Below are 55,081 nucleotides of genomic sequence, written 5' to 3'. Positions count from 1 at the left end.
GGGGGGGATGGAGGGCGGGGGGAGTGTTCTTGTTTTTCCTTTACATCCTTTTTCTATGGAAGATACTTCACTGGCTGAGTGTCTTGTGGGCTGAATCCCACCAGACTCTCTCTGTGAGTTAGCTGACATGTACAGGGTCTGACTGTTTCTTTTTAAAGGGAATGGAGAAACTCTGCTTTATTTTCTCCAGTCAGCTGCTGATGTATGTGGATGACCAGAGAACTGGGACAGCTAATGCTCCATCAAAATTAGTTAAAGACCGTTATGCTTGCACAGAATCCTCCACTCTTCACTGTTCATCGCCACCAATCATCCAAAGACCTTTTAACTCCATCCCAGAAATCACCGCTTCTTCTCTCTGCTCATCTTTTGTCCCCTGGGGGTCTAGCTCACAGTTTGCATTCATTGCTGTCTGAGGCTGGGTTCTAGAAACACCAAATAGAGCCTAAAGCCCAACTTTCACTGACAGATAGTATATGTAACTCCAAAATTGCCTTTTTTTTTTTTTTTTCCCCCTCAATTACTTGTGCATTGATTGTCTGTCCTGATACCTCCCCCAAAGCTAGCATTTGACAGATGCAGAGTTACTATGAAGGACTTTAGCACTGTCACTTTGGCAGGGCTATGAACATTTGTCTTCTTTGGTGTCCTCTGGGAGTAGCTGGTCCTTTTAGTCCTAATAAAAGGTGACATTATACTTCTGTACATGATGGTGACATTTCAGAAGACCCTTTCCAGAAGCAGTGTGGATGGGGCAATTAACAAAATTCCTAGTCATGCTGAGAGGGACTTGAGCAGGATTTGGCTTTAGCAGGAGGTCATGGAATTGTGGAAGTTGTCAAGAACGTTATCAAGTGGATGCTGAAGCAAAGCCCCATCTGGTCAGAATATTGTCAGCCAGTCCATAAGCTGAAACTATCCAGGCTTCAACAGCACTGATGCTGTTTCAGAGAAGCCCTGCGTTCCCACTTAGCAAAGTACATGGCTCAGTGTGCTCCAGCAGAATTAAGTTTGGAGAAGTGCCAGGCAGGGATGTGGTAAGCAGGCTGCTGGTGTTGCACCACTAAAGAAATGCAGCCAGTGGACTCTTGAAACATCCCGGTGATTCCACTCAAGGCAATACTCTGAAGCCCCATAGCCATAATGGGACTTGCTTAGAAGGTTATGATGCTGCCAGCTGAGGTCTTAAAAGAATCCGAGAGCGCCTGCTCGTTTGACAGGCATTAAGAAAGTGGGAAAAGATGGGAAAAGTCTCAAAGGCTAATAGGTTTACGGTGTTTCATTTTGAAAGTTATGTGAGTTTTTCTAAGGTGGTTTCTCTCAGAGACACTCCTCTTAATTAACAGTGAAAGGTCAAAGAGCATGACTCCTAATGGTTGAGAGATAGTCCTTGTGGAGTAAGTGCCCCCTGCAAGGTGCTGAGTGTCTGCAAATAGCCATACCTGGAGCTGCTTGACACCTGCCACAGCTCCGTCCTTGCACAGAGGTGGAAGTCACCTCTGTAAAGTTATCCAGTAAGTATCAGATGCCTCCACTTATCTGCCAGGTGCCTGTGACAGTCAGTGCCTGGAAGCTGGCCCAGCATTCCCAATTCACACCATCAAATGGCAGGGCAGGGCAGAGCCGGGGAGGGAAGCCCAGCGCTCACTTTCCAAGGTGTATAGAGTTTGATTCATTATATGCAGGGTGTTCTAACTCTCAGATGTGGCGATCTCTGTCCCAGATCACCTTGGTGGCCCTTGTGTGATGAAAGATGTATATAATCATACTGCAAACCACCCTGCCATCATTTCCCTCACACATGAACACTGACAAGGCATTCACAGGCTTTCTTTACAGAGCTACAGTTGTAACTATTTCAATAAAACACACGCAGTTTGTTTGTCATTGTGGTGCAGTGATCGCCTTTCATTCCTTCGCTCTGACTTCCTTCTCTTTTGCGCTTGGGTGGTGGGGTTTGAAAACACCAAACTCTGCTGTGAAACACACATGCTTCCCCCCCCTAGATCTGTGAGGCTGGCCACACTGACAAGGAGCCCTCTTCCAGCAAATCAGCTCAGGCATTACTCTAATGTGTCTTTTCAGGAAGGTGAAACAGCACAAAGTATTATGAGAAAAGCCGGCCTGTACTTGGAAGAGAGATTATTCTGTATTGTAAACGTGCTAATGGATTGTAAACTGGCTCAGTGGCTGGTCTGGTTCTCAGTTCAAGCAGTGGGGACCTGGAGCAAATGCAGAGTAAGAGCTCACAATTTGCGTCACATAAAAGAATTATGAGAAACTTAGAGATTAGAAACACTGGGAGAGGCGGGGCAAAACGCCCATTTTTTCCTTTTCGCATCTTAGGCTGCCTAATATGGGCACATTTCCCTGGAGAGTTGCACTAACCCAACTCTCTATTAATAATTTTTCTTCGTGTAAAACAAAACAAAATCCTCAAAAAATTTATCAGAAAAGATAGCACAAACCACTGGTCCCTTTGTGAGCACGTGGCTGCGCAGCAGAGGCGGGGTGCTACGGGAGGCAGAGGGAGACTTTGCCTTGCCGAGGCCACAAAGACCTTCCTTACCTGCTACCTCTAGGCCTGGGTGTGGAAATCTGCATTAGTCCTTTTCCATGTGCCCAGGCAATAATGCCCTAGCCAGTGTGCAAAGAACTGACATTTTTCAGCAGCAACCTGTGGTCCAGCTTCAAACTCACAACAAGAGGGGTTGGAGAGAGGGACTGCAAAGCTCCGGGCATCTCTGCTTTGCAAAGGGATAGTGGCAGCATCAGGAGTGGGGAGAGACATGAAGTGGTACTGAAGGTCGTGGCTTTACTGCTTCCATTTGATCAGTGCTGGTATTCAATGGTAGCAACTAAAAATCTGTGGGCTGTGAGATTACGTTCTTGTTTTGCTGAACTTTTCCAGGTGGCTCCTGTCTTGCAAACCCAACACAAACATAAGTCAAACCCAGCAGGTCATGGGGGGGGAACTCCAGAAGGAGGCAGATACAAGGTGGTCCCAAACAAAATAATTCAATACACTTGCAGCGATCCTGACCTTTAAAAGATCCTTTCTACTCACTTTGCACCAGGATGCTTGAACTTGGAGTTTCCAGCTCTTATTTCAAATCTAAAGAAGCACTTGTATGTCTGAGAGTGTTTACCCTCCTCTGCCCCCAGCTATAGTATTTGATCTAATGAAAGATATTACCTCTCTCTATATACAAAATTTGTTTTTCACCCATCTAATCAGGTACTATTGTCACAGGCTGAAACATCTTAACTTTTAGAACATTACTTAATTTAATTTATTGCCAATAAAAAAATTCCCACAAGCTCTAGTCAAGTTTGGAAAACTCTGTTACAGATCATAGTGTCTCTATGACATTTAGATGGTAAGTTTGACATGGTCACTCAAACACAAGGGGAAAATCCAGTCAAGTACACTGGGGTAACAAGATACTATACCTAAACTTCCATCAGTCTCATTCTATTGCAGCCAGGTTCGTATTACCAGGAAAGTGCATCTCATAGGTCTAAAAGCCTCGTTATTAGAATTTTATTTTACATATGTGGTAGTAAAGCAATGGGAAGATTTAATACTTGAAGAAAGTAGCACATAATGTCACGGCACATAACAATTCAGTGACCTGTTATATCTCAAATTCATCGAAAGTGGTTCCCTCTTACAGGAGATGTCAGCTTTCAAATGGTTTTCATTATATTCTTGCTAACCAAACTCTGCTGGCCTATATCATCAAGCCAATCAGCACACCGTCCTGTATTTGGAACAGCTATCTCTTCTCAAGCTTCCCAAATTGGGAAAAGTCTCCTCTACAGTTAAAGAGCCAAGCCTTGCAAAATTCCCAGCAGTTACTTCGAATAGCAGAATTCCTTAAATTTCAAAGGAGAGGGTGAGTCACATACAACACAGATGTTTACTGTCACCCATCCAGGGAAATGTAAAGCCATACATTTTAGTCCAGTTGCGTTCAGCAGAGCACTTAAGCACTTAACTTAAACCATATACCAAAGACCCCTGCATTAAACGTTGTTTAATAAGATTTGCCAAACAGGCATTTATACTGAATCAGACCTCTATGGTCTACTGCAAGCCAGCCACAAAAAGAAACAGTGTTAACCAAAAGCAAAGTCCCCTGCCACACCTAAAAATATGACGTGAGTTGTGCAGGAGTCGTCTACAGTTACTGTTTGTTTTGCTTTCCAACCTCCAGCTGTGTCCTGATGTCTGATACATCCACAGGGACCCGCACTGTCAAACCATCCATCGACTTCTTAATGCACACCTGGCAGCCAAGGCGAGAGCTGAGAAGAAAACATTAATTGAGGCTCATCTGTTCCCACAGTAAAGGAAGAAATCCCCCACCCACATTGGGATGTCTGGTCCAGGCTGGGTTTTCACTGAAGTTCCTGTTAAAGGTCTCCTGTGCCCCAAAAGAAAGCAGCTCTAGTGACACAACCATAATACAGAATAAGTCCTATCCCCTTGGAAACAGGTGCTACATGCTGCAAATCTGTCTCAGAGGCTTGAGAATCTGCTGCAATCAGCAGGGAGGCTTACGTATCAGTGAGTCCATACGCCAAGTCCAGCATGTCCAGCTCTTCATCTGAGATGGCATCCAGCTTTTGGAAGGTGCTCTTCTCAAAGATGAGGTGACAGGTGGAGCAGGCTAGTGTCCCTTCACATGCACCTGGTGAAGAAATGAGGGAGTGACAGCAAATCAGAAAAAAGAAGGGGATAAAAGAGACACCATCTGCAAAAACAGTGTGAGAAAAGGTCCTTTAACAGATCTGAAGCATGTAAAAAGAGATGCCAGAAAACTCAGATTTCAGCCTGACTCTTCTCTGTGAAGACCACAATCCATTTTCAGATTTGTATGTCAACCCTAACCAGTCACACTGCCATCTCAGTGGGTTAAAACAGCCCAGCAAGCAGCTGTTGGGGACAAGAAGCGTGCTTCATGGTCTCACCAGAACACAGTGGCATATGTACGGTTGCACTGTTCCAAGGCACCCACTGGTCACAGCACAGACACATAAATCCTAAGAGCACATACCCTTGTGCAACACCTACCAAATCCATCAATGGACAAGTTTTGATTGATTACCACTTCCAGTAAACTCTGTCCTTCTTTGGCTGTGGCCGTAAGTCGCTCTCCATCCCGATTTATAAAATGCACCGTCACCTGGTCTGCAGAGCTGTAAGACAAGTTTGCAAAAAGTCAGGGAAGCCCACCCTTTCCTGCACACCCACTGTTGAGGTCTTTTGGTTGAGCCTTAGAGACAGGCACTTGAAGGGAAATGTGCATAAAACACTTTCTAGAAGGATTACACCATGCATATCAGAAAAGATTCAGATTATCAGTTCTCAGGGGCAGGCAAATCTAAGTTGACCCAAAATATTTCCCATTTTACCAAACATCGCTCAGAATAAAAGTTTTATCTGCACACGAACAAGTGCAGATGCTCCGCACCCACCGCCTCGGCTTGGGCTGGCTGGCGGAGGGAGTTTGTAGGCAGGCAAAGCATTTGCAAGTCTTGGGATGACAATTCTGGATGAAGTGGTGTGATAACAAGAAAAGTGCTCAGGATCAGATAATAATCATGCAATAAGGGCTGTTGTCATTCACATTTTGTTTCCCCTTCCCAAGGGGATTACTTAATGACTGCTCTTTTTCTGTAGCTTCTTCTTTCAGTAAGTGTCCACTCCTTCCCTGAACTTAATCACTTTTCCCACTTACACAAGACCAAGTGAAGCAGCATCCAGCTTCTTCAAATAATTGAAGTGCTATTTGGTATAAAGCTTGGCAACAATTCTGCTGAAAGCCCTGGGGACAGTGAAACAAACAGCAAGTATGGTTCAGAGCTCTGAGAATTTCTAGTATTATCTCCTGATCTCTTGTGATGTGTTTCCATTGTCACAGCCCCAGAGTCACAGGTTACAGCAAACCCGCCAGCCAAGGAACCACTGCAGCACCTACACTCCTCTGTGCCAGGCATCCTCTTGGAAAGGCAGAGATTGGGAGGAGGAATTGGTTAAATGGGAATTGTCCCTAGGATACCAACACCAGCAGCTGAGACGACTTACTCTGTCTGCTCTGTGGCAGATGAAAATGAAGTATGTGCAGATCTCTGCTGATTTCCATTTAACATTAAGCACAGAAATATATAAAGGTCAAGTTTAAACAATTTCCTTTTTTCTTAACTCACAAGAGGCAGAGGTGGAGTATGGGGGATGTATCCAGTTGAATTTCAGACAAGAAAGAATTGCTGTAAAAATGTAGTGGAAAAGGGGGAAGGAATGTTCTCCTCTTTCAAGTTCACAGGTCTTGTTCATTCCGCTTCATGTCACAATCACTATACAGATCTAATCCCATTTACCTGCTGACAAATCACTGCAGTGACTAAGGATGCTGTTTCTTAAAATGTTGTAACATGGACTTCATCAGCAAGACTTCAGGCACAGAAAATTCCAAACAATTATCTCTTTGGAAAGCCAATCCCCATATTCCATCAAAATTTGGAAGTGGAGAAAAGAGATTAATTTTTTTTTTTTTTGCCTTCTCTGCTCTTTCATTTTTAATTGTGTCTTCATTCAGCTAGTAGCAGCAGAACACAAGGGCCACTGTACCTTCACCTGAGGAGGCTGGCTTCCTGTTTTTTCAGAAAGCTTCAGCAGAAAACAATGCCTGAGCCATTAGTCTACAACAGGGTCCCCTGGTTATGAAAACAGCTGTGAAGTTAGCACCACGATCATGCTGCAGAAGGAAGAGCTTCCCACGTGCAGAATGGAAAGATCGTGTTGCAGTCTCACACAGCCAAGTAGGAGCACCCTATTTCCCAAAGCAAACAGCCAAAGAACATCTATAAGACATTTCAGTCTCCTCCATACAGACACTCATAGATATTTCTTTGTAAATAAGCAATTTAATTCTCAAATGTCAAAAGAAAACAAAATAAAACTACCCTCTTTAAAGAAATAAAACTACCCATTTATTCTATTTTTATGGCAAACAGGCAGGTTTTCTGGCAATGCTAATTTTACAGTTATGGGTGAATTTGATACACAATAGAAACGGTAAAGTCATAGGACTTCACTTGATACTGCAACTCAATGCATTCTTCAACAGGATAATGTGAGCTGGCTGCCTGCAAGCAGAGAGTGTGCTGGATCCAACAATGCCCACAGCTGCACATATATTCACGGACAGAAAACTTTGTTCATGTTGTCTTTGAGGCACCTAGAGCTTCAGCCAGCCTTCAGTCAGCCCCAGGAGAATCCCTGCACTAGGCTCCCACGAATGCTGGGAGGATCTGTTCCCTGCAGCTCCTCCTGGGCACAGCCCGGCCAGTTCCATGAGCCCTGGGACAGCTGAGTTGCAGCCAGGGTAGCACACAGAGTATCCAGCGAGATACGAGGAAGTGCAGATGCTGTTGCCACAGACCCTCTGGATGACTTTGGACAAGCCTGGGTGCAGCAGTTCACCCTTCTTGAGAGCAGGGAGGATGCCAAGCACTCCTGACCACAACACAGAGAGCACCTGTAAGCAGCTTCTCTCTCCGCTGGTTGTAGGGGAAATTTAAGCTGTTTGTCTGCGTCTTAGTACAGGTGCCTCTGTTTGGGGCATGAACCCAGCCTGGTTACTCTGTTTTCACTGTTTAGTTCAGTCATCTCCCACAGACTCACTCACATACTGGCCTAGTTGTCTTCGTATCACCCGAATCAGTCCCAGGCTCGAGTCTGCTCTGGAGGCCACCTGCTTTGGGTACCCAAGGCTTCAGAAGGCTTCAGAAAATCTGTAGCTTTTCTATTTATTTTTTCATTTGTTTATCAGGGTTTTTGAAACTATGAAAAAATTCTCACATTTTGTTAAGAAAGTAATTTTGAACTAGGATTTTAAAAACAACTCAAAATTAATTTGACTAAATTTTGCTTCATTCAGGCTGAACTATTTTACAACAGCATTACTGTCACAGGACACAGGGTCAGAGCTTTGGGAGGATCTTATCAGGATGTGACAAACTCAGCACTGCAAGTTCAATGCATGCCAACTGATTATTTCCTTTAAAAAAACAAACCAAACCAAACCAAAACTCAAACTCTCTGTGATACAGGGAAATAGTGAAGGGGGTTTCAGGAAGATTCTTCTTCTCCCTGTTGGTGTTTTTCCCTAAAAGATACTTTCCGAGGCCATATAAAACAGCAAGATGCCTACAAGTACTGCCAGAGATAACTTCATAAGCAACAAGCCAATTAGAAAGAAAACCAATTGATAACGAGTCTTCATAAATCCCATTAAGGAGGGTTATCAGTATAACTTTTCTCTAAGGTCAGATAGCAAAATGGTTTATTGTATTTTCTGTGATGTTGGTTGGGTCTTTTTCTCAGTGTCTAGCAGATTAGTCTGACACAGATTGTACTGGTCTATGTCTGATCTGTAGGAGATCTACAAATTCCCTTTATTTTGCTCAGATAAATGGGCTCTCCTTCTGAATTATCCCCAAGGAACAGAGGAAAGACTGTCAGGGAGCCTGCAGTAGTTCCTGCTGCAGAAATGTGGATGAACACTCTGTGCTGGGCAGTCTCTGGTCAGCCCCATCCTTGCGGCACACGGGGACGGCCTGCTCTTGCACCTTGAAGATTCCCTTCTTGAGCAATGTCCAGACTTCCTGGACTCCTTTGCCCTTCAGGGTGGTCTCTCAAGGGTCTCTGTCAACCAGGCCCCTAAACAGGTCAAGGTTGCCCTTTCAGACTGACCAGCTGGGAGCCCTCCATCCCGTCATTCAGAGGCATTTCTGAACATGGCTTCTGACCAATTCCCACCAGAGTTCAACTCACAAACTCAGCATCCTGTCCTCTGCAAAGCCCAGCACGTGTCCCTGCCTCGGGAGCCTGGCAGGACAGGATGCTGTGGGCCCCCACAGCCCCTCGCACCTACAGCCGCCATCTGGGCCACTGAGCCAGCTGCTCCCTCTCCCTGTCGAGAAGAACACACCAGCAAGGCACAAGAGCTTGCAGCATGGTTTCCCAAAACCTAAAGAGAGCATTTTGCTCCCTGCACCTGCAGACATCATCAGCTCCCTACTCTGCCTTTACAGGAGCAGGGACAAGAAGCCCAAGAGAATTTGCAACTCCCAGAGCAACCCAGTGGTCATCCCAGCTTCTCCACCGCAGGAATACAGAATCCCAGAGTGGTGGGGTTGGAAGGGACCTCTGGAGATCATCCAGTCCAACCCCCCTGCCAAACAAAGCAGGGTCACCCATAGCAGGTTGCACAGGGCTGCATCCAGGTGGGTTTGGAACATCTCCAGAGAAGAAGACTCCACACCCTCTCTGGGCAGAATACAGCAGGCTCACGACCCAGCTGTCTGACACACCTTGCCCACCATCCCCATTCCTCAAAGGCTGGTGACTGGGCTCCAGTGGTCAATGGACTCTGGTACCACGTTGTCATCTTCATGTTCTGGATCCAGGCCACTAGCTGTGGCCTCCACAGCTCCAGAAGCAAGGGCCAGCACTTCTCTCAGACCAGCTCCCTGCACCACCTTCCTCCTGTCAGCATCTGCTCAGCCCCCACATCCTGGTCCACCACCTCCTGTGGGCCATGTTTCGCACTGGCCTCTCTCCTCCCTTCTGTGGAGTGAGGCCGAGGTAAGGGCGTGTCCCTCCTGAAAAGACCCTTCCAGACACAGCAGGGTAGGGTTCAGCATTTTACTCACCTCAATTCCCCAGGGGCATCCTGGAGCTTGTGTGTGGAGCTGAAGACTCTTTTTGACCCCTGCTTAGCTGGTGTGGGATGCCGCTCAGTCACCCCACAGAGATAAATAAAGCGAATTTTGCTCACGTTCAGTCCACTTCGCAAGGGTCGCATGAGCCCCGAGATGCCTTGAGCTATCATGCTACTTAGGATCCTCCTCCGTGTCTCCTGGGCTGTCGTGTGCTGCAAGGCCAGCTAGATTAAGAGTGGTAAGTACAGTTGAGAGGGGAGAAAATAGAAAGAAAAGGGAAAAAAAAAAATAGAACAGCCTCTCTGGGGGTGGAGGCAGGGAAGAGGGAGGGGAGGGAGGAGGGAAGGACGGACAGAGGGATTGTGCTTAGATCTTGCTGCAGTCCATCCCATCAGGGCATGGGAATTGAGTGAAGCATGGGAACATGAGTGTCTTCTCTGAATACCAGTCCACAGGCATGTGTTTTGCCTTACAGACTTCACTTTTAGGAACCAGACCCAAATCCAGTTTCAGAAGCAACATACACTGCAATGTTTAATCATACAAGGGGTTGCAAGCTGAGGGCTGGAAGAGCAGCCTGGCAGGAGCACTGATGGCCGCTGCTTCAGGAAGAGAGAGGCATGCCAGTTCTTACAGCAATGGGGTGAGGGTAAGGCTTAAGGATTCTGTTCTTGATGTGGATGTTGTCCAGCCGCATCATTGCCTTCCCCAACACTGCAGGCTCCCAGCTCGAAAGCCCGAATATTCACTTACTTCACAGGACAGTGCTGAGAAGCAGCCACACTTTGCTTGTTCGCTAAATTCTCTGCTGAAAAGTTCCATAAAGGCACAGAGAAGTATCATTCATTTCATGCTAACTGATACCCCATGCTAGTGCAACTTCGGTAGAAGAAAACTCTTATCATTTATTCCCAAAAACACTCACTAGTTTAGTCTGCACTCCTCTCCAGGGTAAATCACTTTGCCCCTGAGGATCAAAATGCAACAGCAGAGACAGTTTCAGTTCTTGTTTTTTGTAGAGCTTGAGAGCAGCTCTCATCTCAGGAGCCTGAATTGTCCCTAATACCAAATTAACAGTTCAACATTAGGTAGAATGTTTGCTTTAATCAAGTTTTTTAATGCAGTAACATATTAGTAGACAGTATAAGCAAAAACCTTTGCAACTGGACACTCTAATAAATCCGTACAGGGGAGAGAAACTACAGCATAAGAATGAGAACTGGCTGGAAAATGTTCCCCTCAACACACACAGTGGATTCATAGTTTTGAAGACAACTCACCCCAAAATGAAAATTTTTCACCCAAAGCTTTCAGGTTGGAAGGGGATGCTTAAGCTTTCTGAGAAAAGCATTGAAAACATTAAGGTGTGCAAGGATTTTCCAAAAGGGGGGAGGGGAATCCTATTCTTCAGTCCAATAAAGTTTTAAAGGCAAATGTCCAAGCATTCAAACACACCATTGAGATAGCTTCAGTGGAGAGAAACTCATGGGCAATGCATAAAGGATTTAAAAAAAAAATAAATAAAAAAAAAAAATCCACAACTTTTTTTTTTTTTTAGGGGGAAATCCACTTTCTAAAATCAGCTGTCTACTTCCCTCTGTTCACTTTGCACCTGGTAGAGCAGCACAGAAGAATATTTCATTACACCTCACTCCTGATGATAGCTTGGCAACCAGCTATCACAGCCTTGCAGCACCCTCATGCCAGCCCCTGCTCATCCATCCCACAAATGCATCTTTTTCTGCTGCAGGATTTTCCTATCAGGTTTCATTCAGGCCAACAGCTCCATGAGCACAGGGAGGGTGGGATAAACCACTGAGTATCACTAGGATTTTAATCCAGAGTGAGTGGTACCCCCAAGTCCAGAGTCAGGGAGAGAGCTGCCGCCTGCCAGAGGCACCACGGCACGTCCCTAGGAGCAGCAGGGCAGGGGTACGATGCTGAAGCAGGGATGCCATGTGGCAGATATGGGTGCACATCAGACTGCCCAGCTGTGCCCAGGATCACTGGGACTTCTCTGTAATCCCACCCCTGGACCCCAGTTAAAGTAAAAATTCCTCATTTCAAATCATTTGTAGAACATCCCTCAAAGGTTTCCCTCCCCACCCTTGCCTGTGTCACAGAGGAGAGCTGGCGGTGAGGCGAGTGGTTTGTTTTAGCTGACCGCAGCTCTGGCCAGCATCCCCACTCTGCAGCCCCTCACTCTCAGGTCAGCTTTTCCAGGTGATTTGCTCTCTCCTGCAAGCTGTGCTGAATACTTCAGCCTTCAAATCCAAATTCTTGGGCTGCAGCTCACCCCTGAATTTAAAATCGCTTTGTGCAGTCTCAGCAGCTGGCTCTGCCTAGTCCTGCCTTTGTTTTTCAGGCACTATAAGAGATGCAGCTGGCAGCCCAGTTCTCTCTCTCAGTCATTTCTGAAGAAGGAAAGCAAGGCTTGCCATGAGAGACACAAGGAAAGAGGCCACAGCACATCCAAACAAACCACAAAGCATCTTATCTCTTCAGCAAACCTTGAATTGAGAGATATATTAGATGTATGATCAGCAGTTTTCACAGCAAGGACATTTGTGTGTTTGCCTGGCACTGACCTCTCTCCTTGCCAGGAACTCAGAGCACAGCAAGAGGCAGATCAATGCCACCCGATCGGAGAGGACTAACAGAGGAGAAAGTTGGGTCTGAGATCATCACACCCAGTCCTGCAGAGAGGAGAGAAGCAGTGAAGGGGACAACTGTCCTCTCGTGAAAGCAGGAAAAACCCTGCTGGGGCAAGAGAGAATCATGCCCTACGCTGAATTTGGACAACCTGATTTAAAGTCTTTGAAACAGGAGAAAAAGTGCAGAAGAAAAATCTTTTCCCTCCTCTCCTCCACTCCATCTAGCACCAAGCCTAGAAGCAAACACAGCCTTTCCAGAGTAAACCAGTGTTCATTTGGTCCAGGACACAAAAATAGAAAGCTTTGCAAATAACCACCCCTCCCACAAAAAAACCCAAAACCAACCAATGGAAAAAACAAACCCAAACCAAACCCACAAACCAACCCACAACACAGCTAAGCGGAAATACCTTGCTTTGAAAAAAACCCAACTCTTCAAATGTTGCTTTGGAGGTCAGCACATAGATTATGGGCAGGACAGACAGCTGTAGTGAATCTTTAGCTCTGTTTCACAAAAGTTTAGCAGAAGCCAAGTTTCCACCAGTGTGCACATGGGCACACCCTTCCCCCCCCCCCCTTTTTTTTCCCCCCCCCCATCCTGCTTGTCCCCAGACCACACTCTGCTGTCATGCTCCTTTACTCTTTGGAGCAGGCAGGACTGGCCCATGCTCTCCTCCAGATTTGTGGGAAGGCAGGCAGTCTGGGCACGTGAAGGGCACAGAGCTGGAAGTCTGAGCCAAGTTCTGTAAAACAGGCCACCAGGTTCAGCCACAGCTCTTCTGCCTCGGGAGAAACACATAGTCTTCTGTGCCTTGTTGTACCTCTCAAAGAAGTGAGGGAAAGGATTCTTGGTTGGCCTGCGAGGAGTGTGAATGAGGAATGATGGATACAGTACACACCTCTGACAGAGAAGTGCCCGTGTCAGAGCTGCACTGGCTGTCACTGCCAAGAGGTAGCCAGAGGCAAGCTCAGGCTGTTCCCACGGGGGAAGTCTCAGGGACTGTAGGCAGAGTAGCAGGCACACAGACTTGGGGCTGATGAAGGTTTCCAGAGCACAGCCCTTGTTAACTTGAACAGCAAGAACAGCCTTCCTCTCACTGCCTACCTAGCCCACCACCTCACAAATACTCCTGTAAGGAAGCAGATACATGCTGTTTACATACACAGAACTAAAACCACCGAACAAAACTAGAATTTCCCTTCCCCATTGTCACTATGAAAATCCATAAACCACCTTTCCTGTTCCAGAACAAGCTGCTGATATAAGCAAATAGGACAACTTGTTCTTGTTCTGCTTTCTCCTAACCCACAGGACCGCAAAAAAACAGATGCACTGAACACAAACCTCCAGACAAAGTGCTTACATCAAGTATGCTCAGATACTGCCTCGCAGAGGCTGGAGGCTTGGGGGGAGGACTGTAAACGTGCCTCAGTTTCTGTATCTCTCAAACAAGACTACCGTTTGCCCACTCTGACCTTTCTCTAGATATCCAGCAACCTTCCAAGAATCACTACAAATGAAAGAAGCAAGGATCAAATTTTCACCACTAGAAGCAAGAGAGCAGTAATGCAACCATCAGAGATGGGCTAATACTGCAACAACGCAGCAAAATGAATTAACAACAGGGCTTCTTGACAGCAGGACCTCTGGCAGTGCAGCTGCTGCCTAGCTGGGTGAGGGCCCCCAAGAAGTTACAGTGCTCCAGCCAAGGCCTTTACTTGCAGATGCTTCTCCTTCAGTCAGTCAAGGATGCTTCAAAGATGGATGAGAGGGCAGTACTGCTGCATGTGGCGTACAGACAGCCTTCACCATAACCTCCCAGCTCAAGAACAGTATATTCTGTATCCCCTTGACCCTTCAGTCAGTCCTGATGATTGAAGATTAACCCTGGCTTGTATTTCTTTAAAAGATGATGCATAATCAGAGGCAATAGCAATCATGGGTGCTTGTAATTTTCCAACTAGCTCTGCTCACCAGAAAAATGGTCTCAACACCTGCTCAGAGCAAGTGCATTCTTAACAGAAGTTGAGAGGTACAGTCCCTTCCAGGAGCTCCCAATACTACTTTTTGCAATCTCAGCACTACTCAATGTCTCCTCCTCATTCTTTCTCCCACTTTTCCCTATACCCACTTCATCCTGCCATCTATCCTGAGGAAGTCCATCTTAAAATTACTAGGAACTTCCAGAGACCCATTGCTTGACACTAGATGTTCACTTAGGCATTTTTCAGTCACAAGGACCTGCACCCTTGTCCACAAACTGAACTTAAATTAGAGCTGCAAGACAAAAACCAGCCTCAGCCAAACATTCAATGCATTGAGGCCCAGATCCTTTTTCATAAAATGGTATAGGTTGGTAGGGACCTTAAAGATCATCTAGGTCCAACCCCCCTGCCATGAGCAGATACACCACAAATAAATTAAAATTAAACTTATTTTCTTACAAATAAGTTAATTTTTCTGCAAGGGAGACATTAACATCACATGCGGAGTCAACTTGCATAAGAGTATGCAGCAGCAATGGGTTAACATCAGTCACAGATGAATTACACTGTTCTCTGCCAGTTGACATGTGCTCAGATTACACACTGGTATAAAATAATTAGATTGTATGGCCCAGATTGAGCTATGTATAGCTGCAAAGCTGGCACTCAACAGAACAGCCATATTGATTGTACAGGGCAAACAAGCCATACCTCAGTCATTCTCCACTTTCCTGTTGGAAGACAGTCTGCTTTTGTAGACGTTCAACATACAGCCATACAACTGTCCCTGTATATCGCATTATCAAGCTTTGCAAGATGTTGGAAAACAACTATTAGATGCAACTGCCTAACAGAGAGCTACTGCAGCATGATACCTCAAGTCTGAAGCCAGGTTACAGAAGCAGCAGCTTCTAGGACTAGCTAACATGAGAAAGGGGGAAACAAATTTTGTTTGGTATTTCAGAAGCTATCTACTGGTTTGACAACACAAAACAGATTTCAAGAGGACAGTGCTGTCAAAAGGCAGTCTTACCCTGCTAAGTAGAGAGCAAAATCTAATCTAGATCACACAGTCCAACAGCAGAAAGGTGTCAGTAGCCATGCTCTTCCATCATTTGGACGCAGTATTGAGACCTCAGGAAACACAGGTAGAGATAGGCACAGAAGGTTAGCCACAAACAAATTGGGCTGAAATCTCCAGTACAGGATCAGGGCAGGACAGACCCAGCAGGACATCAGGGGAAAAGCAGCAGCCTCAAAGTCTGGCCACCCTCTGATCACCAACCTGGTTGTGGATGCACATGGCCCTGGGCATGATAGCAGGCACTCACCAGTGGCAAGTTCCAACAGCATTTATGTTAGATGTTCCAACAGCAGCTCCCCCTTCTCCATTTGACCGGTCCATTTGCAAGTTAAACATGATATAAATCTATACTCAATGTCTCCACAAAGAAATGTGAATTCCAGTACTGGCTCCAGTCAGACAGCTTGGAGGGCTGGGGAAGGGGAAAGGGATGTTGTTCAAGCAGCTGCTTTTCAAGATGCAAGTAAAATCTTATTTATGAGAGTGCTACAAGGCTGGCCTCTTGAGAACCACAAGACACACCTCTTTAGCTTGGAGACACAGCACTAGACCCACAGCAAGCCTTAAGTAACCAGCCAGACACCATCTGCTGAATTTTTCTGAACTTTATTGGCACTTTAGGAAGAACAGGGTATGGATTTTAATAACTCCTCCAAACAGGAAAAAGATGCCTTAATATCAAGGTTCTCTCTGCAGATAAGCACACGGACCCATGAATTACTCCACAACCTTAAGGTACTGATGTTTTATTATAATCCAGTAAAAAGACTGGTCAAAAAACCTCAACATAATTTACAGCAACAAAAAATAAAACAAGAAAAAACAAGCCAGGCAAACATTTGATAAAGTACTTCCTTTCCCCCACCCCCAAGAGGAGTAGTTATCCAATTGAACTGGAACATGGAGAGGAAGAAGAACAATTCACTGTATTCTAACAAATAAAAAAAAATGTGTCTACAAATCTCACCATAATACTGAAAGCTTCTTACATTAGTTTTCTTGCAAAATATAATTTCTTTACAATACAGTATACATTTCCAAGGGAAGGAGGACCATAAACATATCCTCCATCCCATGACTAATATTTTCTAATTGTGCATAGCTAGAAGTATTGAAATCAAATATCATTAGATATCACTGGAATATAATACTGGTTAAGAAGGCAGGGCTGAAACAACTACAAAGAGTTAGGTGGACCCACTGGCACAAGCTGTTCTATTTCTATATTGGACCATTTGGAATTAGAACGATTAAAAAAACCCTATAAACAGAAGTCCTGCCAGCATCATAAAACATGAGCTCAGCAGTGTTGTGTGACCCATCAAAGCAGAAAAGGTTTACTGTTTCATTATTTGAACACATATTCCAGGCACCGTACATGAGCTTGTTAGGAAATTGTTAAAACGTAATAAAGGCTTTTCTCCCCCCAAAATGCATCAATAGTTGCCATGGACAGAGCAGAAGTGCTGAGAAACCGTTTTAAAGCACCAAACAGAAGTGTAAAGGTTGTCTGTTATCCCAGTCGTGAGACTCACATAGAGTCAGTGCCAATAACCCTTCAATATAGAAATATGCAAATCAGTTCTGACAAATTGAACTGCAATCTTTCATTTGTGACTTTCAAAGTACTGAGGCACGCATTTTTGGCCAACCAAAGGTTTACCATGTTGTGTCTCCCCCAAAAGCATGCTGGGTCCAGGGGAGAGAAGGGGGCTCCCATGTGATTTATCTGGATGTTTAGAAGCAACATACTAAGCTATGCTCCTTAACAGAGGTTCGTTGGTTGGTGTATCTCCACAGTCTTGTATTGCTTCCAAAAGATAAAATAATACAGCACTGGTAAGGTTGTTTCCAGCAGTCCAAGGAATTCTTGGGGAAATAGTGCATTTTATTAACACTATCATGAACATTTCTTTTTGGCACAGTCCCCCTTTACCTTTCCTATAGAGCAGGGAGCTGAAAATGCTCTAGTATTCAGGTATTTTCCTTCTATCACCACTAGCAGTGATAGCATACAAAGGGGGAAATTCACAAAACTGAGAGTCACAAGATTAGGATCATGCTAGGCAAGAAAATAAAACACAGGCTAGCCCAATTACTTCTTATAGGGAAAGGTTAATCCAAGGAGGGCAAAGCAAAGGAGGACTCCATTGTAGGCGGAATCCATTTTTAAGAAGCCTCTTCTGAAGGTTAACACTTCCTTCTATGAAGGATCAAGGCAAAATCCAATTCAACCCTGAGCATACGTGGCTGCTTCCTCCCCAGAAATGGCAGGAGGGATTCTGGGTAGCTACAGCAAGCATAGCTTAGAAGACAGGAGGCAATGGGTATTACAACAACTGGTACAAATGGCTCTTGTGACCAGTCTCACAACCACTAGTGTCTCATTTCTAAGAGACAGAGCCTTCTGTTTTCAAAGCTACAAAGGGGTAAAGCATCCTTCTGGGGAAGGAAAAGCACTTGAGACAGGGATTTGGCAGAATGCTAGTGAGGATTAAGGCAGCAATTGGACAAATATCTCAGGATCCTCTTCCCTCAAATGCTACTTGAAGCCAGGAAGACAGATGCAGTCTTGTACATGACCCAGATACAAGAGTAGCTTTTGGTCCCCAGCTGCTGATCACTTCTTGTGATTGCATCTAGTTTAAACTAAAGACATCTGAGATACAGCAGATCTATACACAGTCACAAGGCACCAATGACTGTGCTAAAAAGGCCTCTTATGGAAAAACCTGAAATCCTGTTCATGTGACCAGAAATGTACTGGTTCAGCGAGGGAAAATACAGCTACAGGAATTTTTAGTCTTTTACATTTCTACCTATCCCTTTAGGTTTCCATTGGCAAACCCAAAAAGGAAGGCAGTGTTCTTTAGCTATCTCTGCCTCACTGGTTACATTCAAGTCAGACAAATGACAGTGAACAAAGCCATTTAGCAGAGACAAAACTTCTGGAAAGCAGGAAAGCCAAGGCTCCAAGCCACACTGCATCAGTGGAAATATTTCAAAGGCCTCCTCATGATTACAAAATTCAAAGTTCCATCATTAAACAGGAAAAGGTAACACCAGCAGGAACGCCACAGATTGTTTGGTCTGCTTATGTTTGAAGGACAAAAGCTTTGGTATTTTAGAAAGAAAGTCCATATTCTACCTCCAACCCTTCCTAAGCTCCAGCCTCCCGTTTTCAACTACATGATTCAGACCCTGGCTACCAAGTATAATACTGAAGCTTGTGCAAGTTAGTAGGAAGGCACTGTCAAACTGTTAGCACTTTACGTAATTCAGTAAAATGATCTGCTGGCCTCCCCACCCAATGGGAGAGGACAGCAACACAGCCACTTCAGTAAACAATACAAAACTCAATACAGTGAGATTTTACCCAAAACCAAACAATTTCAGATTTTCCCCCAATATGTTTGCTTTCCCAAGCCACCCCAGGAACATGTAAATATTATTTCTATTTATTCTTCTGTTGCTTAACTCCAGCATTTGCCCAAAACTCGATAAATAAGACCATGGTCACTCTTCTGTAGTGGTTCCAGCGTAGCACGATTACAAGCGAATGATGGGAGAGGATGGGAAAGAGGGAAGAAGAGAGTGCAGGGCAACAGGTGCCAGGGAGAGTTTACATAGACTCAAACTCATCAATGCGCTGCTTGGTGTTACCCTGTCGAATCTGACGGAGGGTCTTGTACTTGTCTCGGCCTAGACGCATGTTCTCAGCGTGGATCATATCATTTGCTGTCTTCTTGGTTTCATCCCGAGCATTTGCCAGCTCTGAGGAAAGAGCCTTTGGAAAAGGGGAAACAGATAGCAATGGGTTAGCACATGCCAGAGACTCAAAGCTGGACAAGGAGGTTCCATGCTGATCCTCCTAAAGATTCAATACCCATGGAGAAAGGAAACAGATAAATGCAAACGTTCACAGTTCTGGGCAACCTGCTCTAGCTCACCCTGCTTGAGCAAGGAAGTGGGACTAGATGATCTTAAAAGGTCCCTTCCAATCTAAACAATTCTCAAATGATTCTGTGATTCTGTGGAAATTTTTAATATTTTTCCCTAGCATTTGAAGGTAGACAACATCAGGTAGTCTGTCACCCTGTTGATCTTTGTCTAGCACAGTAGGAAAAACTGTCTCCAATGTACTTCGGAAGAGTCAAGTTGTGAGATCTCTAAAGACAACAGGAACATCTTTCAGAATTTTAGCAATTACTAGACTTCTACCACAAAAGAAGCTTGCTGCAGAAGATAAAAGTGGACCTCAGTCACTCTGCCTGTGGATAACCACCACAGTACGATGCAGAACAAGCAAAGCATGGTGCAAGTCAGGCAGTGTAACAAAATGCTTGGAAAGAGTCAACACCAGAACACTGGAGTTCCTTAGGAGAAGGTGGTGCAGCACTGCTCCCTCCATGCGGAGCACTAGCAGGCTGTTCTCGGTGTTTTACAGTGCAACCCAGTCAGACAAGACAGTTACAGACGGCTGCTTGATAGGAACTGGACCGAGTTCTCTGATTCATTGCAGTAAGGGCTATGAGCAGCTGTCAGATGGCTGGCAAGACTCACACAAGCAACTACATCTGACGTGCTTTTTGGCACTGCTTGAAAATACTTCACTGTTTGCAGTGAAACCAAACTCAAGTGCCAGGAGACGAGATCTTCCTTTCTGCTCAATGGTTAAGCAACTATTTGGCAAGGTCATCATCACCCCTTTTTCCCCCCCACCTTTTTTTTTTTTTTTTTTTTTAATAGCTGCAATCAATGACAAGAAGAATAGAAGCAGCACCCATACACACAGCCTCTCTGCTGCCAACTTCTTACCTTCAAGTGTTTCTGGACCCGTTCGTTCTTCTCCGCTTCAGTGGTGCGCTCCTCCTCACTGCGGTCCTTGATGGTGGCCTCTGATCGTAGCTCAGCACTGGCTTCTGCTGCGTTCTCATCCTGCTCGTCATCATGCTCATTCTCAGCGTGCATGGGCTCAGTGACATGAGGGGTGCTCATGGCAGTCTTCAGCTCCTCTTTGGTCTTTTCTAGGTCTTCCTGCACCATCTGGGCCTGCAGTAGGACACACCACAGTGGGTTAGTCAATATTATCCTGAGTGTGTGAGACTTCGCACAGAAGCACTACACAGTGCTTGCTACAGGAAACCTTGCACCTCTTGCACAGTGAAGTGGTACGTTCCAAAGCTACACAGCCACAATTGTTTGCAAAATTTTCTGCTGGCTAACACTTCAGAGATTTGAAGAATGGTTATAATTAATCGAAAATGAGCTATAAGCTTGATTAGTCAAAGTATTTCTACCTGGAGTTAGAATAAGGCGCTCATTCCACCAAGAAAAGGAAAGCTGGATATTTACAATGGCTTCAAGCTTGCAGACACTCAGTCTAGTGTGGTATCTAGTGCAGTAGTTTAGGTCACAACACAGAATGAAGAGCAACTCCACAAAAAGTACTGCCATTTGCTCAGATTTTGCTTTACCTTCTGTTGCCACTCCTGGGCCTCACTCTCCTTCTTCTGTCTGGCCAGCTCCAGCTGCATGATCCTAGCTGTGAGTTCTGCCATCTCAGCAGCCTGCAAAAGAAAGTTTTTTAGTAGCAACAAAAACAAAGTACTTGCTAAATGAAGCATTTACACCAAGTCCTGAATAAAAACAGTATCTCTAATATCTTTTTGGTAAGGAGAAAGCCTTTCTGCAAACTTCAGACCCACCAATATCTCCATGATACAACAGAAAAGGGAGCAAGAAAAGTTTTGGGTTTTGTTGAGGGATTGGTTTTTTTGGGGGTTTTTTCCCCTCTTCTCCTAACACTGCTACAGAACTCAATTCTTTGAATCCAAGCCAGGGAAAGCAATTAGTGAGCTCTACACTCTGTACTCAGCGTCACATACAAAAAAAAAAAAATCAAAAGCACAACAATCCAGATCTACTGTACATACTGTACACTTGTGTTTAGGTACAAGTTCATCTGCTTGAGACTAAAAATATAAGAACCAAACTATGCTTCCTCACTATATTCATAGCCTGGTTTGCTTCAAGAGCTTAAATGCCTACCCTGTCATTATTTTCTCTACCCAATTTTCAGCTCACCCACTTACCAGCTGTTCCTGGGTCTTTTGTTGATCATGGGATGCTTTCAATAGGGCCTCCTTTGCCTCTTCTGCTTCTCTACGTTCTTTAGCCAGTTTCTCTGCTTCCTCCTGAGCTCGTTTTCTCTCCTGTTCCAGCTCCATAGCTCTGCGGGTCTGTTCTTCCAGTTCTGAAATAACAGGGGAGTGCATTTGAAGAGACATCAAGCAAAGAACGGCAGTAGAAGAGGAAAGTACCCTAACATCTACATTCTAGATGAGAGTTTTCCTTCAGAGGAACAGGAAAAGGAGACATGGAAGCAACTGTCCCCTTTCCTCTCCTTCACATTGTAACTGGAGCTGTAAGACTCCAGTTGAGAGCCAAGCGTGTTCCAAGCCAACAGATTACTTGCCCAACTGACTTGTGCGGAAGCACTCATCCTAAAATGACATCCTGAAAGGCAGAGATGCATACAGCATTTCACTTGGGCAACACAACACTATAACACTGGCCAAGCAACTAAATAGTAATTACACCGGAGTACTGGCTGGTGTGACGCCTGCTACACTTTTTGACCCCTTCCTCTACAGATGTGCTGGCATAAAGCTTCCAGCCAGCACAGGAACACAACTCTTGCTGCAAAGAGGCATCTTGGCTGCCATCCATCTCTTTAATGCAAGTCCTATTTCAGCAGTTGCATATGGAGGGCTTACATTTAGCTTCAGAAGGCCAAACCAGGGCCCTAACACCAGTTAGCACACCATACTGGAAAGCCAAACAGCTCAGAGATGCTCATAGCTTTACTACTTGAACCCTTCTCACTCAGACTATGCATCTAAGGAAATAGTGTAACATTTCATATTACCTTCCTGAGCTTTCTTGGTTTGCTCCTCAATTTGCTTGAGTCTCTCCATTAGCTCCTCCTTCTCACGTTCAATCTTCTCCTTCTCCTTTTCTGCCAACTCCCTCTTCTTCTTCTCATTCTCCAGCAGGGCTCTGATGAGGGGGAAGTCATAAAGCAATTTCAAATTAACAGCTACTTAGATTGGAGCACTTCCTAGTGAAGCCATGAGCACACAAAAGATATGCACTACAGCACTCAGCTGATGAGTTTTGCTCCACACATGCCCTTTATTGAAGTGCGGAAAGAAAAAACACTGCTGGTATTCACCTGAATGGAAAGTTCATAATAGCAATTTTATAAGGGAAATCTCTTTACCTCAAGATCCATATTAGTCCTGTCAAAGAAATGGTCAAATCTTTAAGAAAGTGATGGTGGGTCACATTTGTGATGAGTGCCATTTCCACCATCCCATTAGATCTACTGAAGCATAAAGTAATCTGCTCTATTTTTGGCTCAAGCAGATTAAGGTGCTGCCAGTAATTTATTTAGCACATGATGATATTGTTCAGTGATTGACCAAGTCAAGGTTACTCGGAACCCTACCAACCTCTCCATTTGTTTCTGATGCTTCTCTTCTCGAGCCTGTGCTTTCATCTGCTGCACCTCAATGGTATCTGGTTTACGCCTGCGCATGTAGAGCTCATGGTTCCCCATGCAAAGAGCCAGGATTCGTTTGTTAATCCGTAACCGAGGGGCATAGAATACAAAGTCCTTGGGACAAGAAAAAAAGCAGCATTAGACCTGTTCTTTCAGCATAAGAAGCCCCTTCTGTACACAATATGCTCCAAGACTCTAAGCTTTCTAGAACTGCTATCCAGCTTTTCTTAACAGTGATAGTCAGACACCTATCTTTCAGGAATGAATTTCAACCTGACAAACGCACACAGGGCAGGAGTGCACAACTTGCTGTTACAGTGTGCTGGGTTTCACTTCAAAGCATTCCTAGCACATAGTGTACACAGCAACTTAGCTTCACTGTTTCATTACAAACACCATCAGGGGCTGGTTTACCAGGCACACCGAGACTATGACTTCTCCCACCTTTCTTCGCACTTAGTTATTTAACGCAATAGTCTGGCAAGTCACATCAAGTGTTACATTTTGCTTTATGTCAGAAAGGGTGTTGAAACATTATGTCCAATGGGTAAATAACTTTGTTATGCTTAAAAGGAGCAACAGCAGCAGGGAAATGCTTCCACAAGCAGCAATGCAAGAATAATGACTAGAAGAACAGAAGCTACCAGGTGACAAAGAAAATAACTAAGCCTTAAAGATAAAACCAGTTATGTTCACTTGCAAGAAAAAACCCTCCCAGCATACCCTACAATGTGACCTGAAGCTTCAGCTTCAAGTAAGGTGAAAAACTGTAAAAGATCATCCCACACACTATTAAAGCCAACAGGCTGCAAAAGAAGCATTCACAGCCTCAGATCCCTGACTGTATTACCAGAGAATTTGAATTATCTTAGGAGACTCAGAAACTGTAAGCAAAGAGCTTCTCCCTGCCACTGACTTGGAACAGCTTAAAGTTATACTGAATAAATTTCTACCCTCTCAGCCAGAAACAAATCCCAACTATCACCTTACTGCTAAGAAAAAAGTTTTTTTGAGCGTTGCTTCTTACTGGTGCTTTCTTGTCAATAGGCTTGATAACAAATTTCTTGTCATTGAATGAGATATTTCTGATCTCACTCCAAGGGAATCCAATTTTCGGTGTTAGCCTGCAGAAACGGAAAGCAAAAGGCAATATAAGAGTCCCAAGTCATTCCAAATTCTTCATATATGATATAAAGTTCAAAATTCTACCAAATCTGCCCTCATATTTCAATACTCTTGTATTGACTAGAATCAGTAAACAAAAGTAGTCATGCAAATGAACTACAAACATAACCAGTTTTTCCAATCCTGCTTTTTTTAAAAAAAAAACAAAAAACCAAACAAAACCAAAAAACGGAAAACAGACATGGAGAACCCATCTGTGTCAGGAAGACTAGGGATACAAGTAAAACTAACTTAATAATATTTACCAATTTCTTCTATTTTTTTGGTTCAAAGCATCACATTTTATGGATCATTCTGGCAGTATCAAGAACACAGCCAAAAACAATACATAAATTATAGAGTTTACTTAAAGACTTGAATTCCAGCAAAGACCAATTTTGAATGCCTTTATACTGGAAAGGAGTTGAAGGCAATGATGAGGAGAGAGGGTTTATTACCTGTCATTTTGCTCATAAATGTTGAGTCCAAGAGCATCTACACCTAGCCAGAGTTCAGAGCCCTTCTTGTTCTTAATGCTGAAGTAGTTCACACCATACATTTCCAGATCCTGTGCAATCTTCAGGTACTCCAATACAGCATCTTCTCTGCAGCATGCCAAAAGAAAGCAGATATTCTTTTTTGAGTCTATAAGCCATTAGAGCAAGAAGGTGCTGTCTTCCTGCATAGGTAGAGCAGCAACAAGCTGGCAAAGGTTCCAAGCATCACCCTAGTAGATAATAACAAACAAACCCTGCAAACTCAGTTGTGTTTTTCTAAGAACAGCCAGCTGATGTGGGGCTAGCAAGGGCAGAGACATGTGAATCTCATTGCTCTGAGCAGAATAACCTGAAGAACACTAACTCATCCTGAAGCAAGCCACAGATTTTTGTATGCATTCATACATTACACAGTAACATATATCACATTACTTCAAGTACAGCAGTTTCACACTGCATCAGTTACCTAATCATTCCTCGATGTTCCTCATGCCACACCTGGATCCTTTCCTCCCACTGGTCCTTGTTAAGCTTGTGCTGCTCCAGAACTCTAGAAAGAGTACATGGGATGTTTGAGACAAACCACTACATTTATGCACACACAGTAACACTATTCTTGAATAATGCTTCATACCCCTTTGGCATCCCAGTTCCCCCACAAAAATATTCCAGGAAATAGTTTTATTATAAGGCTAGCTAGAAACACACTGGGCAGTATTCAGACTTCTGACAAATGACAAGTTGTATTCCTTTGTGCTTTTCATTGTAGTATTACAGATTGTTTTTTTTCGTTGTTTGGTTGTGGTTTTTTTTTTCCTTTTTGTTTCAGAGCTTCTCTCACTAATTCTGATTAGAGTTTCTTCGACAGCAATTGGATGTTTAAGATTAAAGCTCTGAATTAAATTAATACTAATCCTAATCATCAGAGAAGCACCAGGCTATATTTTATTCTGAACATTCCAATCAAGAGGTCCTCTCCCCACAAAATCCCAAACCCTTCAAGGAAAAGAAGGTCTAAGAATACCCAGGTTCACTTACCTCTGTGGGAGCAGTTTGTCACTAGCAAGGTAGCCAGACTTGTGCACCTCTTTGTTGAAGTCTCCATATTTTGACTGGACAGCATAAGAAGCTAACAGGACAGCTGTTTCTGGAGGGCAATAAATGTCATCATTCAGAATTGCCTCCTTCACTTGGAGGAAGAAGAGACGCTGTGTGATGTCCTGAATCAGCTCTTCTGCCACATCCTCTGGGTAGAACTTGGCACGGAATTTGAAAAGCAGGGGGCTTTCTTTGCGTACATCCTGTGCTGTTACCTGGAACAGAGTCATCGGATTTTATAACCCACATACCAAGTGACAGGGAGCAGGTTTACGAACTGGAAGCATGCATTAGAAAAAAATTTTCCTTTCCAATGCAGAAGCAAGTGGGCAGAAAAGCGAGGCTTTTCAATTCCTTACTGATAAATATCTCATCAACTCTCCTAACAGAAATTATGACAAGCCACTAATTATGATCTTTGCTAAGTTACTTTCCAGGTTTCTCTCCAACCAAGATGCTCATATGAACACCACATTAGCATGTTACCACGAAGGGTAACAGATCTGCCAGGATAACAAACAGGGCTAGATGCAGCAGGACCAGGTCAGACACCTTGACTCCTTGTACCTTAGGAAGGGGGAATGTGTACTGAAGGAAGGCAACATCAACTTGCTAATCTTGCAGGACTTCGGGTGTGTGAAGAGGCAAGAACAGATCCCTGACCGAAATATGGATACTGAATTTGCCCCTGCTCTCCAAGAGAAGCGAACCCAGGACAGGTGAAAGCTTGGAGCAAACATACCTTTTTGTTCAATTTCAGCCATGTTGAGAAGCCCTTGGTGTCCTGATACTGAAGTCCAAAAAACCAGACCTCTCTTAGACCAATTGTCTTGACGACCTGGAAGAAAGATCATTAGCAAGAGTCCCAGCCAGACGAGCTGATCTCACTGGTGGCAGAGAACATATTAGAAGTAAGTTCAGATAAACACAAAGACAACCAGTGCCCTGGACTTCTGCCTCCCCTGCCACAGTGCACATACATAGATGACAGGGCATCTGAGGAGTCTTAAAGTGGGACATGTATTGTATTCTTCCTTCTCCCTTAGCTCTTTATGTTTTTTTGCTATCTATAAACAACAGCTGGGACGTTATTTTCTTCAGCTACTTATAAGCCAATGTGTATAGCCAAAATACGATGCAACAGGTCTGACAGGTGTAATAGCTGCCAAGAATCAACAATGCAGCTCCATTTTCAGGTACACCCCTCACTTATCATGCAAACGTACTCCTCATGGGCAAGCCATGAATCACTCTGCTAGGTTGTGTCCTACTAGGCTGTGCTACTCCACCAACAGCTGTGGACAGGCCTTTCATGCAGCTCTTTAATGAGTGGCACCATTAAGAGGTACTAGAGTGGATAAATCAATAGGCTATCCCTTGTGCCAGGACAAAGAGCCACCACAGAAATTAACTAAACTACTATGTAAGCTCTCCTTAGTCATTTCCCTATCACACCATGGGTGCTACGTAAGTAAGAGTTAAGAAGGCTTCACAGATACGCTGTAACAAGAGACAAGAGCCTCATGGGGGGGCAAGACTACTGCAGGATAATGCTATTGCTGGTAAAAGGGAAGGGGAAGTTTCTTGATAAAGCCTGTTCACTAGCACCAGGCCACAGCTTTTGCCCTGGTGAGTCCGGGGCATGCCACAGGGTGCAGCAGGTCTAGAAAGTGAAGTTCCCCCACATCTCTCCTCAACCCCCAGAAGCTGTTCTCATACCAGCAAACAAGGCACCTACCTGTCACCTCCATCACTAGACAGGGAAGGGGGAACAAGGAGAGACTTCTCTTTAGGCTGCCATTGTACCTAGAGTTCAACCCTGTAAGCTGCTTTGACACACCACCCACTCCTCAGGCTTGCCCACAGCTTCCCTCCTTCAGAGGAGCTCAACAACTGGACAGCAGGCTATGAGCCTGGCCCTGGGAAAGCCAGCTGCCTGACCATGGTGTCCCCCCAGCCAGGCAGGTTGAGGTAATTTTGTACTGCCTTGTCCCACGTTTTATGATTTCTCCCTAAATGCCTACTTCCTTTTAAATTACTTCCCTGTTGAATCCCAAGGATGCACTCTGTTCCTTTCTGATGTGGTCTCTAGCTTTGGCAAGACACAACACCAAGGACGTAGGTTCCCCACAAACACATCACTAGTTAGATTCTTTAGGGCTTGGATCAGACATTTATTCTGGCCTTACAAAAGCAGCATTAGGACCCTAGTTCCTTTCAGGCCTAAAAGCCAAAGGCAGCTTTCAGCAGAGGCATGTTATTAGTTTCACACACAGAGACAAAACCTACGCAAGGCCACGGAGTCTACATACATCAGCCCACTCAAGTCCACGAAATTATTCAGCCTGTTATTGCTTGAATATGAAGTGGAGAACTGGCCTAAAGCCTGCAGTAAACACATGGGAAATGTGGGGCAGATAAACCTTCTTTTGTGCATATCACATAGTAAGATGCACACAGCTAAGGAGACTTTTGGAGAAGCATCAGAGTTTGCTGTGTGCATTGAAAGCAGGTGGTACAAGGAAAGGAAGAAAGGCTGTCCCAGAGCCTAAGGAGAGCTCTGTTCTCGGCAGCATTAACATCTGAATTGGATGGAAGCTCCCTCCCCTGCTGCATGTGTCTGCTCCTCTCACTTCCATTTGTCAGCAGCTTACGCCTGGGAATTAAGCAAGCTGGACTGCCAGCAAGGAACTGAAAGGCATCACACTGAGGTTCTGTACAAAAGGACTTTTATTCCACAGCAGAAGCCTGCACAGCAATAGCAGTGACAACAGTGGACTGGACAGGGGAGAGGGGGAGGCAGCACAGCACACCACACAATATCACACCCCCAAACAGCTACTGAATCAAAGGAAAATGCAGCATGAATCCTGCTGTAGGAATTACATGAGCTGTGAAGCAAGGCATGTTACGGTTTGTTAGCCTGAGCATAGATCTGGCCCCTTTAGGCTTCATCATGAAACTGCTTTCCATGTAAATACACATGACAGCAGCCTGTCAAGCGTTGGAAGGAGGAGATTGTCTTCCACCCTCCTTCCCAGCTCAGTTTTAGCAGGTTATTTAGTTCCATTTGGCAAGGGAAAAAGCATGAAGAAGAAACAGCTTTCAACAGCTGCAAGGAGTCTGGCAACTTAATTACGCTTGGGAGTGTACAGCATTCAGAGCCCTGATGAACTGTGAGATGCTCCAAAAAGCAAACAGTTACTGGCAGTGGCTAAGGATGGAGAAGGGCTGGCACAAAGGACAAGAGAATACAGAGAACTGTTTAACTCAGACCACTACATTAAAATACCTAAAGTTTACACCCTTGGCTGGAGAGGGACATTTTCCTTCCTGCCAGGGAGAACATGAAGTCAGTCCCTGGGTATTGTTTAGCCTGCAGTACAAGGCTCAATCTACAACTGGCAACACACTACAGGCAGCCTTAAAATCCAGCTGTGCCACAGTACTTTGACATTTCTGGTGACTCTCACTTCACCTTCTGTTGACAGTCTAAGCACACAGTAGTGCAATATTTTTATTTATTTATTTATTTTTACTTATGTTCAGGAAAAAAAATACAAAGTCTTCCAGGTAACCTTTTCTCTCACTTCTTACTCCACATTTTTCAGGTGTGTAAGGCTCCTCCTGTCCTTCCTCTGCACACTCACCCATCTCCCTCCAAACTATGTTCTTGCCACCGAGTGCTGCCCCACTGCAGGAGGAGAGCCATAAGCAGCCTCCTAAATGTAGATTTTGGCATCAGGATGATGACTGAAGATTGCTCTCATCCTCAGCCCAGGAAATATACCACCACACAGGCAAACAAGTGCAGATCCTGTACGAAAGCACTATCTACACATGGGCAAGACCAAAGCACGCAAGCAGAGAAGACACTCCACTCAGACCAAGTTCCTAAACCAAAGGCCAAAGCATCCCAAGCTATACTGCAGCACAAATCTGTCTGGAATCTCACCTGCTGTCCTAGTTAAAGATGAAGTGGGCTTCCCTCCCTTTCTATGACAGGCACGTCAAGTACTTCTGAGAGAAAACTGCTTATTGCTGGAGGAGCTCTGAACTGGTACCACACCTGCAGTTTCATATGCCATAGTCAAAAACAACTTAGAACATGATCTTCCGGTACCCAGCTTAACACCCAAGAAGGGCTCCATGTACAGCCATAAATATTCAACTGTTCCCTTTCCATTTGGTTGATTCTTCCAGAATACGGCTATATCCATAGGGGTACATTTCTAACTTTCCCTTTTAAAATACTAAAACACCAAAGCACTAAGTGACAGGATCTTCCTTGAGTTTTTAAGCTTCTTCCAGTTTGCCATTGATCTCCTGAGCAACAAGCAGTCCATTTTTGGTTGGACTACTGCTTTTACAAGAGACGCTAAGTTTCCACATATTCCTGTGAAATTTGAGACACATTTCCATACCACCCAACCACAAGCCTTCATTACACAAACAAGACTTCTGGGGTTTGCTGGAGGAAAGAGTCACTGTCCCAAGACCTGCTGCCTTCTACCATGAAACTATCATACTAAATTTTTGGTTCAGTGCTTTCACCTACTGGCTCAAGTGCTCCAGACCAGTTTCCTATGTATGTAAACACTACTAGGTTAAGACCTTGCCAAGGCTAAAGGCTTCTCTACAGTCTCCCTCCTCACAAAGCTTAGTTACAGGCCATGAGAGACCAGCCACATTTATTCCAAACACTGCTCAACTCAGCTGGAGTTACTCAAAAGTCGAGAGGGATTTGGTCAGCCTGTAAGCTTTAGCAACAATGAAAGAAGAGACTGACAAACTTGTACTCTACAAAACCATTTAATTCATTGCAGCAGATAAGCAAGTCAGGGCAGGGCACATGAACTCAGAATCTTAGGCGCTCTTGCTCTTAATGAAATCTGTAGGATCCTTAAGAATTTTTAAAAAATAAAAGGCAAAACAAAAAAGCAATAAGCAATCTCACACTCCACTACATGTTAGGCTCAATGCTGAACATAAAATACAGCATCAGTAACTAGGTTTAGAGTGAGCAGAGATGCTTATTGTTACAATTTTAACCCATAGCAGAGTGCACTTTTCTAGTACAAGCTTAGTTTTGACCCCAAAAGCTCACAAAACTGAGGAAAAGCCTCCTTAGGAAGGTTAACCACATGCTTTCAAAGTCTGAAGTGACAGATACTAATGTTTTTCTAATGTCACATTACTCCTTAACCTCTGACTTGGCTCCATGGCTCTTAATTGGATAGAGATCACCTTTAATGAGATTGAGTGCTCCTGGTTACTCTAAAAGCTTATTCTGGAGTGGCATGCTGAAACCACCACCTTCTGGACTTTACAACGTCCAAAAGCTACCACTGGAAGGACTGAAGTTTACATGGTCAAGTACAGGCTCAGAGAACACTAAGCACATCACTGAGAGTCAAACCTGTTCCAAAGTTGGAGAAACAGAGTTCTTTCAGGTTGGGGAAGGACATACTGACTGAACAGTTTGTTGTGAATAACCACAGCTCATTGTTAAAAACTATCAAATGGGTAGAGATCCCCACCCATCAACTGATTGCCCACTCAGACCTAGTACAGCAGACAGCTCCTCTACCAGAGACTAGAGGGAATAAAGGGCTCCCTTTATGGGAGATCAAGGGCACCAGCAGGATCCAAGGTCAGGAGTGATCAGAAACAAAGCATCTGAGAAGCTGCCTCATACAGCATATGTGGGAGACATGGAAGAAGGGAGTATGTTTTCATACCACAGAAGTCAAAGCAGTTGAGAATTCTGTGATTAGTCTGCAAAGCTGCAGAAAACACAGTTCAACCATCCTGTCTCAATTAATCCAGGTTTGGTCTGTGCACACAAGCTTAAGCTATTTAAGCTAAAAGCTGTACAGTCACAAGCCCAGAGGATAGGGTGTGATAGGAAGATCTCTAGTATAAATCATGATGCTACTGCACTGTATATCAGCTCAGTGATATTCCTACAGTCAGCTAATTTGGGGCAGAAGACAATTTCCAATGAAGCAGTGAAGCATCTGCATCTATCCCTACAAAAATATCACTTTGGAATTTAACCAAGCAGGAAAGAGGGAGAAAGGAACATTTCTATCTCAAGCCCATTCACCTATTACTACTATGGAAATTTACACTCAAACTATTCCTCTTCATGAAGCTACTACCTAGAAACAAGCTTTCCAAAAGCTTTCAGAATCCTATTCATAGGAGATCAAAATTATGCATGGCATAAAGAACATATTTATTCTACCATTAGACACAACAGATAGAAACAAATACCGCCAAAATGTTACTGAATAAAGCCAGCAGCATGCACAGAGGTAGTTGTGCAGCTAAGAAACCTTGGTACTACTTAGCAGCTTCCTTTTTGCCTAACTTAGAAGTGACAGCTCAAACTGAAAGGGCTCTCTAGGGCAAAAACATGCAGTATATCTTAAATTTTTTCTGCAAAAGAGTCAAAAAGTCAAGTTTCACATCAGAAGGTCAATGCGCTGCAACAGCAAAACCCTAAGTTTGCTTTGTAGCTAAACTCTCCCTTCCCTCAAAAAAGCATTTATGAAATCAGCTTGTTTTTCAGAAGCAGCATGAGGCAGAAAATACTAGATTAGCAATTCCAGGAGTGCAGCGTATTTTGAAGAGAGCTAGAAAATGAACTACCATAAGTTTGTTCTTACACACTGCATCATGGGACCCAAGATCACCTCAGGATAGAAACTGAGATAGAGTGAATAGATTATCAGTCACGCAGCAGTCACTGCTTAGTCCGCATCAGCAGAGAGAACAGCTCTGGACTAGCCCTTTACAGGAGCTAATCTACACAGAGAGCTCAGCCATTTGGAACATACTGTATATATGCCAGCTGACAATGCATTCAAAGACCCATTTCCATACTAAAGAGAACAAGTTTAATATTTACAGTCAGCTCACTAAAAGCTGTTTTGATTTGGTATGCAGTTAGCTCTTTAGGCAAAGATCAATAATCTGTTTCAATATGTCGAGAAGTACTTGCTTTCCTTTATGTGCAAGTCTGGCTACAAAGTCTTATTTTGCAATAGAAAAGAGCCTTGAATTTTCCATTTAAAAAATAATAATAAGAGACAGACAACAGTCTGTTGGGTATCTGCATTCAGAGGCCACGATGAAACATTTCCCATTGTGGCAGGAGCTGAACAGCTACCTCCTTTGCTATTAGTTTCCTTAATTTTAAAGGGCCAATGATTAGATTGCAGGGCAGCAACAGAGCTGGGAGTAGCCTCCCAAACTCCTTATTCATGCTAGAGGTGGAAGACTTTTGACATCCCCACATCTACTTCCAACTCCCTATCTTACTGCTCACAACATTCTCAAGCCCTGGCAGAGGGTTCGTCTTTCTACCACCATTACTAGTGCTACCTAGCACTGTTTAATCAAAGTTTAATCACTGTTTAATCAACCAATCATTTAATCAAAGTGGACATCTGCCACTGATGAGGCTCTAGGACATTCATTTCAGTATCAGCCCTATCAGGACCAACATCATTACTTCCAGAAGAAAATCTTGTGTGCTAGGCAGTAGAAAACAGTTTCTTGTTCCAGTGAGTGTGATATATAGACAATATAAAGACATGGTGCCCACCAGACCTTTTAGAAATAGCAAATGTTTAAAGGCTAGCTTCAGACAGTTTTTCCCTCCCACCAGTGTATTTCCTTTTCCAATTCCACCTACAACCAAATTTAGCTGTCTCATTTACATTAGCAACTTAGAAACTTAGTTCTGCAACAGTATTTGTTTTCTCCCTTCCCAAAGTGTTTACTATTGAAAAGACAAAGCAAAACTTCTGTTTAGACAGGTGCTGTGTGAAACACTGCACGGAGGAGAATGTACAGCTGTTCAAGAACATGGCACAAAGGAGTGAAATCAATTACTAAAACATGAAGAGTTCCCATACTGGAAACATGATCAGATGCTTCTCAAACAGAGACAAGTTGCTTAAGCCCAAGTCTGCCACCGCAACGTCAGTTTACAGCAGCAGCTGCAGATGGTCTAGAGCTGTCTGAAGTCATGTGCAGATTAAAAATACTACTGACTTCAGTAGTATCACTTCTGGTGATCACCTGGTGCTTTGCTTGGATAATATCAGAAACTAGATATTGAAAAATAATAATGGGGAGCATCCACATGAAGAACAGCCCCTCCAAAAAAAACAAAACAAAAAACCCAAACCCAAATCAGTTCGCTTTTGAATGAACTTGGGGGTAAGCCACCTCAGCTTCACTGGCATATGCTCCCATGAACGACCTGGGGTGGAGTTCCATGCTGTACATATGGATTCTGGAGAGAATCCAGCTCTCATTTCTATCCATCAAAAACTGACAGACACAGCACTAAAATATTTACGGGCTACTATGTAGTAACACACAGCTGAGAACTACACTGCAACTCAGAACCTTCCTGAAAGCCTTTCTGCTTTTCCCACTACGAAAGGATGCTCTTTTAGTAAAGCCTAGGATCTCACTCTGCTCTCTCCATTTCAGGGCTGGGCTGCAAAGAGTGATGTAATATCTAATGTTGAATCCTCCAGCAGAGTATGGCAGAAAGTAGTAGTTTGTGGTTAAACATTAAAAAAAAAAAAAAATAAAATTTCTTAGGTTTCCTGGCCCCAAATGGAACAGATAGCTTCTATGGGTGGGTCAGCCCTTAAATTTCTCTCTTCATGAAGATGGGGACTACCTAGAGCTGGCCCAGAACACTTAGTGCTACTGGACCACACCCATATCTGACATAGCTGGTCTGGCAGTTCCTTCATCTTGTCATTAATCCAAGATTCATTTTACTTTTCTTTAAGGTATTAATTTACTGTTCAGATTTTCCTCCAAGTAGCAAATCCAAGGCCTTCAGGATTACAACGGAGAAACATAATAGAGCCTGTCAAAGTTTCAGTCACTGCAGTTGATAACGTTTGTCTTCAGCTGCTCCAACTCTGTGCTGCACATGCCTCCCTGCTTCTGTTTGGACCAAAGTAGGAGGAAGTTATGTTTCCCCAGCCAATGACTGCAGAGGAAGGCTGAAGTACCCAATGCAGTACAGCACATAACTTCCCCTAAGATTTCCCTCAGCACCTGATAGGAATCTAGAATATCACTTCATCTGCACTTGAGTGTTGCAGCAACATTTGAAACCCAGCTAAGCCTCTCCTGTTTTAGAGACCAACTACTCTTTGAAATCAATTACACAATGCTGGCAAGTACGCCAACCAAAGAGAGCTTCCTAGCTCCCTCATAAGACTTATCTTATGAATTATGCCTGCAGACATCTACTGCTTTCCAATTATTATGAGCCACAGCATCAATTCAGTTCATTAGGAGGCAAGAACAGCTCTTAACATACTCTTGGAGATTAAAAAATGCAGTAGTTTTTTAAAAAATGAATAGTTTCTTACTATGCTGAGTTCTCTTGAAGTTATACACACTGTCACTTAATCTTTGAAGTCCTTTAGAAATTGTTTGCTGTTGCCTTAATAGAATTGCATCATCTATATCAACTTTAGATCTGCCACAGCTCCATCACTTACCTGATCAAAGAGTTGCTTCCCTGTAGTGTTGGGCTGGATGGCAAACTCCAACTCAGCATCCATGGTGGTAACACGCACACTGATCTGGAAGACAGAAAATGCATCATTACAACACATGCTCTAAGAGCACCACCCAACAATGAAAGCCATCACCTGCCTACAGCCAGGGACCACCTCCAAAGCCTCCAGGAACTTCACTGCCAGCAGTTACAAAGTCATCTGCCCTACCAGCACGGTGTTTTCAGTCTCCCTGTAGAATGTAACTTTCCTGTTTCGCAGTACAAGAGTTCATCCTATCTCTGTTCCTACTAATTATTCCCATCTATATACTGACACATGTGAGAGAGCCCTTGGCATCTTATGAATTAGTGTAGAACATTCTGGTTTCATTCACAAAAGCAGAGATGTTCGAAATCTTAGTACACACAACCACACATCCAGCCTTTCCATCTGAAGGGTGAATGTCGAGGAAGTCCCTGGAAGCATTAACAACTCCAACTGCTACGGAAAGATAGTCAATACTAACAATACTAGTCCAGACTCCATGGGTATTTGGAGAAATAAGGCATAATCTCTGACATGCACCAAGGGCTGTGAGTACAAAGCAGACAGGATGCAAGGATGATCTCAAATGCTAAGGCAAAAAGGGTGCACGCTGAACTAACATATGCACTATTATGTGCAGATATGTCACAAAGCAACAGAAGTATCTCTGTATTGTAGCCTCCTGCTTTCCAGTTCTTTCAGGGAGGTGAAAGGTCTCCAAATACTGCAGAAATTGCTTAGGTGTAACTTAGTATTTCAGTTAAAGTTTCATGACAATATTAGCCCTAGATGCAAGAAGCAAGATCACCAATTGTGTTCCAGAAGAAACATTATATGATGATGCACTCTGTCTTGACAGGACATTCTCACCATCACATTTTCACATGTGAAATGAAGGTGGCAAGGGACTGCAGCAAGGGATTCTGCAGTTTCACTCCACAGAAGCATGAAGACATCTGTACATCTTTCACTAATAGTTCTCATGAAGCAAGTTAAACATCAGAGTTTTTTTTACCTCAAAGCTTAGTGTAAAACAGAGCCCATTCCATTCACAGCTCCTGCTCATTACTGGAAAACATCGTGTAGACTCTTAGAGGTAGACAGGAAGACTCCTGCCTGAATGCAGATGCCTGAACTTTTGACCAGGCAACGTAAGGCCTGCAAATACACCAAGCTGTTTGATAATTCATTTCTATTTGCATACCTATCAACTGAAAAAAGTAAAAGATATTTCACAACTGTTTTCATGCTTTTTCATCAAAGCAAAGGTTCAAAACTTGAAGTTATACAGATGAGATATTCACAGTGCACCAAGCCCCAGCATACAGGTCTTGCATTCATAGTTCTCTTTCTTGCCTACAGCCATTTACTCCACATCAACAAATCCTAATTTATTTGCTCTTCTGTGCAATCAATCCTCTTAGCACACTCCATCAGCCTTCCAGGGGTGAAGGGTGGGGGGAATTATGCTGTGAACAGTTTCGGTAGAATAACTCAAACCCACATTTAGACTACAAGCTAACCACACAACACTAAAGACCAGAAAAGCTAAGGTAAGCAGAGAAATATTCAAGGAACACCCAATACCAAAATTATCACAGCCAGTTCTGATCCTTGCATTTCTACTGACTATATAGACAGATTTCACATCTTGTTTACTAAGAAAACAGCAGCAGACTGCAAAAGAGCTACAACCAGGGTTTTTTTTCCCCATAAGCAAGAAGCATTCTTCTAGTTAAGTCTAAGCCAAGAGACCACTACATCCAAATACATTTTGCAATTTCCCAAAAAGCCTCCTTGAGCCTAGGCACAACACTATTCTGCCAGAGGTTAAAGGCAGGCTTAACACAGCAAAGCTGAAGTAAAGAAGAGTTGCAGTTCTAATTGTTGCATGCATAAGGAATGCTATTTAGACACTATTGGAGCAAAGATATCATGAACAAGCAGATCAGGAGTAAGTTGGTTTTGAAACCTTCTGAACCTTCTGACACAATGATGTCAAACAGTAAAAACCATCTGACAGAAGTAGCAAGAAAAGAGCAAACAATCTGAACTCATAAGCAATCAAGCTTTATTTAAAATCAGCAGCTTTCAGTAGCATGCAGTTGCCTCAAGTTCTCCTGCTATAACTTCCCAAAATTATTCTCCTCATATCCTAGATGTTGACAGTTGGCTAATTTCAGTGCTTTGGTGAACCAGGAATCCAGTTGCTCGCTAGAAGGGCTGAACGCTCCCAAAACCAGCTTTGCTACTTATACTTAGAAGCAGCCTCTTCTCCCAGAAAGAGTGCTGGCTCGTAAGCCTGACTCGCCCAGCACATCCACCAGTGAGAGCAAAGATGTCCATAGCCACGTCTAAGTATAAGAAAGATTATATGAGCCATTAAGCAATAGGTTGGTTTTTGTTTGTTTTAAAAGTCTTTCCTGTCCACCTAAAACACTAATGTACCAGTTATCATGAAAGAAAAATAGTCTTCTTGCTCCGCTGTTTAAGGATAAAACACAGAAGTTACTCTTATCTTGCATCATCAGCTTAGGTGATCGAATACTAAAGCATCTGAGCACAGAGGAAGCACTAGAAAACAGAACCGAAACATTTGTGGCATTTCTTTACTACCTGTGCCAGAATAGCTTTTAAGCTATTCAGAGCAAGTCAGACCTTAACATTAAAAATAAAGCTGTTTCACTAAGCATGTTCATAATTCACACAGAACACTTATTTGTAAGCCTCGCGTCTTTGTTAGCACAGTAACATAAGGTCCCATGTCGGAACCAGCAAGGCTCCATTGTCACCTAAATGCTATGAGCTATCTGACCAGTTATCACCCTTCAATCAGTGCATCCAATAGGAAAACATTCACTTTTTTTTCCCCTTAGTAGAAGCCCCCTGTGCTCTAGATGAGTAGCAATCTAAGGTTTAGGAGCAGCAAAGTCCTGAACGGGGTCTGCACTTGCAGCTTCAGCCTAGGCTATTTTAGAAGACAGTGTGAGCAGCGATACCACAGGAAGCGGGCTTGTGCTTTAGAGGACCACACCCGGTAATGCTTCCCTCATCTGAACAAAGTTTTAACACATTCAGTAGCGTACTGCTACTAACTGCCAGCGGAGTGGGCTGGGGAAAGCACATCCTGGGCTGTACTGGTGACATTTTACCCGCTAGTTTTGTAGTAATTTAATATTTGGCCGAGAGCTTAGTTTGCTGTAAAACTGAGCTTTGTTAATCTTCATTGGTGTGGAAACAATATACAAATACTTTCCCTTATGGTACCAAGCCAGGGGTTTTTTGAGACAGTTGTGAGCTGGAATAACAAAGTGAGGTTTCTACCATTTCAGGTGGTGGGAAGCACTGCTCTCCATTCCCAGTTAGCAGATAGGAGGCCTGACAATACTTCAGATGCAGCTTTACCAAGTGTTTCATTTCATTTCCCTGCGTACTGGGACAGAAATACAAATCTGTTCTAGCATGTCAAAAGCTGAAAAGCCAAGCACTGAGGGAGCTCTGTTCTGAAAGACACCCAGGGACCACCCCACTATTAACTGACCTTGATGTGCTCTGCCTGCAGCTCCAGCTACAAGAAGAGATCTACAAACTGCTATCATCTCTGCCCGACAAGTAAGTGCCAGGCACTGCATGTTCACCTTCATCCTCCTCATTCATTTGAGGTCTCACTTTTAGTAAAGTCACTTCACTGAGGCATTCACAGCCAAGTACTGCACAACACAGACGTTACACAAACAAAAGTGCTATACCAGAAAAAAGCCACCATGATCCAGTCCCATCATAACTTAGACTCTTCTGTTTGCCTTGTTCCTTGAGAACTACCCTGCCAAAGCACTTTAAAATCATTTAGCTAGTTTACCGTCAATGCTTATTCTAAGAAAAGCCTTGAGATTCATCAGCATTAAGCTTTTATACTTCGTATTTCTAATCTAACGAGGTTTTCCTAAGTTTGAGGGCTGGCATAACCAGCATGCTTATCATTTAGGTTGCAAACAGAATAAAATGCTCCTCAATAAGATAACCAACTTAGGCTGCTGAGCATATACAAATCTAGCTCTGTCAGTTCAGACATGCAATGTACACACTGCTGAGATGTAAGGAATGGGAGTAAACAGTGAGAAAAAGACATTGATCAGTGATCAGATCACAAGGTCCACAGTTGCAGCACGCATCCTCAAGTACACCACACTCTCTTCCAAAATTTGTGAGTAAACTTTTGTCTTAAACTTTCAACACTTGGGAGGTGTTTTTAGAGGAGTTACTAGATTTAATCATCAACAGAATTGCCAAATACACTGTCCTAATGCAGTAACTTAAACTCTATTTAATCAAACTCATTGAATTTTTTCATCATAGCTTTTATAACGCACTCCCTGCTGTATCCAAGTGTCTGCAACTTCTAAATTCTGCTTAGATCTTAAACTAGCACAAGTTTTACCCTAGTAGGTGGCCTCTAAATAGCCTTCTTTTGTCTTTCCATCATCATTTAACATAATATTTTGCATACAAACAGCTAGCAACATTATATGAAAAGCTTCCAGAGGAGGCTCTCTTGCATATTACAAGAAAATTCAAGTACTACATTTCAACAGGCAAACTGACACTCCTCAAGCTAAAAAATGCTCAAGAAAAAAAAAAAACAAAACAAAAACCCTGTATTTAACCGATTAATTTCATAACAGCTACAGGAAAGAGCTAGAAACCTAGTGACTCTTCCTCTTCTCTATTTGAGGAATTACCATTGTTCTACCAGTCTAAGCACAGCTGAAGATTGCCATGACCAGAGCATATTAAAGAGCTTCCTGCTGCCAAGGACAGTCTTGTGGTGAGGGCAAGACCTCCTGCACAGACAGAACCTCTTGCATGGAAGAGACACTGTTCCAGCCCCTAGAGCAGCTGCAGTCAAAGAAAGCTCCTTTTGACAGGCAAAAGCTTTCACAAGCGACAGGACACAACCACCCTCCTCTCACAGTGTTTATAGCACACAACAGGAGACAGACTTAATAGACAGTGTTATCATACACCTATCTGTAACATCTTTTCATAAATTTACACATTGCCCATACCCCTTCAAGTCTCACTTTCTGCCCCGCTGAGATTCCCAGTATGTTTTACTAGCAGCAATGATTACCAATTATCTTCCAGGTCTCTGAGTGAGAGGCTATAACCCTACTATAACCCAGTCCTAACCTGCTGTAACGACTTCTCAAGATGAAAATTTGTAGCCAGATATGACAGGACAAACAGAAAAGACTGATACCATCACCCTAAGTAACGGGTGTATTGCTTGTACTAATGCTGCGGCGCATTGAGCAGTTCAAGTTTTAGAACAGACAACTCTGTCTTAAGTTGAGACAGGAAGAGAGTACTAGGAAATTCATGTCAGAAAAACAGGTAGAGTCAGCACAAGAGAGTATCAACTTCTACAAAACCCTGAGCTAAAATTTCTTTCCTCCCTGGATTTCCTGAATGCAAGGAAGCTGTTATACCCCACTGGTCTGTAGGCTTCAAGCTTCAGATATTCCTGCTTCCCAGGTTCAAGCCACCAAGTGGACTTTTTCTGGAGAAAATGGCATCGGAAAAAGTCATTCTGTATTACTCATTTGACTGTTACAGAACATAAGTAAGTTCAGTTAAAAAGAAATTCCAGGCCATCCTTTGCAGACCCTCTATGCTGCAGGGCCAGTTTTGGCTTTCAGAAAGATCAGCAACAGTATAGTGAGCGTAACAAGAATCCTTCCCCTGTCCCTTAAAACACACGAGTGTTTTCTGGAGGACAAATGCTCCCCGGGGCTGTACTTCACTTTCACCGTGCAGGCCAGCCAGCACGTGCCTGCTGGAGGACAGGAGCTGCGTGCCAGCTACCAGGGCATTGTGATTCGCACAGCCTCGGCAGAGCATCAGAGGAAACATCCCCTACCTGCAGCACCAGCCATACTCACAGACATCTGGCTCCTTCCCCAGTGCCAGCACTCTGCCGAAACAACCCGGGGTCCTCTGTGTCAGGGTGAGGCTGGACTTGGGTCATATGAAAGTGCTTGCAGTTTCTAAAGGGATTACACTTAATTAAACCAAGCCCCCTTCCAGCAGTCTTAAAGGGCTTTTTCATACCCGTAAGCCCGTCAGGGAGCAGCAGGCACACCCCAGGCTGGGCACCAGCCCTGGCCCTGCCACACTGCAGACCCCGGAGAGAACGTTAACCCTCCCGAGGACTCACTGGAGCTTCCCAGCCCTCTCCACTGCCCTCCTCCCCACTCAACCAGAGACACAGCACTCACTCCTCACTTGACTGGAGCCACAGGGCAGGCCAGTAAGGCCAAGGAAGGTGTCCCATTCCACTCCACTATGATGGTTTGAATAAAGTCACCAAAATATAGTGGACGAAGAAGCCTACCCACCTTTGAAGCACTCTGTATCAGCGAGCTAGAAGTACCACTTATGTGCTAGAGAGTATGCGTTACAACATCACCCTTAGAGTCACCAATGGTGTCTTGGCTTTGTTTTGCTACCTGACTACAGTCTGTAGCAGGAACTCACCCTTTAAAGAATCCCTAATGATTTTAGTGCAGAGCCTGAATACACAGAACTGATGGTACAGAAACATTTAGCTTCTTTGCGCATGCATCTTCTAGGCACCTTCAGCTAAAACTAAAAATGGACATAAGCAAAGATCATGATCAGAAAATGTTTTCCCATGATTGTTGTAAGAGAAAAAACAAAACAAAACAAAACCAAAAAACCTGCACTTTCCCCACCCATTCCCTATTCTCTTTGCACATTTGACAGCACAGCACCTAAGCTCATTTTGCAGAAGTAGTTGTCAGTTATTCAGTTGGGGCTATTTTTAATGTAATTTCCGATAAAGACAGACAGATACGGAGTTGACTGTACCTTTCAGCAATACACTAGTTATAAAACACCCCAACTGTCTGCTTCTGCTGTATGTTTAGATATAACACGGGATAGTCCGCTATAGATTGTGGATCAAATTTCTTAAGGTGCTGAGATGCCTAAAGATCCTGCATCTTACTGCCTTTCTTACATGCTAAGTTACCTTATGCACCTAACCACCATTTAAAGCTAGCTCAATATCAAAGCTTCAGACTACTTTACATGAACAAGGCACACATGGCTGTCATTATAGCACAAAAAATGCCAACTGTAACAGTCAGACTCAGCAAGAAATGATAGGTTTACATGAAGCCTACAGTAAAATTTCATCCACTGTTATGCTGAATTCCACAGCCAAGTGTCATCTACCCAAGAGAAATTTCAGTTCATAGGTATAATAAAAATAAATTAAAAGCCACCTGCAGAGGGAGGACAGGCTTCTCCGTAAGTAGCCTTAGACAACAGCAACAAGGGATTGGATATTCCAACTTAAATTAATGGGTTCAACCCGTTTGAGTTCAGCTTGGCAGAGACACCAAGAACCATAGTGTGGGAGCACAGAAAGAAGCTCCACTCACTAGCTTCAGTAACAAAGATTATTTTCTGGCCTATGCCCTTAGCTCCACTACCCCTCGCCTTACAAAAGGATGGAGGAGATTCTACATCCAGTGTGCTATGAAATACACATCACTGGGCTCTACACCAAAAACACGAGCAACTTGCAGCATGCTCCAGATTCCACTGGAAAGTGCATATTGCTGTTGAGTGACCTAGAGATCACAAATGTGACCCGAGTCCTCCAGGAGAGTCCATAAGCACTGGTTTTATGTGTAGAGCCATGTAGCCACATATGCAACATGCTGCTCTACCTTAAGTATACCACGTGTATTAATAAGTTAGCTTAAGAAAAAAAAAAAAAAAAAATCACAAAAGAAAACCAAACTTCCCTTGTTTAAAATCTAGAGGCAGATACAAAAAAGAGCACATCACTTGAATTGCAACATGATTATCATACGCAAGTAAACTGGTTGAATGATAAACTGATGAAAAGCTGTGAGAAGGCACCAGCAGCTGATACCCCAGAAGGACAGGGGGTTCTGGTGGCTCAGGTGCCCTCTGAAGCCACAGAAGGTGGTGAGCTGTGCCCGGCTCTGCGGCAGCACAGGCTGCTCTGCAGATGGGGAAGGGGCAGCTGCTCCAGCCCAGCTCCGCTGCACAGCCCTGTTCTCACACAAGCGCCAGCAAGCCTGGTCAGGGAAGCAATCACGCTAAATCTGACTAGATTTGTGCTGACATGGTCTTATTCCTTCCCCGTGAAGGAGCACAGCAGCAAGCCAGCTTAAATTCAGTAACCGCTGTGGAGCCACGCCTTCACAAAGTCACTCTGAAGCTGTGTTTCCCCCACTCCACTGGTTGCTCTTAGTCCCCAGCAAGGCAAGATGGCCCATGTGGGCAGCCAGCTGCAGCTCACACAGCTTCAGGATGAGGGTAGCAAGAGGAAAAAGCTGCCACAGGAAGCGAGCCAGGCAAGACTGAGAAAGTTCACAGCTTTGAAGAGTCTGCTTGCAGAAACTGAAATGAGAAGGGGTGGAGGAGCTACAGGAAGCCAGATGTGTCCTGTGACACCAGCGTGCATCTGACACTTAACTCACCAGCAGAGACACCAATGAGGTGTTGCCAGGGCAGAAAGTGCTCCTGTCCATAACTCCCAGCCAAGCTCACCTTCATAGCAGTGACATGGTGTGGGGGGAAAGCTGGTTACAGCACATCAGCTACTGCAGGTTACCCACTCTTCTAGCACCTGGTGACTGACATGGAAGTTTCTAGAAGTACCTCTGCCCCATGCGAAGCTTGGAAGAGTAGAGAATTCTTCTGCTTTATCTAACAAAGGGGTTCAAAATTATTTGGTTCTGTGTCCACTCCAACAGCATTTTCCACACAAGTCTTCTGACAGGGGTTATAATGGGCATTGTATCCAGTAGTTGAAAGAGCCAATCCCTGTTCTTGAAAAGTGTAAGGAGAAGAGATTGACTGACGTGACTCTAAAAATCTGGTATAAAATATAATGTTAAAGCAGTCAGTTTCAAAAAGGAAACCGACTTATTTATTGCTGTAACATACAGCCAGGTATTTTTTCCCATTAAAAAAAATCAGTTTCCTTGAAGAGCTTGCTGCCATTGATAAGGTAATGCCCACAGAGCACAGCAACACAGCAGTGTTTTGTGGCTTTTCTGTTTCTCAAGACCAAGTGTGAGAACAATTCCCTTTGTGTTGAAGTCTCCCTTTGCAACTGATCAATACTTGGTATTCAGAGAGGCCTCAGTACAGGGTAAGGAAGTAGAGCCTGAGGGGATCCTCCTTGTAGGACATGTCCATCAGTTCAGAGATCAGTTACTCATACTTAGTCACAGAGTCTACTTCAGGCATCCTTATATTGAACAAGGCTTCTTTTTTTTCTCCTCAAGTGGCAGAGAATTAGATTTATTACCCCCAAGGACAACCTCTCTAAAAAATGAGGTCTTCTTCAAACCACACTCACAGAGCTCACAAGAGGGCTTCAAAAAAGCCTATTCCTTATGCAAAGGGCCTGATGTTTGCAGTTGCCTTAGAGGCCTTCACTCACCCACCCTGCCACAACTTTTCAGTTTTCTTATAACCAACATTTCAATTAGTTCTACTTTATAAGATTACCACAAAGTTATTAATTCAAAACAATAAATAATAATAAAAAAAAAAGGACAGGGGATTCCCCTATGCCCTACACAGCACGGCTTCTGAAACCATTAATGACAAGTTTCCAAGTTAAAGCTACTTGAATATAACTCCTTCGTTTTCAATCAAGCAGATAGTTGAGTAGTCACATCGTACCAGTGGTATTTCAACACCATGGCTGCTAGCAGCTTGCCACCCTGTGCAGAGGGCAAACAAGTTTCAGTTTGACAAAAGTAGTTACAAGAGGAGAGTACTAAGCCAGTAAAAGAAGCCATGGGTGGATCCCCACACGGTCAAGTCCAGATACTTGTATATCGCATTACACAACTGACTCACAACCTTGTGAAATGGATCAATTCCTCTATTTTTGCCATTTCCTTTCTCATAAAGAGATTCCTCGTGCACCTCCCTTTGCTTTCCTGTAGCTGTTCCAAGCCATTAACGTTATCATTTGCTATTTCTTTACAGCTAGTTTTAAGAGGCCCTGAGAATAACTATTTTTGTACCTGTTGTTTGAGCTACTTAGAGAGAACATGGTTGGTTGCCAAAACCCAGATTAAAAAATGATGGGGAAAAACCCTGACCCCTTTTCCACATCAACTCGATCAGGAGGTAAAACTCAAAGCAAAAACCTAGCCACATGCAGTTGCCATCATTCAACTTCTATGCTCCGGATAGCTTTGGGGTTTGTTTTTTGTTTGTTTGGGGTTTTTTGTTTTGTAAACACCCATTTGTTTTGTGCCTGTTAGAAGGTGCTATTCTCTGGAGAAATGTTATATGCCTGTTATGGCCTCTGCACACTAACAGTAGAGTGAGTTGGCAGTTGTACTTCACATGTCTGAACTTAACCACATCCCCAGCTAAGGCTCTTCAACTCAGAGGCAGTCAGCAGGGCAGTGGGCGTGTCTGAAATGCCAGCAGTGGTAGGGGTGACATTCCTCAGTTATTGTGCCCCTCCTGGGCAATCCTACAGGTTATAAATTAATATTTTGAATATTTTGTGCCCCGCCCTCCCCCCCACAATTTGTACACCACACACTAGTGTCGTGATCCTGGCTGCTACAGCAGTAACTTCACCAGCAAAACAGTTCCAGCACTCTCCACCACCACCGGAAGCATTTCAGATTTCCTGAGAAGACTTAGAGGGCAGCTTTTTCCCCATCCCTAAGCTTGCCTTAGTCTAGTTCTTCCCTCCCAAGCTTCATTCCAAAGGCAGGGGATTTCCCAGTACCAAGACCCAGTTCAAGGGGTTAAGTCGACAAGCCTGGTAGCCAAGATGCATTTCCAGACAACAAATAAGCTTTCCAAACCTAGCATCCAGTGGATCTCTGCCAAAATTACAAGCCGCTATTTTGCTGGAAGGGTCTCAAAACAAGACCAAGACAGGATGCTAACAAGACAAGTGTGAGCTGCACAGAAGCATCACAGTACTTCGGGTTCATGAGCTAATAGACTAAATACTCATTCCCTATGCAAATGTCTCCAAATTCACCTGTGGTTAAGAATTGTTAAGAACATAACTTGGAATTCAGTGCAAAGTAAAAAAACCTAGGCTCAGACACACCGCTTATCATTCAAGAGCCTTTCCACAGGGAAGACAGCACGGAGATCACTGCTCTTCCTTCCAAATGATTCTCATGTTTGGATGAAGAAGTCGGAATCGTGCTTATCTGTTTCACATGCTTCTCTGTTCTTCAACCATGAGACACCTAACATTTCAGCTCACTGGTAATGAGAGGGGCTGCTGAACACAGGACTGCCCGTTTCAGACATCCAAAGCACTGCCTGGGTGTGGCACGTCAAGTTCTTGGCCAGCTCACAGCACTCACTGAATATCTGAACAATAGCCAGACTTCTAGGAGTTAGAACACAGCCTTACTGTGGGATCTGACTGCCTAGACTATGAGCCATTCCTCCAAATTTAACTGCAGGCAGTCAAGTATGATGTAAAGCTGTTTCATCACCCTGTGATTTTCAGTTTTATCATTTCCAGTGAGCTAGATAAATCCTGCAACTTCCTTTCCGTACAGAGTCTCATTTATGCTGGCTGCCTTTTCATACCTATTTAGGTTATGGTTCCCCAAAATGCAGGATTTCCCTGAAACTGCTCAGTTCTACACTTCTTTTTAATATTCAGTTTCCCCACCCACGTTTGCTTCCCTCGCCACCAACTTATTTTAGGTTTTAAATAGCTCTGTTGGGACTGTACATAGTTTATAAAAGACCAGCTTGTGATTGCTGAAGTACCTTTTGTTATTTTAAGCTCCATCTAGTTCAAGCACTCAAGCTTTCCCAATATAGAGGAGAGCAGCTACAACACCAGGATACGCAGAACCCTGTGTCCCAAAATGCTCCTGAACAGTCACAGACCTGCTCAGGGAGCTGTGGAGAGCAGCGGGAGCCCACGCAGGGTGTGGTCCCACCACCACAGCAAACCACCCCAAAATGCCCACACCCTCCCACTGCCACCTTCGCACTGGTTTTAGCACTCCCTGACTATGCCACAAGCAGGACCAGAGAATGAATCAGGCTACGAATAACTCATTTGTTGTTTTTTTCCAACAGAACCGTTTCATCGGTCCTCTCCACTACACTGACATAGAGGCACTGCTACTGGCACAGATTAGAGGAAGAGGGAAGGGTACCATGGTTTTTTGGGTACAATTGGACAACACGGGCCAAGCTATTGAACCACTTCTTATTCCTCACTCCCAGACACTCCTGCTTTATCCTTTGCAGTAGCTCTGACACTCAACCTCTTGGCAAGATTTATCCCTCATCAAGCCACATGGGCACATGCCATTAACCCAGTTTTCTGCTGAGCTAGCAGAACAGAACTGATACACTATTGAGTGGGACTATCCGAGGCAGCGCAAGGCAGGAGCACACATATGGGAGCAAAACTTTACAATGGCAGTAAACCAACAAAGCTCTCTAACATGCAACCAAGTTGATCTAGTTCATTAAAGGCTGCAATTAAATGCATACTCTCAAGTTCACACATAGACATCTTGAAAAATATGGTTTGAAATTGGGCTATTTGAAAAGAAAGCCTGATAAACTCCAGTTATTACTTAAGAGGTAGATGCGTGCATGAAGACATTGCTAAATGCCCAGGAATCCCAGTGGTCAAGTAAGACCTGTTAACATGTCCTCCTTTTAAATACAGGCCCACCATTTACCACCCTTACAATGCACAGAATTAAAGGCAGATGATAGTTGACCATTCCACAGATAAGGCATAGACCATGAGACCAAACAGTCAAAAACCAGCCTTCATAGAGGATATCACTTAGACCATTTCAGATGCAAAAATAAATGCATCATCTAGCCTTTCAGAGAAGGCCTGACTAAACTAAAGGAAAAAAAAACCCACAGAAGTTTGTTTGCTTTTTAAATAAAACAACTCCACTCTCGAGTGTTTCTTCTTTAATCTTTCAAGGTATTCTCACAAAGTCTATTTAAAAAAAAAAAAAAAAAGTTACAGCTACCTGAACATAATTTGTATCTGGTGGACTTGAGTTAAAGGCTGTAGCTACCTCTACAGTCTTACAGAGCCACAAGAACAGAATAAAGCCTTAGACTTCCAGTGGCCGCTACAGAGTCAAGTTATTCCCACTTTGCTACAGGGCTACACGTTCTGAAACAGTGCTATAAGCGTTGTCAAGAAGCAACTATAAAATGCATCAGTAACATACTGCTTCAGGACCCCAAGAGCTTAACATCATCTTCTGGCCAATGCTAGCTTCAGGCAGGAAAGTGGTTTTTAGAATATGGCCTGGACACAACCAAGACACCATGCATAGATCTACCGTACCAGCAAACACAACAAATAAGATAGCTGTGCTCACAAGTAACTGGGCTTATATTAAGTGTTCCTCAAAAAAGGGTTTGCTTATGATAGTTTTAAATCATTATATTTGACTAGCTCTTTTTACTTTGTCCATGCCTCTGCACTTCAGAGGATGAGGTTTAGAAATTCCAGGCACCTACACAATATTTCACAAGTTCCAGTGCTTTCCAAGTTATCTTTCAAGAATTATATTGTCCCACTGTAATGAAAACAATACCCTGAACAATCCAATCTGACTCAGAAAATGATCCAGCTTTGAAATTGGCCTTGCTCTGCACGTGGGGTTGGACCAGAGGACTTCCAGGGTTCTCTCTTAGCTTTACTTTTTCAATAATTCTACAAGATGGCAGAGGGGGTTGGGGAGCTACCTCACATTAGCTATAACATCTATAATGCTCATGGCAGAAACAGACTTCTATTAAGCAGGCAGGAGCTATTTCCTTACATGATCTGCAGTTTCAATATTTAGACCCTTTTAACGTCCTCTACAAACAGAGATGTTATAGACTATCTTTATGCAGCCAACCACACAGATAAACCAAATTATTAATGGTCTTCCTGAAGCTGGAGGTCAAAACTGAGAAACACAACTGAGTAGTAGGAAGAGAAATAGCCAGATGCTGAGTACATCTCCTCTGTAAGTAAACATACATGCAAATACAGCTTAGGAAAGCAAACAGTAAAACTTACTAGACTAACCAGAAGCAGGGAGACTGCAAAGGAACTTTCTGCAAGGAGCATTCATAAGTCAACTTGAGAGCTTAGCTCTTATTCAGACCTGCTGTGTACGGTTGCTTTTTGTTATGTTTTCATTTTTTTTCCCCATATGCTAAGGAACAGAAGCATAGGATTTGCAGGCAATAATTCAACTTTGATCAAAGCCTGGAGCTCCTTCAATGTTCCTGCATGCAGATACATCACCCCCCAACTCCACATCTCCAGAACAGGAGGAGCATCAAGAGCAGCTCACTGCTCTTGCTCAGGCTTGTTATAAAAGCAGATAGATCCATGTTAATGGATCTAATAACCCACCTTTCTCTAAGGGAATGGCAGACCAATGAAATCACTTGGTTTACAAGACTGAATCCCCTCAGATCCAAGTTACTTTCAAATCCTTCCCAGCAGTGCCAAATCAAAGATGTCATTAGAAAACTGTAAAAACATTTCCCTGGAAAGTCCCCTATGCCAAACTTTTGAGACCAAAGCATTTGCACACAGTCATTTGCAAAGAGATAAGGAAAAACTTGGAAGGACAGAGTAATGCAGCACACAGTCCCAAGAGACAAAGGAAAGTCATGTAACACGCACCCCTCCTCCAAGCTGAGGGAATCAGCTTACTGAGAAGCAAGCTATGATGCAGTGAATCTTAAATTTGAAATAGAAATTTTAAGGGTTCTATATAAAAATAAAAGACACCCACCAACCAGCTTTTTTTTGCAGTATGAATGAAAGACACTTTCAAAGCTCAGCCACGGGAGAAGTGGCTGGTCATCTCCTCTGACCAGGCAACATTTGGTGCCTAGTGGCAGAAGAGACTTTGCATAGTGGCAGACCAAGTATGGAGCAAGCAACAAAGCCTGTGTGTTAAATTTGTCAGAAATGAAGCAAACAAATTCACAAGTTGAGTGCTCCTTGGCTAAAAATACAGATACTACAACAAAAATCCCGTTGCTCACACAGCATGTTTTCAGAAATAGAAGAAAGGTTTCTCAGTTTGAGGTAGACTCAGATCCTGATTTTTCACCGAGGATAACTGTAGCCACAGAGCACTGAATATAGCCAGACACTGGATTCCATACATCTCAGTTAAAGTTCTCATCATCTACCCAATGAAACAAATGAAGTGAACCAACCCACTTTTTCAAAAGTTTCTTCAATATATAGATATATATAGGGGCAAATTAACTATTTTGTCAACATCTGGTTATTTATTGATGCTTAAGCTTTTGATCTCCTCTCACAGAGCACAAAGTTATCTTAACATTTTGTATGCAACACAGGAGTTACAAATGGTAAACCACAACAGCAATGCCTTTCTTACACATGCTGTGCACTGTCTCCATTAGTGAATGCTGTCAAACAAAACTTAGTGGAACATATGAATATAATGAGTAATAAAATCTAGTATCATCACTAAAGGACAACTCTGGGTTTGTTGGGTTAAAAAAAAAAACAAACAAAAAACACAAACACAACAAAAAAACAAAACCCACAAACAAGCCACACACACCAAACCAAGATGTGTCACGATTTTGCACATTGCTTAGACACCGAGTACTCTATTGTCTCAGCTGCACTATAACCCACAATACAAGCAACTTGCTTTCAACCCAGGCATCTTTCAAGGCAATTTTGCTCTCTTGACATAGTTACTGGAAGATCTGTTTTAGTGGTCAGATATTAACTAGCTTAAACAAGTAATTGGGTGCTATTGAAAGGCATTTAAAGGACAATCATCAGGCACAGTCAGCATGGGTTCCTGTTCAACTAGTTTGTTACCCTCCTATGATAAGGTCACCCACCTAATGGATGAAGGGAAGGCAGTGGATATATTTTTTCTGGATTTTCATAATGCTTTTGATACTGTCCTTCACAGCATCCTTCTGGACCAGCTGTCCAGCTGTGAGATGAGCAGGTTCACGGTGCACTGGGTGAAGAACTGGCTGAATAGCAAGCTCAAAGGGCTGCAGTGAATGGGGTTACATCCAGTTGGTGAACAGTCCCCAGCAGTGTTCCTCAGGGCTCAATCCTAGGGTCAGTTCTGTTCAATATATTTATCAATGATCTGGATTCACCATTAGCATGTCTACTAATGAAACCAAACTGGGACATGCTGTTGACTCTCTCAAGGGACATGAGGCCTTTGCAGAGGGATCTAGATAGATGGGAGCATTGGGCAATCATCAGTGACATGAAATTTAACAAGAACAAATGCTGGATTCTGCACCTGGGCATCGAGTAACATCGAGCACAAGTCTAAACTGGGAGAGAAGTGGTTGGAGAGCAGCCCTGCAGAAAAGGACCCAGGGGTGCTGGTCAGTAGCAGGCTCAAGAGGAGCCAGCAGTGTGCCCTGGCACCAAGAGGGCAAACTGCATCCTTGGGGCATCAAACACAGCAAGACCAGCCGGTCAAGAGAGGCAATTATCCCACTCTATTTAGTGTTGGTGTGGCCTCACCATGAGCACTACCTGCAGTTCTGGGCCCCACCATTTAAGGATGTTAAGGTGCTTGAACACGTCCAGAGGTAGGTAACAAAGCTGGTGACAGGGCTGGAAGGCATGTCCTAGGAGGAGCAGCTGTGGACTCTGGGTTTGTCTAGTTTGGAGAAAAGAAGGCTGAGGGGCAACCTCATCACTCTCTGCAGCTTTCTGAGGAGGAGACATGGAGACAGAAGTGCTGATCTTCTCCCTGAGATTCAGAGACAGGATGCGTGGTAATGGTGCAAAGCTGTGCTAGGGGAGGATCAGACTTGTCATGAGGAAACATTTCTTTACCCAGAGGGTGGTCAAACACTGCAATGGGCTTCCTGGAGAGGTGGTCCATGCTCCATGGCTGTCAGTGTTTAAGAGGCATTTGGACAATGCCCTTAATAATTTGCTTTAACTTTTGGTCAGCCCTGAAGCACTCAGGCTGTTGACAGTTCTATTCCTTTTCCAGTCCAACAAAAATATAAAACATACTATTTGTATATTACAGGCTTGTTGAACAGAAAGTAGTTTCATTGCAGGACAAAAGACAGAAAAACACTATCTCCTTTGAAGGAAGCTATAGAAACCAAGTTCACTAAGAACCTCTGACTTTCCAGTTTCCACCTTTAGAAAGCTACTCTAACAACCTTGAAGTATGAAAGCAAGAAGAAACTCACTAAGAAAATAAGTCAGTGGATCTGAAACTATACCCATGCCTCCAATATCCAACATGTTGGCAGGTGAAAATTCTAGTTTAAAATAATGGGGAGGGAAGGACAAGCATGGAAGTTTCCTTTTAGCTTAAGTTCAATTTAGAACATCTTCATACAATTGAAATTAACATTAAACATATTTATTATTACCCTTTTTTTAAAAACTTGGATTTGCTGACCCTTTCTTGACCAATGGTCAGCATCACTTTGCTAACCCTAAAAAAAAAAAAAGTGTATCTGAAGCACCAGTTCTTAGTCAGTTTTCTTGCATCCTGCACAGATACACCATTGGTCATCTTCTGCAAGAACCACTTCTTGCATGCAGGGAGGAAGCATTTCTAAGGAAATCTATATGAAGCTTTTTATGCCATATGCTTCTTGATAACTTGCATATGAACAGGTCAAGCATGTCTGCTTAATGGATCAGTAAGTAAACCCTTACTTTTAATACATACTCTTTCTCTATCATTTCTAACTGGAACTCTGAGGTTGCCAGCAAATTGTCATACTAATAGGGCTGTTTTCATAGAAGAGAATGTATTGGACCACGAAGTGCTGTGTGGGTTTTGTATCACCATGTTTTTTATTGGGCAACTCAATATTGCTTGAATTTGTCAGCTGTGGAACTGCCTTACTTCCTCACAGAGTGCCTTCAGAACCATTTGCTGCCATTCTGCAAGTCTCACGGACTGCAATAATAGAGAAAAAAAAACACACAGCCAGAACTCTCTTGTCCATTCAGCAGCCAGCCTGAAAAGACATTTAGTATATTAATGAAATAGATTTTTTTTTTTAATTCAGTATTCCAGAATAGCTTATTTAGAGGGTTCAGAAAATTATTAGATACATTATGAACAAAAAGCCACACCTCTGGTGGGTGGGGGATGTTGAAAGCCCTGTCTCTTCACCCTAAGAACCTGCCTGGCAGCTCATTTTTTTGCACTGTAACTAAGCACAGAATTAATACCAGAGTGTCAAGTTCAGTACAGTTTAAAAGCTACAACAAGGAAAGATTTAGCCCAGAATTCCATGCTTTATTAGCCTGTGTTGCATTAAACCAAATATATTTATTAAGTGGTGTGACTAAGTGATTGATCAGACTGTGATTGCAGATTTTTCCTGTACTTGGTCACTTCCCCACCCTAACTAGGTCTCCCAATCCAGACAGAAAAAAGGCTGTGAGTCATAAGGGCTTGCTAAGGAAAAGAGGACAAATCAGCAATATACAGACAGACAAGAATGGCTCAGAACTGAAGGAAATCATCAGTTTTGCTATAAAAAGAAAAATACCTGGAGAACGTAGCAAGGTATACAATGGAAGAATAGTTCTCCAATATGCTGCACACAAGATCCTTGGACATAGTGTTAACTTCACACACACTCCCCTTCCCCCTCCCGCCCCCCCCAAAAAAAAAAGGAGGTCTTACAGTATTCACACTTCAGTATTGTGCAGTCTGTTCTCCTGGGCAGCCTTCCTCTACAAAACAAACAAGCTGACCAATAGTGCTAGAAACTTGCAAGAGTATAGATTAGTCTGGAAAAAGCACACTGTGCCATTCTTACTCACTGCCTCAGTTATCCTCTTTCTGATCTCTTCCGAGATGTCATTTTTCTCTACACAGAATCGCTGCTGGCAAAGAAAGGAGTCTATTTCTTCCCCCTCCTAGTCCATCATCTCATTCTTGCCCAATTGCATTTTCTCTACAGAGCGGATCAGATTTGGAGCTGCTTCATTCCTCCTTTAGGGGCACCCCTGTGCTATCCCGTAGCTATTTATCAACCAGTAATGGCCAAAGGGAGAGAAACCCAACATGGCCAAGCTGCTATACAAGGGCCAGGAACTTCTGACTGCCCCAGTATTCTACTGGAGGATCACACATCCATACCAGCAAAGATACCCTTTCATAGCTGCACAGGAAGGAAGCAGCGCTCGATCATCTACCTCTGTATCCACAGTTGCTGCAGCCATAATTATCTCCTGTCAATATAAGGCCCAAATCTCTGCAATTTCAGATTTAAACCTCCGAACAGTTGCAGCTGATCCTGTGGTTTTATAACCACCAAGCCTGCCAGTGACTGTCTCTTCCTACATCCCTGCCAAGTATTTGCTGCACAATCTTTCGAACATTACAGTAAGAGTCAGCATTAGCTACTGCAGTCAGAAGGGTGGGTTTTATGCCTACAACTTCCAAAACACTTGACTGCTCCATCTAGAAGCAGCCATAGAAGTGTTACGAAGAGGTTTGCCAGAAAGACTAGCCTTCCATGAATCTAGAGACTTCAGTCTGCTTTGAAAAAGTTTCAGAAGGGATAAAAACAAACTGCTTTGATGCAGTATTATT

The 55,081-nt window shown here is 43.6% G+C and overlaps 2 protein-coding genes across 2 annotated transcripts; both read right to left on the bottom strand.

Moving 5' to 3' along the window:
• Positions 1-4,190: 4,190 nt before the first annotated feature.
• Positions 4,191-9,927, bottom strand: LOC104532283 (adrenodoxin). The gene is made up of 4 exons (XM_010177454.1): positions 9,727-9,927; positions 5,081-5,205; positions 4,568-4,697; positions 4,191-4,311 (listed from the first exon to the last, which is right to left on the bottom strand). Exons 1-4 carry the CDS (start codon positions 9,903-9,905, stop codon positions 4,191-4,193), a joined length of 555 nt encoding a protein of 184 aa, XP_010175756.1. The 5' UTR covers positions 9,906-9,927.
• Positions 9,928-18,751: 8,824 nt separating this feature from the next.
• On the bottom strand, positions 18,752-35,414 carry LOC104532282 (moesin). The gene is made up of 12 exons (XM_010177453.1): positions 35,337-35,414; positions 26,528-26,623; positions 25,726-26,000; positions 25,154-25,237; positions 24,649-24,795; positions 24,054-24,150; positions 22,977-23,140; positions 22,391-22,521; positions 21,555-21,715; positions 20,937-21,029; positions 20,278-20,511; positions 18,752-19,246 (listed from the first exon to the last, which is right to left on the bottom strand). The coding sequence occupies exons 1-12, from the start codon at positions 35,397-35,399 to the stop codon at positions 19,082-19,084; spliced, it is 1,710 nt and encodes a 569-aa protein (XP_010175755.1). The 5' UTR covers positions 35,400-35,414; the 3' UTR covers positions 18,752-19,081.
• Between the last annotated feature and the right edge of the window lie 19,667 nt (positions 35,415-55,081).

Source organism: Antrostomus carolinensis, unplaced genomic scaffold, assembly GCF_000700745.2.
Source record: "Antrostomus carolinensis isolate BGI_N321 unplaced genomic scaffold, ASM70074v2 scaffold25371, whole genome shotgun sequence".
Lineage (NCBI taxonomy): Eukaryota > Metazoa > Chordata > Aves > Caprimulgiformes > Caprimulgidae > Antrostomus > Antrostomus carolinensis.
The sequence above is the reverse complement of the archived record's forward strand: the minus strand, read 5'-3'. Positions and strand labels throughout refer to the sequence as shown.

What these genes read in the sequence shown, in the direction of transcription:
- LOC104532283 (XM_010177454.1), bottom strand. Translation starts at nt 9,905, where the DNA reads ATGATAGCTCAAGGCATCTCGGGGCTCATGCGACCCTTGCGAAGTGGA. An exon ending in GATGCCCCTGGGGAATTGAG is followed by an intron (nt 5,206 to 9,726) that starts GTGAGTAAAATG and finishes CTTGTCTTACAG; the next exon opens with CTCTGCAGACCAGGTGACGG. An exon ending in GCGTATGGACTCACTGATAC is followed by an intron (nt 4,312 to 4,567) that starts GTAAGCCTCCCT and finishes TTTTCTTCTCAG; the next exon opens with CTCTCGCCTTGGCTGCCAGG.
- LOC104532282 (XM_010177453.1), bottom strand. Translation starts at nt 35,399, where the DNA reads ATGGATGCTGAGTTGGAGTTTGCCATCCAGCCCAACACTACAGGGAAG. An exon ending in ATTTATGAGCAAAATGACAG is followed by an intron (nt 24,151 to 24,648) that starts GTAATAAACCCT and finishes CCGTTTCTGCAG; the next exon opens with GCTAACACCGAAAATTGGAT. An exon ending in AAAAGACCCAGGAACAGCTG is followed by an intron (nt 21,030 to 21,554) that starts GTAAGTGGGTGA and finishes TTTCTTTTGCAG; the next exon opens with GCTGCTGAGATGGCAGAACT.